The following is a 72,089-nucleotide window of genomic DNA, read 5'->3' as shown; positions in this document are numbered from 1 at the left end:
TTTGCAAATTCAATTATTTATCAATATGCATCTTAGCAGACTAAATACAATGTGGTGTCACATGAAATGCTCTACAGCTATTTTAAATTGCTAACAAGCTGGAAAGAATGGGCAAATATTTGTGGGGGAACCAATGAGATTATGAAGATTGTAGACAATGCTTTGTATTGAACAAATTTATTGCATTTATATACCACCCTAATAGCCCAGAGGGCTCCCTGGGTGGTTTACAAACATTAAAACCCCACCAATCCTAAAATAAATTGGCTACATTTATTTGAAATTATTTCACATTTATTTGGGTGTGAAATATTTTGATGGAAAAGTGTTTGGAAACTTCAGGTATTGCAAAATTTAGCAGACTGACTGTTCACAGTAATGCACTATGCACACCATGCACGGGAACCTCCAGTACATAGAACAAATAAGCTTATGGATGTTGCCTATCTGCCCCACAGAGACTCGGTCTTTGTGGGTGGCCCACACCATCTCCTTCTCCCAAGCCAAACTCAGCCACCTCATTTGGAGTCCACTGAGGACTTGGAAAGGAGAGCAATTGCCTTTCCATCTCGGATCTAGAATAACAAGAAGATTTCCTTGTGTGCTGTTCCCCACCTCAATGAAGTATTGAGATGGGGAGCAGCACACAAGTGTTCATATCAGAGAGAACAAGATTGCTGGAAAGTGGCAGCAACTCACCCGGGTGGTACTTCCAAGGGATAGATGAGCAGGCTTCATCTGCTCCCATGTGGAAAAGGAAAACTGTAAACCAACAGATTTGCCTGTCCTCTTTTCTTCTCCAGTGAAGAAGGTGTGGAACAGTGGTATTTGAGACAGGGCCATTTCAGAAACAGCATCTTCCTGGAGGAAGTGAAATTGCTCTCTGTCCAACCTAGGCTGGTTCACCCTTCACCCCCATGGACCACCTTATTGATGGCCAACTCAGCACAGACATCTAACTGGCATAACACATGGCAGCCCAGAACTCCTGAGCAATCCTTAATCTTTCAGGACTCTTACAGGAGTTCTTTGATGCAGTGGGCCATTGCAAAACTTCATTTTTTGGGTCTATCACCACAGCACTTATTAAAGTTAGGACTCAAAAAAGCAAAACCCTTAATTAAACAGTGTCTATATGCTATTGAACAATAGAAAACTTTGGCTATTGCGAAAGAAAGAAAAAAAAATCACACACACACAACTAGGTCATTTTCTACCCAGGTTCTTTGATATATTGGCATGATATCTGTAAAATTTAATAGCTCTAAAATATAGATGAGGTTTATATATGCAAGGCTGAATATACTCTAATGAATCAACCTGAGGTTGATTTTTAAAAATCCCTTTGGAAAATTGCATATGTCCATGTGGAGATGGCAGCATTGAAACAGTAGGTCATGTACCATTATTTTGTAATTTCTGTAAAAATCTAAGGACTGAGGAGATTACTTCCCTACTGTTTACCTATTCCAGGGTGACCTGTTTCTACTTATATGTCTTTTCTTTTAGCAGATCAAAACAGACAGGTCATGGCAAGAAATGAAAAATTCTTAGCCAGGTTCTGAGAAGCTAGGTACAATGGATTATCTAATAATTTTGGTGCTGGTATCTATTATAAATCATAGAATGTTTTATGGTAATTTAGCTTGGTACATTTAATTTGTTCTTCCATTCATATTTTATACACTAAAGTCTATGACTGATGCAAATAAAGATTGATATCACTTGCAAATTTTATTCAATGGTATTTTTTTCCTGTATGAGGTTTTTGTTGTTTGTTGTTTGTTTTATTTCTTGTTTCACTTTTATGTTTGAATATTTGTATTGCACATCATCTCATATGCTTAGTAGACAGAGGGTGTTGTTTATAAACTTAATAAAAATCATAGGCATTCTATTTGCAAATACATATCACCATGGAAGGATCCAATGGCTATTGTGCATTTTATTTTCAGCTGATTTCAGCTGCCATTTCCATGTATACATTTACTCTTTTGTTGTTTTCAGCAACAACAAAAATTTTAGGCAAGGAGTTTTACCAACTTTTTTGGGTAAGTGGAAAGGAATAAGACTTTGAAGATATAACCTGCTGGACTCCCTTTTTTGATTACTGACTTCAATTGTGATATATTGGCCTTACTTTTTTCACCATATTTTCAACACTACTACAAAGTTAAATAGCACTTGAACTGTTCCTCACACTCCTACACACAGGAGTTTAGCAGCTGGCACTTGAAAAGATAAATCTCTTCATCTCTCAAAGAACTGTATTTCGGAGTGTACTTTGTTTCTGAACTGAATGTTATGAAACCAAGACAATTTGGTAGGTGATGCAGTGGAGCAGAAATAGGAAAGTTTCTCCCACTGCCATCAAATGGCAGAAAATAGGAGTCTAATTTCTCATTCAAAGGTATTTTAATGGATTGGAGAAGCTTACCTTATTGCATGAAAATCCGAAATGTATTGCACTGCTTCACTTGTTTCTGTCATATAATTTAGATCCCAGATCAAATGCAGTTGGCAATGCCTGTGCAGAACCCCCCAATGCAAGAACTACAGAAGTTGTTGATCTGCACCTCCCACCACTCCTCACCACTGGTCATGCTGGCTAGGCTTGATGGGAGTTGAAGCTTGACATCCTCCGGAGGGACCTCGCCATTGCTGCAGTGTCCTAATACTGGCATTGCATGATACTTCAGGAGTCAGCAGGTACCTTTTTCTAACCTCCACACCATTCTAGCTTTCAATATAAAGATATTTAGCTGACACTGAAAGTTTGCAAAGTGTGCTGCTGGCCATGTGTAAGGGGCCAAATGCCCCTTATCGTAACCAAAAATGCCTACAATTTTGCCACCTTGCTTCAAATATATAGCCATGCTGATCAATCATCTCCAATGAAGATTCAAAGAGTCAGGCATGGAGAAATGGGAAAAAGCAATCAGTCACCCAGATCTCAGTGCTCTTCCTGCTTCACTGTGGTGCCATGTTGTAGGGGGTCCATTCTCCTTGCCCTGGTGAATGGACCCCAAACAAGGCAGAGTGACAGAACTCTGGCTTGAAGCCCCATATTCACACAACTCTCTTAATTAGACCACCTAGGGCAGTCATCTTAGTTTTCTATCAACAATGCCCACTTTGTCAGGACGGTCCCTACAGCTGAAGTTTTCCCCTCAGTCAGCAGCAGACGCTGAGGCAAATGTGATATACTGAGCAGCAAACTTCTCTATCTGCTCTGCAGCTTACCCAGGCCCTTCTAAATGAGATTGCTACCATCAGGTATGATAGAGGACACTATTCTATATCCATTATTGAAATAAGATGCAACTGCCAGTCTGGTTAGCTGCAAATGGAATTGAAAGTAGTGCCATCTTGTTGGTTGGCTCAGGCTGCCAAATATTTTGGAATCCCTGCCTTTTCCAATGATGGAACACTATTCCCCTCAGGTCATCCTGCTGGCTAAAGGAATCCTGCTAGTTTGCCTTTTCACTGCTGCTCTACCATCATTTGAATCATATCATAGAATCACTGAACAGTAGAGTTGGATCCAACCTTATGTTCAGTGCAGGATTGCAGGTTAAAGCAGCCCTATCAGATGGCTGTCCAATTGCATCTTGAATGCCTTTAGGGTGGGAGAGCCCAAAACCTCCCTGGGTACTTTGTTCCATTGTCTTACTGCTCTAACAGTTGGGGAATTGAGCATGTTATTCCATGTCCTGAACTCTGGGACTATCGAGAAGAGATCCTGTCCTTCAACTTTGTGACAGCCTTTCAAATACTTATAGAGTGCTATCATTTCTCTTCTCAGTCTTCCCCAGGCTAAACATGCCCAATTCTTTCAACCTCTTTTCATAGTGCTTTATTTCTAGTCCCCAGATCAGTCTTGTTGCCCTCCTTCAAACCTTTACCAGTTTGTCTGCATCTTTCTTCAACTGTGGTGCCCAGAACTGGACACAGTAGTCAAGATTGGGCCTAACCTATTCTGAGTATAGGGAAACTAGTACTTCATGTGATTTGGAAGTGATATTCCTTCATCATGGTAAAACTCCAGCTGTCCCCAAAATACTAGGATTTCTTGCAGTGTCTGGAAAATCATCCTCTTTTCCTGCTTTATTATGAATACAAATGTACGGTACTCTGATTTTACATTACTCTGTGCTCTGAAAGTAAACTATTAAAAAACTGATAGATGAATCATATATTAATATTTAGTATAATCATCTTCTTTGTATGAAATCAGGTTCTTCAGTTACTTTTTTGTAACTATGTCTACTTATAGCACTGAAGCTTGTTTTACTGCATAGTAGTTTTTGTTTTTATTTTTATTTTATTGCCACTGTGGAAAACTCTGTCTTGACATATGCCAGTATTTGCCATACAGTTCAAATTATATGGCATACATTTCTTAGTCTAAAACATGTATATGTAGATAGATAGATTTATATCATCATATCTTTCTCAAAACCTGGCAGAGAATTTTGCTTTTCTTGTGAAATAAAACTCTTCTAAATTAATGTCAAGGATTACTTTCAGGAAATCATTCCATTTAACAAGTAAATATATTTTATTTTATTCCTGCCAAGGGGCCATTCTAATCTTTTAGGAATCTCTTTTCCATGAAAACATCAATAAGTAATTGAATCAACTAAGTATTTAAATAGACTCAGCAAAACAAAACAAAGTTAACAAAACATATTCTTATGCGGCAAGATGAAATCTAACTGAAACCATTCCTTTTCCATAAAACTCAAAATGGAAAACACTACTTTTCCTTCCTTGAAGTGCTAGCATGCTCAGGGAAATAAATTGGCACAGGTGGTCATGATCCAGTCATGCAGGTTGCTGCTGCCTCTGACTCACAGGAAGGACTGCAGCTTAGTAGGGCAACATCTGCTTTATAGAGGTTCACTCTATGGGATTTCAGGCATAACTGAGTAAGGCCCCTGTCTGGAATCCTGAAGGGCCTATATCAGTCAAGACAGTACTGCACTAGGCAGACTCATACACTGGGTTCATCATTCACACAAGGGCTGAATACGGTGTAAAGTGGGATGGTGTAAATTGGTGTCCTGCAACAGCAGGGGGTTGGATCCGATGGCCTTCATGGCCCTTTCCAACTCTACTATTCTATGATTCTTTGGGTTTAGATGGTTATCACTGAACAGTGGGTCATTGCTATCTGTCTTACTATGCTATCTGAGCCCAGATGAAATAAACCATGACGAAGAGCTCAGATTTCACTAGCCAACAGCAGATTCACATGATGGGCTGTTCATGGTCAACAAACCATGATATGTTAGTGCACTGAGTATGGAAAACACAATTATGTGTCAACAATTATCCAGTGTACAACAAAACCCCATGCTAAACCCTTGAATGTGAGTAATCATGTTTTCTGAACCCAGTCAAGGGAGTTGTTTAGCTGTATTATACATGGAGTCACTCCAACTACTTTTAGGTCAGTTAATAACAAACATTGTCTAGATGGCTAAAACTCAGAGCAAAGTTTAAGTGTCACAATTGCAATTTAAAATACAATAAAATGCAGCAAATCAAACACAAAAGTAAATTAAATGTATCACTTAAAACAGAGACAATCAACCCACTGCAGGCTCCATGTTTTTGATGGCCCTTGGCCAAGATGCGTCCAAAAGGTGCCCTCCTTCAGTGAGTGTACCATCTCACTACAGTTGTCACCAGCTGGTCTTGCTTCTCATTCTCTTGATTACCACTACCACTTTCTTGCTTGGCAAACAATGAACAACATTAGACTCCCTAGATGATCTCACTCCGTGGTTTTATGTAAATATTAAAATTTTTGAAGGAGAAGATAGAATCCTGCAGGAACCAAGAGAGCTGAATGGAAATCCCCTGGCACAATTTTGGGTGTTGCCTACCTAAGTATAAGCAGAAAACCAAAGAAGCAGTACCACCCAGTTCCACTTCAAACCCTCTCCAGAAGGATACTATGGTTGATGCTATCAAATGCCAATAAAAATCAAGAGGAATTGGAGCACACACTCTCCAGGCAATGATCCACCTCATTGTTTCAGTGCTAACACCAAGCCTAAACCTTAACTGGAATGCATTTCAGAACTCCAGGGTGGCTTATTTTATAATGATATTTTTGTATTTTTAATTTTAATGTTTATATTTTTAATTTAATGTTATTTATTTTTAACTTGTTGTAAGCTGCCCCGAGGCTTCGGCGAATGGGGCGGCATAAAAATGTTTTAATAAATAGATAAAATAAACTCAGTTACATCCAAAAATCTGTGGACCACCTTGTCCAGCTTCCCAATTTCCACTGTACGCTTCACTGCTCTGTCTTTCATTTCTTTCCATTTAACTTTTGCCAGGCACATCCTGTCTAGGCTCAGCTTTGCTGAGTGTGATTGGACAATGTATTCAATCCTGAATCACAGATGCTGAAGAAATGCGAGCCTGAGAATAGGCTATATGGTGGGTTTCCAATAAGAGTATTCACCAGTCAATTTTAGGAACAAAATGATTCTGAAGACATATTTCAGTAGATCAGCTATTTTCCAGGTCTAGGAACCTTTGATGAAATGAATGTGAAATGCTGGATATATTGTCCCCTTTTAAGCTTGCTTCCACAGGAACAATTTTTCTTTTTGTCATTCTCAGGATCACACTGAGTAGACTAGCAGAGAACCATCTAGCCTCCATCATACAGGAATTATATGACAGATGTAAGAAATAATCAGAAGTTCTGATTTTTCCTCCCTGGAATCCCTAATATGGTCCTAAATGGCAAGAAGGACAAGAGTTGTAGCTAGACAGTATAGGAGGCTTCTGAAAATTCATAGTGCCACCAGCAGTAGATAGGAACAAGCTCTATGTATTTTGTGGATACAGTGCCTGATGAAGTCAATGATAAAGCTCTTGAAGAACAAATCTTCCCCTCCAAGAGGCTGAAAGAGATGGATTGCTAAAACTTCGCAATCATAAGGGAGTTTTATTTTCTACTTTTCTACTGAAGTACATAAAGAAATCGTGAGCAAAGCTGGGAAGGGTTCAACAAGTCACAACTCATCAAAGGACACTTAGCAAAAGAAATTTTTGTTAAGTACATTACACTCAGGAGCTTTTGCACTGGAAAAGTGAGTAGAAGAAATGGACTGTAATGAAAACAAAGAGATCCTTGTGTAAATTGATGGATGGCTACAGTACAGCATTTCCTGAAGGCATTTTCACTATTCATAATTCCTGAAAGGTAATATAATTCATTCTGCAGCATGAAGACTTGCAAATATCTAGCACACCTGTTTCGTGCTAGATGCTGCAAATGTACCAGAACTGTTATAGTCAATTTACAGTTTATTGATTTTTAGCCAAAGGTCATTGCAATAATAAAATAGTTAAAAGAAAAAGAAGTCCAGTGCTTAAAAGAGAGAAGCAGGAATTATATCATACATTTCAACCCAACATGATGCATCAGGTCAAGCCATTCTTCTGATTTTTCATCATGCTTTTAGAAAAGCATTGCTCATTTTTTTCTGTAGCCTTGACAAACTGAGCTACACTATGAGTAATAAACTTGTCATGATTACTCAAAAAGGTCTTGATTTTTATCAGATCATTCACTTTGGGTAGCCCAGATAACAAACTGGCCAAGAACTTCTACCCAAGGGATGGATACATATGACAATATAAGAAATAGTGAGAAATATCTATTAAGTCACATATATACAAGCTTAGGTTCACAGATATTTTAAAATCATAGGTATTTTAAAATAACAGCCAGACAAACTACTTTGAAAGCACAATGCGAAGCCCAAGTGGAGTAAATACTCTGTATGATAAATGGCAATGTCACAAGGCTCAGTCCATGATGATTCTAAATTGTGTGGCTTTTTGTAACTCTGGGGGATTTATGTGGTGGCAAGAGCAGAAGACAACCAGCAATGTAGTCCTACGTGTGTCTGTTCCATTGAATACGATAGGCTTTATTTCCAGGTGAGTCTATATAGAGAGCCAGTGTGGCATAGTGGTTAGAGCATTGCATTGAGGACCTGGGAGATCTGGGTTCTAGTCCCCACTCTGCCATGAAGTCCACTGAGTGAAATTGGGCCACTTACTCTCAGCCTAGCCTACCTCACAAAGTTGTTGTGAGGATAAAAATTGAACTATGTAAACTGCCTTGGGTTCCTCACAAGAAAAAAATGGGTGATAGATAAATGCAATGCAAAACAATTAAAAATGATGGTAATAATAAATATACAGCAACCTAAATTGCTGTATATATTTAATATATACTGTATATAAAACACACACACACACATATACATATAAATGCTGTATACAACATTTAATTGCATAGCTGTATATCATAATTTGCTCTTAACTTCTGTGCAAACATTTCAAATCCATTTTCTTTAGGCTCTGCCTATCCCACCCATATTGTGATATTATGATGTTCTAGCTGTTTTGTTAAGTTGCATAATAATAATTCAGGATGGTTGATTCATATGAGGAGTGGGCAAGTCTGTCATACCTGGTTTCAATCTGGTTCTCACTGGATTGCGTTGTTGTTGTTTCTTCTTTGCTCAGTGAGATGAAAATAAGTACAAACACATATTTCAAAACATATGAATTCCCCATGCACACTTTCTATTGTCTACAAATTATGGAAAGTTTGAAAAGCTGCAGGTTTCAACATCTAACTGCACTACGGTTGATACTGAGTCTCAGAAAGATCAGATTTGTTAAGTTCTTGTTAAAGTGTGAAGTTGATTAATATCTCACCCATGCCTAGTTCATGTTTCTTCAACCAGACCTAATGGCTGTATCTTCTGCTGGATGGAAATCCATCTGTGTTTTTGAATGGAATACCTATCAGAGTTTGAAAAAGTAATACTCTTCCAGATTAGAAGGCAGAACAAAGAATCAATGAGTTAAACATGAATTAGTCTATATCTGGTCCATGTCACTGGTGCCTTCGTAATTCTATTTCATCCCATGTCTGCATCAATGTATAGCTTCTTAAAAATTACATACTGAAATTTGCATTTTTAAAATGTAGTATCTCTGAATCTCCTAATTTCTAATGGTATTTTCTCTCGAAGCACGTCTTCACAATTTTACTTTTATACTTTGAGCTGAAAACTGTTGGGGTATTTGGAAGGGATGAAAGATTGTCACTAACTTAATTCCAGTTTGCACATGAGTTGGGGAGATGCGTATCAGATCATGCTGTAATTCATGTGGATCGGATTCCTCAAGCATTGCTACAGACAACAGAAAGAGTAAAGGTTATGCTTGAGACGCAAAAGGAAAATTAAAAGCTGCCCAAGAAGGCAGGCCTGTCCCTGGGGACTGGATGTGAGGTGGCAGTTCTGTGGCTATGCAGGAGAAGTGCTTTTCTTCCACTTAGTTCATCTTGAATGTTCGTAAGAGCAAAGCCAGATGGGCCTTGCCTTCTCAAATGGAAGACTCTGAACCTGAAGGCACTTTTGTCTCCAGTGCCCTGCCAAGCTGCTGACAGCAGGGCAGGAAGAGTGATTTTTGGGAAATTTAAAGCTTTCTTTCTTTGGTTCTTCATTATTCTGTGAACTGATCTTTTATCTCTGCCCTCTGACATACCCCCTTACTGACTTCTAAGGCTGATTTTCTTGCAGCCAGTGTGGTTGTTCCTATGGGTAGAAAGGCTCAGATACTGGACTCTCCCTTTTGAGAACTTATCAGTGTTTACAGCTTCTAAGTGGAGACTCTGAAGAATTCCATAGTCCCCAGAAAGCTGTCCTGGGGCCACAGCAGTCTCCTCTAGAACAAACAGATATGATACCTTAAATCTTGAGTATGTTCATAACTGCAACCCCAGGAAAGTTCATTGCTTAGCAAAGTGGAAAAAATGAAACAACACTGTAAGTTTTGGTTAAGTAATTACTGTCCAGGGGATTGTGTAAGTGTGTACATCTAGTCTTCTCCAACTCTCAGCCATCACATGGTTACTTCTCAACTGACACTTACTCATAGAGGTCGCAGCTGGCCATGGTGCATAATAGCCATTAGTCCCAGCCTTGCATGCACTCCTGGAGCTGATCTGTCTCTCAATACCTGCTGCAGCAAAACAAAAACACTGTGGTGCTATTTTTCTTATGCCATGTTGAGAGCTCCCCACAGACGTTTGCTAGACTAATGTCGTGAAGCAGAATACTCTACCACTCAGGGCTTTGGTCTGGTCTAACACTGTTCTTCTTGTGTTCTTATATACTTTTTCTACTTCACAGCTCCATATGGACTTTTCACCTGTTTTGCATTGCTCAGGAGTGGACAACACATGACCAGTTTATTTATTTTTATTTATTTATGTATTAGAAGCTGTTGTATGCTGTCCTATTATACAAGTTCTCAGCACAGCTTCCAATATTTAAAAAGACAATTAAAACAACAATGTCAATAAATAGTAAAACAGAACAAAACAATAAATCACAAAACAAACAGAGTGACTAAATTTAAAAAACTATTATCTTTTAAATTTTAAAATATTGTTTAAATAAAAAAGTTTTGGCCTGGCACCAAAAAGAGTATACACTTGGCCGCAGGAGTATCTGAGATTAACCCACAAGAACATGGTAAGTGAGTTTATTTATGCTGCCATGAATTATGTCATGAAGTCTTGTGCAAGGAGTCAAAGGAACCAATGCCCTGTAGCCATGTTTATCTTGAAGACTGATTCTTTGGCTTGATCTTGAGTTGCAGCTAATATCAAGAATCAGCTTCTTTTGGCTCCTATAAAACCTTGTAGATATCTACTCTTTTGCATTTCAGTTTATGCACATCTCTGTTGGCCTATGACTATTTATTTAACACGATTCCCTGAATTTTTCCTCAGCTTCTCTGCACAATAAACCATGTTCTTATCAGTTGCTAACAGTCTCAACTTATCCATGTGCACAGAAATCTGAATACATCAGATCTTACTGAATGCAAATGTAAAGTACGTGAAAAAGGTACAGATGACAAATGGATGGCATTTCAGGAAATGATAATTCTTGTATAACTTGTGATTGCCTGATTAAATTAATAGAACAATTCTGATCAATAGTAAGGAAAATTTGACTGAACAGTAACTTCAGCAGAGTACTTTAATTAACACAAAAATCATGTTTATGATCCAGAGAGATTAGGAACTAATAATCTATTTGCTGTGAACTGAAGGTAGGAAAAAATGTAGGAAAAAGATGAAAAAACAACAACAACAACAACAACAAAACTCATGCATCTTGATTCAGAACTGCCTCTACCTTTCTGAGACTTTTGAGAATTCTCAGAAAATTTTGATTTGAAAAGATGTGTAGTTGGGTTACTTTTCATTGACCAAAGGGCTGTACTTGGGGAAAGGACCCCCCAGCTGATTTTGAGTATTCCCCCTTGCTTCCCACAGCACAGTTCATTCCATTCAGCATGGCCATTAAGTATATGTGTGTGTGTGTGCGGGGGGTGAAATCAGAGGGCTAGGAAAACTACCATGGGAAGGAGAAAGCAAGGAAGTCCCCTTTCAACATTCCTTTTTCATATATATAAACCTGGATCCAATCCCCAATCAGATGGAGTTCCTCCGCCATCCCTCTCCCTATCCCCTTTATAATTTGTATTCTTAGGATTTTCCAAACTTGCAATTGAATGGGAGAAATAGGTACAAATGGCGGTGAAAAGGCATGTAAATATGATGAAGGAGAATGCTCTTCCACCTTCCTTGTGATGTAGGTTCCACTGGAAAGTGCTGCCTAATCATTTAGACCACAAGTATGAATGTTTGCAAGGAGTGAGAGAGGGAGTGTGGAAGGACATGACAAACAGACTGATTCTAGGCATACTGAGATTTAAATCAGAGGAACTAGGCTCAATTAATAATGGCTATTTATAATCACAAAGATCCCGTTTCTGTCTGTCTTGTTTCCTCTCAGTCCTTGAAGAAATAATGGGGGGACTCACCATGTATAGCAAGGTGATTAGAGATGGAAGAGATGGAACCCACATGTCTCTGATAAAGATCTTACCTCCAAGTGATGTCACTTTTGAGATACTCTGGGAAAAAATTGATGTTCTGTGGGTTCTTCCTGACTGAAAGGGGCCACTATCCCTGCCACTCAGAAAGCACTGTATAGGGATTACATTGTGAAAATTGTAGAGAAAAAAAGACAGAAATGGTGGTAGGAAAACTCAGATGAACTACAAGTAGAAGACATCATCTGGAGACATTCAAATGTCATGAATGAGACAGGCACTGTAACAGCATTATCTGGAAGCATCCTTGGTAATGTGTAATTGGTAATATCTCACTTGGGATTGAGAAATCTGTCAGTGTAACCTTCTCTCATCTTCCAATGATTTGAATACCGCACTTCCCCCCAAATTCTCAGTATAAATAAATGTGCGATTTTGGGTAAACTGTTATCAAAAAGTAAATTAAACAAGCTCCTCAACTGTCCTAAAATTGCTAATTCAGGAACAGGGTTCAGCAAATACTGTGGGGCTGGATTCAAATTTAATCTGCATTGAAACGCAAAACCATAGTGTGCCACTGGGACTATTACGATGGTTTGAGAAGCAGATACAAAACCAAAAGGATCTTGTTTTTTCTGCCAGCAGAGAAGTGAACCAAAAGTAAGTGCTGAAAGAAACTGCCTTTGAAGAATAGCTTAATTTGCAGGCAAAACACACACTGATTCTTTAAGAATAAAAATAAATTTCTACAGTTCCATTAGCTATAAACTCTAAGCTCTGTTGTTTCTGAGTTAGAAATAAATGAGAATGGGCCAATGTTTGCTGTAAGAATTGGCCAATATTTTGATTTGTGTCAAAGCTGAAAAGCTAGTAATAAAGACACTATCCACTTACTCATTCCCCCAGGGAAAGCCATGAGCAAATTTAACCTACTTTCCAATGGTCAACAACAGACTCTCTGCCTGAACCCTGCTATCCTTCGGCAAGGGGTGGCATAGAAATGTTTTAATAAATAAAATAAATAAATATCCCAATTTATAATTCAGCTTCGGCTGATTAATCAGCTGCGCCCCTACCTGGAGTACGACTGCCTGGCGACGGTGACACACGCGCTGGTGACTTCCTGCCTAGACTTCTGTAACGCGCTTTACGTGGGGCTTCCCCTGAAGACAGTCCAAACACTTCAATTGGTGCAAAATAGAGCTGCCAGGTTGCTGACGGGGACGGGGCATTATGATCACATGACTCCAGTCCTCCGTCAGCTTCACTGGCTTCCCATTGAAGCCCGGGCCCAATTCAAGGTGTTGATTATGACCTATAAAGCCCTAAACGGCTTGGGTCCTGGCTACCTGAACGAGCGCTTACGTCCGTATATGCCCGACCGCCCTTTGAGATCTGCGGGAGAGTCCCTTCTCCGGGAACCCTCCATGAAAGAAATTAGGAGAGTAAGTACCCGGAGGAGGGCTTTCTCTGCGGTGGCGCCCAACCTATGGAATTCACTCCCCAAAGAGGTCCGCCTGGCACCGTCGTTACGGGTTTTTCGGCGCCAGGTAAAGACCTTTTTATTTAAACATCATTTCAATTGTTAAAACATATGATCTGGCCTGGGCAACTTCTTCTTCCTTCTCTTTCTCCTCCTATATTTTTATTTTATACTGATAATTTTAATTTTATATTTGTAAGTCACTGTATTTTTTGCATTTTTGTATTTAATGGTAATTTATTATGTACTATTGTATTTCAATGTATTTTATCATGTTGTAAGCCGCCCCGAGGTTTCGGCAAGGGGCGGCATAGAAATGTTATAATAATAATAATAATAATAATAATAATAATAATAATAATAATAGAATAATAATTTAATTTGTGTAATATACACAATTTGCATTATACATTTATTACAATTTAATAAAAATGATAGTATCAACAGAATTGTCTATGTCAGGCAACCCATTGAAAAGTTGAAGATGGTGGTGGCGGTGGCAGCAGCGATAATGATGCACCTCAGCTTCTAAATATCCGGTAGTTGCCTGCAATTTGGCTTACAAGCCGTGCTGTCAACGTTTGTGCTGAAGAACCCTAAATGAAAAGGGTTGTTCCCATCTGTAGCACGGCATGAACTTCTGAGATGCATGAATCGCCATCACTGTTGTCATCTCTGGCAGAGGTTCTGATTTTGTTTGAAATGGAAACTTTCGCATGAATATTGGCTCACACCGGGAAAAGCAGCTAAGATGCTCAGGGAAGAATGCTCCTACATTTGAGCAGGACTGATACAGGTGGCTAGATGAGACATGCCTGAACGGAGCCTGTGGGTTGCCAGTTACTGTTCCATGGATTGGGATCACATATAATGGGAAGCAGCAATTGTTCATGCGTTTTTGCTGGGTCGTTCAAAATAACATCATACTTTATTCTCCTTGCTTCTACACTGAGTTGCTATATTTATTTATTTATTTATTTATTTATTTATTTAAAACATTTCTATGCCACCCCCATCGTGACAAAGCCTTGGGGTGGCTCACAAAGAATACATAAAAACATACATTAATAATAATAATAATGATAATAATAATAATAATAATATAACAATTAAAAAATTAGAAACCCCCGGTGCATTCTAGGCTAAAAATTTTAAAATCCTAATTAATTCAATAATTTAACAATTAAAATAAGTTTCAAATAAAAAGGTCTTAGCCTGGCGCCGGTTGTATATAAACAATCAACATAAATGTGGCAGCTCATGCATTACCAAGTGATAATCCTGTCCCTTTTGAAGAAGCCTTCACTGTTTCTTTGCATCTCCACATAGGGAAGGGGTCTTTTAAGTAAGGGTTGACTCAGGTTATAGTCACACCTTGAGAAGGAATGTGATGCTGAAAACAGGCTGTGCTAGAGATGCTGCTTATCCAAGTATCTCACTCCTTCCTCTTAGCTGAGAAGCAAGCACTTGCTGTTAAAATGCTGCCTGCTGTTCGAGAGGGGAAGATGAGTAAAGGAACAGCTTGAAAGTATGTGTGTGGGGGAAGCTACTCTTTCCCACATCTGTATTTGAATTATTTTGCTAATTTGAGATGAAAAGTCCCAAGATGGATTTTATCTGTCATTTCTTAAGGGACAGGAGGATAATGAATTACAAGGTTCCATTTGGTGAGACGAAATTTCCCCAAATCTTGGAGTTCAGTTGAAATAATTATCCAGAATGGGGAAAGTTTTGAATTAGAATTGCTGCCAAAGCTGGTCAACTCTTATATGCACTTAAAAATTCCCATGTGGCAAAAATGACAGAGAACTGTGCAAGAAAACAAGAGTTTATTTAATGACATGTAATGAAATTTCAGAGCATCTGAATTGTTACTGGATGTTGATTGCAATGAAATATAAGGCAATAGAGAGGATTTTGGTTACACAAGTAGTTTGAGAGAAGCCAAAAGAATGTGGATAAGACTAGGGAAAAGATGTGAAACTACTCAGGGAATTGTAGCATGTTTGTCGTGCGGTCGTAACTCACGGTTTCAATTAACTCACACAGCAGACCGCAGAGAAGCTAAAGACTTTTATTCCTACTCACTACAAGATTTACGATGTAACTGATAAGCTCCAATAACCGCTTCTTTCTGAACTCTCTCCAGGAGATCACGCCTAGTCTATAAGGAGCCACATGACTTTTCACAGTTTCAAAAATACATAGAAGAAATCATCATGAATGCAACACCCTCAGTACATTAATGCACATACCCACAGGTATGGATACACTCATGCAGTCACATACACCATATGGTTCTTGAAAAGAATTGGGAAACTGCAGAGCTGGAGGAAAGGGGTAAGCCAATATTAACACAGTGAGGGTTAGTTATTCTCATTTAAATGAAACAAAAAACAATCTGACTCTCCAGGAGTGCATAAATTTTTAAAAAAAGTTTCTTTTCCAAGGAATAGCATATGTATAAGTTATATATGTGAAAGGCCTTAAATTCTAATGACAATAAGTGATTAAAATATAGGTGGAGAAATAGAGGTTTATTTGGCTTGTCCATAGTCCTTTTTGTGTTATTTTCTTCAACCAACCAACCAACCAACCAACCAACCAACATTGTATTCTCTAGTGGCATGAATGACAATCAACAACTTCAAAAAGAAAGAATCAAAGCTTTGTCTAGTCAGTTCATTTTAATTATGCTAACTGCTAAAAATGCATCCCAGTTAACCATTGGCCTGATACCTTACTTTTGAACTCTCATTTGTTTTGGATTTGTAGTTTTCAAAGAGACCAAATGCTAATGAGAACAAAGTTGATATGTATAATCAACCAGTGGTTATGTCACAGCTGGGTCACAATGCAAGCACAATGAAAAGTGTGTTCACATAAATAAGTTTCCAGTTCCTGCTGTTGCCTTATTTACTCTACTGAATGTTCTCACTTTACTCTCAATTATATAAATTTTTAACAGCCATCATGGCTTTTATAACTCAGAAACTATGCATGCCAAAATCCTTGAATATTAATTTTGTAAAATGATGCACCTCATGTTCCACCTAAACGTGAATTGTGAAGCTTACAGTTCAAGCATCGGTTTTCATTCCACCAAAACAGCTGTTTGGAAGAAGGAAAGGATAAGTGGCTGAAGGTGGGACACTTCCTTATCATCCTGTCCTAATCATGATACCAGGGAGATGCTCCTGCATCATTCTCTTATGCAGGACTTCTGGCTATATGACATTAGTTAATTGTGAGTAACTTGCTACTGAAGGAGATGCTACCTTTTCAGTTTCCATGGTCTGCCTGTCCATACTCATTGAGGCTGAGTGGAAGACACTTTTTCACAGACAAGAATCCCCCATGCTAAGTGCCGCCTTCTGTATTTTGGAATGAAAATGTTAAGTGTTTGTGTGCTTAGAAGTTGCCTTTTGTAGGCAGAGAATGTTTTCCTGTAAATTTCTTTGTTGAGTAAATACTGAGTAAAAGATAAAATCTCACACTTGTGCAGGAAGTGCCATTCTTTTATAAAATTGTTTTTTTCCAGAGTCTAGATGAAAAAGCAACTCAGACCAGGGTCTTCAGTGTGATGTCCATGGTTATTGGTATACCTCCAGACATTTCCCTTACGGTCCACCAAAGTGCCTCGTCCCTCTAATTTTTAAGTACTATTGTGCTTCTCTCTCTCTCTCTCTCTCTCTCTCTCTCTCTCTCTCTCTCTCTCTCTTTAGTATTTTGAGTGTTTGCAAAGTAAAGTACCTGCCATACTCCCTTCCATCAGTTATAATGCCTCTTGGCTCCGCATGGGAAATGAAAGGAAGATGGTGAAATGAAACATTCTGGTGAAATGAAAGGAAGATGAACCCAGAAGCTATGAAATTAGCTCCGCTTTGTTACCTCCATGACAACTTGTTGGGAGAAATATAGCTCATTGGTAGAGTACATTGTTTAGGGGTTTTAAATTTTATTTATATACTATTAATTACAATAAAATGCCTAAGCAGTAAATATGTTGTAATTTCCGGATTATGCAATATCTGACATTAAAAAGGCGTGCATAAGAAAAGCTGTGTGGATCAGAACAAAGGCCGATCATTTCCTCAGACTTTTCTTCACCTTTCTAGGAAGGTGGTGGCTGCCTTCCCTAGCCTGCCCATAAGCCCTGGAATATGTCTAAGCATGGCACATTGTGAAAGGTGCAAAAGAAGGACCAGATGCCAGTACCATGGCTGTTGTTGCCACTTTCACTTGCAGGACTAACAGAAACCTTGGGTAAAAAATAAGCTGTGATGATGGTGAGCCCTGCTGTGAGAAATGTCTGGAGAAATTCAAGGAAATTGCTTATGCAGTTTCTCTGTCCATAAAGTAAGGTGGAGAATTCTGTGTGACCCTTTACACACACATCCTGTGTGTGTGTGTGTGTGTGTGAATTGAAGCATTTTCACCAGCTGCAGTTCAAGACACACCTACTGGACCTGGCTAAAATGTTGGCAATTCTGTTGGGTCAACCCCACTAGTGACAATTCATGTGCAGGGACATAAACAATTGATTAACCTCATTCCAAATGAAAACTAAAAGGCCGCACAACATGAGCAAATTTGGTTCACTGCAGAATCCACAGGCAGGGCTTATAGAAATTCAAATTTATTTGAATTTGTTGTGGATTCCCTTGATATCCATGTTCATGAGTTTTTCTTCACCCAAAATCTTGAACTGACAAATGAGCCTTCTTATTGCCACAACAGGAAATAAATGCAATTCTCTCAGTCTTTGGTTAACTAGACACCAATCCATTCTGCGTGCACAAAAGCTAAAATTACTTCTGTATTGAAGATTAAGTTCCTTAAGTCAGCATTTTCACTAAATTAAAATGCAAATATCAAAGACTGTAAAATTCATACTCAAAAGTGAAGGTTATATTCCTGTCTTAAAGATGGGAATGGTTCTTAGTATTCATAACCTGTTCATGCATTTTGGTTAAACCAGAATAATGTGGTGTGAAGAAATGACAGCCTTTGTGTGCAAAAAGAATTGTGTCAAATAATTTGAGAAACCAGTACAAATAGTCACCATATATTTTGCTTCTCTTGGAACAGCAAGTGGTACTTTAAGAATTAGACTCAGTTCCTCAGCTCTGAACTGTGCAGATCAGAGGGAAATTTGAAGTTCTTATCTCACCACTTAATTTACTTCAATTTTGTTGAACTTAGAGTAATAAGGATCTGCTTGTCCCTTTAATTCTGAATATGCTAAATAACTACTGTATGCTTCTGGAAAGTTTGATGATTTCATTAATTTGTTCAGGAACCTGCCCCCTCTCTTTTATATGGCCAGAACCACTTCAACACTGTTGACATAACAGAAAAGGTGAAAGCAGGAAGCATAGTCTTCCATTTCTATTTCTAAGTTTCCTGAAATATGCAAGCATCACTCCTTACTTTGTTTCAAATTTGTAGGCAAGAAATGAAATTAAACTCTACTTCCTTTGAATTTGCACTTTCTGTTCTTTATAGAAAGGTCTCTTGCATTTTTCCATCAAGTTTTCCAGCAAAGGTTTAAAGTTTGCTTGAAAACCTCAGCAGTACTTTCTAAGATAGTTATGCACCCTATTTTAGGTAGTGGTTGAACACAGACCATCTGGTACAGTGGGGTAATTGCTTAGTGATAGAACAAACAGAGTAAAGGGTGGGTGGCATAGATTACGTAGCATATGATCCAGACAAAATTCAAAAACTTTAAGCTCCACTGGTGTTTCTGGAAGAGACTTAAGCACGTGTTCAGTTTAGACATATGCAGAAGAATATGTCCCATGTTTGTTTGTTTGTTTGTTCCTTTTGTAAAATCATTTCACAAAGAACTGAGAGGCAAACTCAGTTTGCTGCCAAGTGGGGAGTTGCAGCCAACCACAGTTCTCCATGTGACGTCCACATGATCCATGGGGATTATGAATCTCTGAATTCATAGTCTGCAAGTTCACGAGTGAGTGCTAAAACAGCATGCACTGCTCTGGGATGAACTGTTATCCATGAATATGGATGAACTCCATATTACTACTTGTTACAGAGTAAAAGTACACCTTTGACACACAATCCACACAAACACTGGGTTACTGCTAAAGTAGCTTATCCAAAGAATATAGAACCACTGCTAAATTATTGCAATGAGCTTTCCCCTCTATCTGCAATGATTAGTTCAATCCTGCCTTATTTCTTCTTTTTAATCATTATGCAGGGAAAACCAGTTCAATTTAGGTGAGTGTTTGGGAGACAGAGACATTTTATATGGTTCTATCTTTACTGATTGTGTTTTTTGCTGTAGTTGTTATTGTGCATATATTTATGTAATTTTGGCAAAAAAAGAAAGTTATCCCCTTTTATGACTTTAGTTAGTGAAGTGGGATAAACATCAGAATAGGACAGGACAGGACAGAAATGACAAATTACTTCCTCTAATAAGATTGCCAAGCAGGACTGCCCCACTACCCTGCCATTTTGATTACACATCACTTGGTGACTCTGGCACAGATGGGGATATAATGATGTAAGACCATAAGGAAGACTTTCCAAGATGGTGTTGCCAAGTCATGTTTGGCTACAACTTCCAGGATCACTTGTTAGATGCTTGAATTGGGCAGGGTGAGGATGAGAATCCAATACACCTGAAATGTACTAGGTTCAGAAAGGCTTCTGTTGGGTGTTCCAGATTAGAACTTAAAAGGGAAAAGAAGAAACTTGTTAATTGTGATTCCCATTTCTGTAGCCTTGGTCATGCATAGTAACACTTTCAGGTGCCCACCTAAAAACCTAATATGTGAAGTAATCCTTAGTTGTTCCCTAACCTTTAGCTTAACAACTAAACTAGGGCAGACTCTTTTCTAATCACAAATGACTATCAGACAGGTATGAAGTTTTCACAAATCAGTGTTATTTTGGATACATATGCATATTTGGTCTCAGAGACTCTAACTCTTAGGTCACTACTCTGATTCAGTTCAAGCACCATTAATTCAGCAGCAAAATACCACGGAAACAAATTCTGACTTGCATTTTCAAGGAACTCACAAGTTTTGAACCACTGAGGCCTCTTCTGCTATCATGGGCTGAGCTGGCAGTTCTGGGTTCCCCTCTGTCTATAATGGTAATGATCATGGTATGTAGCACCATAAATGTAAAACAAACAAACAAGCAAACAGAATATGCTCCCTCCCTCCCTCACATGCGCATGCACACACACACACTTTGAACTCACATAAAAGTACTTTCTCTTCTTCTTTACAAAGATGGTTTTCCATGTGTTACTTTCCCTGCCCCAACATTTTTGCAATGATCAATAGAATGTGTGACTCTCATCATGAAGTCTTATGCAAGCTCAGGCATAATGATGCCATTCAGCATCAGGCAAGATTAATATGCCAGATGGAAAAATGAGAATGTGCTTGCACGGATAGCAATTTTTCATATTCCTTTATGTAGGTCATAACAAGGACTCTAAAGATTCCTCGTGGCCCCCTGTAGGCCACCACTCAATACCCAAAATAAGGTTAGGAGAAGATTGTTCATTTAAAATTATCTTTCTGAGGAGTGTTTAATTTCATAAGCACAGTATTTGGAAATGTCATTCAGCCTAAATGAAATGTTTTCTGCTGCTAGAATAAAGGGGGCATTGGCAATGGAGAGATAAATAAAAGATTGTTAAAACTTGCATATGCTGAGATTTAATTTTGAATATACTGAAAACAAAGTAAATGTCAGATTTTAAGACTCAAAGGACTTCCCAGCTTTAGATGGAATTAAAAATGTATCTTTGAGCCAAGGAGATGGAATTGCAGGCACTTAGAGTACTAGGGCATTAAGGGCAGCCTAGACACAACAGGCTCCAGAGCATAAAAGAACAATATATGTTGTGTAATTCTGACTTGCCTGCCTGCTATTAAAATGGCAGTTTTCATTTAACATTTATTTAGTCTGCTAGGAGGCACCATGCAGAACATAAAAAGGACACAATTCCTGACAAAATGTCTTACAATCTACATCAGTTGGACTGGACAGGACAGGACAGGAGTGGGGAGGACAATGAGTGATAATTAGCAGAGGATAATTGGGTGGCAGTGGAAAAGCAGGTGATACAAAGTTAGGTCTTTTCAAGCCAACACATATTGTGGGTACCAGAAACCTGTAGGTGTATAAAGACCTACTTCCCATGACCAGGCAGGCATGACCTACAATCTTCTTGCCAAGGCTCTGAAAGGGTCGTCATTGATAAAAGAGTTGAAATAGGCATAGATATAAGAATCACATAAAATGCTGGTTCACAGAAAGGATGTGTTCTCACGATGCTGCTTTGGCCAGGCAATAAGGGCTGGCTACATACCTTCAGAAGAAACTGCTTCAGAACTTCTGAATGTGTGCACTAGGCCTTAGGTGGTGTCAGAAAATCTTGGAATGGCAGAACCAGGAGAATGTATGTTCAGATTCACACAGAAGATGCTGCATTCAGTTTCAGCAGTTTATTGGCAGGAATCCCTTTCTGATATAGGAAAAAACCACAGCACAGTTGGGTAGCCAGTATCCCAAACTGGCTAGGAGCTTCCAGAGCACAGAAAGTTGTGGGTGATATACCCAATGGGTGAGAAGACAAGAACAATGGGGAATAATACAGAAACATTGAGAAATCATTATAGGTATCAGCAAAAGCATCACAACCCATTGAAGGATTGATTAAGAGATAACAAATAAAAGAAATGGGAGTTAGCAGGTTTAAAATGTTGTGGGTTTTGCAATCAGAGATACAAAATTCCTCAAGACAGAGCAGGAGCTAGCTAGGTATTTTTACATTGCAAAAGAAGCACAGCTGCAACATTGTTTCGACACTGTTTCTTCAGCTGGGAGCTTGCCTTACCTGAGAGCTGGTGGATCATTAGCATAGCTGGCGTCTGTTTTTACCTTTTCCAGGGGAAGCACAGAGATAGGGTAAGTGAACAGGACACTGGTCTGAGACCACTCCTTTGTTGATGAATTCCACTTTCAAGAAATTGTCCACTAAGCATTAATTAACTGTGATAATTCAAGCTAATAATCTCTGTGTTCATTTTCCCACAGCCTTGGCATTATTCTCCGCACATGATTCCACACTTGATACTTGAGTTGATATATTAATTGACAAGTCTCAAGACAAGAAAGACTATTTCAAAGGCTGACCATGGTGCTTCCTCAACATTTCATTTGGAGCACAAAACCTGTTGTTTTTAATTAATTATATCCACTTATTAACTATGTATTAGATTTTTATCTCACCCTATTAGCCATATTTGAAATGGAGTTCATGGAGGGAGAAGCCTATGTCCTCTAAACAGCATCCAATCCATGTTTTTGATTGCCAAGTCTAAGGTCAGATATAACACTGACCTCAGGGCTGGATATTGCAGCTCCAACTCCTTCCCCTTCCTGGCACAGGAAGATCTGTGCCAGTTTGGAATGTGACCTCAAAGAGGGGCGAAAGAGAAAAAGGGGGAAGGATAGGAGGGAGACTGAGATACCAGAATACAAGCTATCCTAAGGCCTCCTCTTTCACCTTCCTTTTCCCTCTGAAATACTACTGCTAGATGGGCAAAAAAGCCTGCCTAGTGATCTGTGCATGGTGGAAGGATGTGCAAGCAAAAATCCCAATTTGGGAACTCATGGGTGTCATGAAAGGATTGCACCTAAGTGACGTTACCAAATAAGGAGCCAGGATGCTGCTGTGGACATGTTCCATATCAGCTTGCACATCTGTAGCTGACTGTCTCCGGCAACTGAAACGTTGCTCAACAACTTTTGCCCGTGGTCCTCGCCACTCTGCCCGTGGAGCATAAGTTGGCAAAGTCTAGCAAGTTAGGACAAGATGCTTCTGAATTTTTTGCTGGGACCCTCTCCCAAGTTGCACAAGGAATCATCACACCCTCTGTACATTGGTTTTGTAACTCTTAGATTTAAGAATGCCTAAGTGTTAATCAAGGTAACATTGGCTATGATAATGACTATGGAACCAACATTACCACTTGTCTGTAGAGACATCCAGGTCTACTCTACTGTGTTGTACACAGCTATACAGAAACCAGAACTCCTTTATTTGTCAAGCATAAAATGGCAGACTTTTTGTGTGTTTCTTCACCTGGAAATTGCTATTCCAGAACTAATTTTCTCTTTCTGAGGGATAGGAGAACCAGGTATGCTTGTGCTTGCTGAAATTCTTTTCACAGTTTACTCCCATTCTCATTTGCAACTGCCCCTGCTGCACTCTGGTCCGTTCAAATGGAAAAAGTTGTTCATTTTGACAAAGCTGTGCATTCTGCAAGTGCCTATTTTGTGAATGGAAGCACTGGCAGGTTACCAGTGTAACACTTAAACTCACTTGTTTGACCCTGGTCTCTTGGTTTACAGAGAACAGGCTGGACATCAGGAAAAGCTTCCTCACTGTCAGAGCAGTACAACAATGGAGTGTGTGCATTGTAACCCACAAGGGTATTGAGTGAGGCTTACTCACAAGTAAGTGTGTGTATAATTACAGCCTTTAAAGGATGGATGATGCCCATTGTCTCTGCTCTAATTCAGAAATTTTAAGACTATATTTGCTTGCACAGCAAGGTTTAGGATTACATCACACAATCATCTGAATTATAATGACATGCTTAATAGTAACTTCCTATTTTTAATCACAGAATTACAGAACCAGCAGTTCTATGTGTGTGCGTGTGCGTGCACTTATTCAAACACACTTATTCAAACACACACACACACACTTATTCAAACTATGTAGTAAAATCTCATTCAGCTTCCATTATACTGTCCTTGATCCCCTAAGATTTAGGTAGGCAATGCAGTATGGGAAAGAAATTGGACAATAAATTCCGATTTAATGCAACCCACTGGAAGAGATGACTAGATAGCACTGATGTGCACTAGAAGTTAGCCATGAATATTGGAAGATAGAAACCAGAAATGAGTTGGAATATATGGGGTATGCACTTCAAATTTGGTGTTGCTAAAATGTATCACCAAGAAAAACTGTAATGTGTATAAGATCACACTTTATTCTTCTCAGCCCTGTAGCCTTTATATCCATCAGAGAAATTGCAGTTCAGATAGAATTTAGCAGGTCGTTTATTTATAGATGATGATAACGGCAAACAATCTTTACTCAGTGTGCCATGCCAGCTCAGCAACAAATCCAAATGGCACAGTAAAACTGTTGTTCCTAGCTCCATAAATATAGCTGTTGTGTAAGTGCATTGTCATTAAATGACAGGGATAATAAGAAAGCATATTCCTTGCTTTATATTGGTGGTATTTCTGCTTACCACAGTGCTATATGTCACATTAGATACTTTGTTCTGTACTAGAATGTCATACACAGATACATATGACAAATTTGATTGTATTCCCTGTATTCAGGTCTGCTGAAGTGGCTTGGCTTTACTTCTTTAGTTCTTACACTGCATTGCTATACATATTTCCTTAGAAGTAGATCCCACTGAGTTTTATCAGTCTTAATCTTAGGTAAACAGGTATACAATTACAGAGGACCCTGTGTGTCCTTTTGGGATTATGAAATTCCTTGCATATTTGAAAATAAGCTATTTAGAAGTTTCTAGTGAGAACCCTCGAAAACATAAAGGGTTGATGTTTTTGAGACTTTTTCCATTATCAGAGGCATATGTGATATAATTTTTAGGCCATAGAACAACAATGAAATAATAATTCTAACTTGTAAAAGAAACACCATGCAATTATCTCTCAATGGCCAAGATGGGCAAAACTTTACAAGCACCTACTGCACAATCTGGTATTTTCTTTTTACATGACTACTTCTAATCATGCCAGAATGTCTTCCCTACAGTGACAGAGCACATACGCTGTAAGTAAATTTCCAGACTCAGTCCTAGGCATTTCTAGTAGAAAGCCTCAGGGTAGTAGAGATGAAAAGACACACTGTTTGAGAGCTTGAAGAAATGCTGTGGGCCTAAATGCACAGTGCAAGATGGACCAAAACCCTAATTTGCTCTAAGAACTTTAAAAGGAAAGTTTAAAATCTAAGATTTTCAGTATTACTGCTTTTTTTTTAAGTTAAGTATGCATAGGATTTCTAGCCTAACTTGGAAGCTTGCTTCACCCATTCATACAGAAAATGGCCAAGACCGAATCAAACTTCACTCGTTGCATTTGTTTATTTCTGTATTCATAGCATTCATACTCCGCCCTTTGGCCAAAATGTTCCTAGGGTGGCATGCAAAAAATATAAAGCACGGTGGCTCCTGCTTATAATCAAAAGTGTGGATGTGATATCCAATGAAAAATGAAGACAGAAGGGAGGATTTATATAATTCAAATTGCTTTAAAATCCTAGTGGAATAGATGGCAATGGCGGCATTTAACTTTGTCTTCTTCTCCAGCTCACAGTATGGCTGGTTTGAGTGACTGCTGTGAGGTGTGTGTGTGTGGGGGGGGGGCAGGTGCTGCTTTGCCAGAAAAGAGTAGTAGCAGGTGGGGAGACAATGATGACACTTTGCCTGCCTGACTTCTTCTGGATTCAGTTAAGCACTTGGATGCCACACTGATTTTTGTGGGGGAGAGCTGAGCATGTGTTGAACTGTCCCACTGAGATTAAAAGCTATGGAAATTTGAAAATGCTTAACTTGGTTGATTGGGCTGCCTATCTGTGCATTCCACAAGCAGACACATCAACTCCACAGGTAATGTGCAAAAATAACCTAAATAAAAGAGGCTTCTTTTCCATATGTTGAACAGATTCCCCAGATGCAATTAGATGGAAACACATTTCCAATTGGTTTAAAAACAGTGCAATACTGTATCAAGCCATCACCATATCTAATCTTGTGTGGTGCATAATTTATCTCATTTTGCATAATGTATTCACCCAGTTTTTACTGTTCTTCATAATTTATTCTGGTTTTGCTAGCCATGAGGAAGGACCAGGAACATAAGGAGTATCCTGCTAGATCAGAACAATGCCCTATTTCACCTTAGGCAATAATTTCTGATTCACCATCCTGATTTCCATTGTAGCCAACTAAATGCTTCTGGGAGGCCCATGGGCAGGGAGTGAGGGAAGTTTTCCTTTTCTGCGGATTTCTTTATATAGTGGGAACTGTGGCTGATCATGAGACACTACAGAGGATTCTGCAGTGACTTTCAGTCGAATGCAGTTAGAGCATCGATTGCTGACCTTCTCTACCAACATGAGAAGCTTTGGAGTGAGAGAGTGGGAACAGAACAATCTCTATGACTGCAGGAAAGTCCTCCTTGACAAAAACTAGAAAAGGACTAGAGCACAGACTGTCATGGTACCCCTAACATAATGCTAGAAATTGTATGCAAGGGTGGCCTAAGGAACTCTGAAAAAAACTCAGCTCCTCAACCTTTCTCTGACTGCCATGAAAAATCAGAACTTAGTTATCTACTGACATTTGCATTTTCTAAAGCAAGTCTCAGTTCAAAATTCTGTCTATTGATAGAGAGATATTAAAACACACATTTGGAGAGAAAAATGATTTTTTAAAAAATCAAGGAGTAATGCATTAACTTATAGGAGAGCACAAGCAAAAACAGCAGGAACTAGAAACAGTCTGGCTCTATTTTGCTGCACACGTTAAGATCCTTGGGGCTAATGTCCTTTCTGAATCAGTAGCCTCATTCCGACTCAATGATCATGTTCTAAGCTTATGGAAACTGAAGATGCAATTTAGAAGTTTACTCTGTAGAAGGAAGTGTTGTTGAATCAGAAGAAGGCAAGCATAACTTGTTTTTGTGAATCTCTGGTGTGAGACTTTGGACATATGCTAAGGACATGGCTTCAAAAACATTTGTTTTGTTTTTATTTTTTATTATAAGCATTAAAGCAGAACTTACCCACCAAGGAGCATTGACTAATAGCAAGATTTGTAATGGTGTCTCTCTGTGTATACATATTAACATGTTTAAAAGAAGGTACAATGCTGGGTTTGTTCAGATAAATGTATGTCTCCAAAAATATGTTAGAAACCCTGGAAATTGAAGACCAGTTGTCCTTTTATTTATATAACTCTTAAGAAGGTGAGGGGGATGGCTGCTAGGAAGAGGGCCTTTTCTGCAGCTGCTCCCCATATTTGGAATGCTCTCCCCAAGGAGATTTGCCTGACTCCTCCCTTATGGTCTTTTTGGTGCCAGGTGAAGAACTTTCACACACACACACACACACACACAAATGCCATCCAACCTTCTGTTTTGCATTGTTATCTGTATTTCTTTAGCACTGTATTTTAATAAGCTATAATTAGCTTTTATTGTGTTTTATCTTATGACTGTGAGCCACCCAGAGGTGCTGTGGCACAACTGGGAAGTATACAAATGTTTTAAATAAACACATAACAAAGGTTTGGGAGACCATATTGCTAAGGTCACTTAAAATGGAAAGTACAGCCATCACTTTTTTTTCTCTTCGATTTATATCCTGCCTTTTTCCTACAAAGGGCTCAAGGCAGCTTACATCATCTCTCCTCCTCCATCTTATCCCCACAACAACAACCCTGTGAGGTAGGCTGGGCTGAGAGTCTGTGATGGCCCAAGGTCACCCAGTTGGCTCCATGGCCAAGTGGGGACTAGAACCCAGATCGCCTGAGTCCCAGTCCCATGCTCTTAACCACTACACCACACTGGCTCTTACTTGTTCTTATTCTTTTCTGAATCATGTCAGAAATTACACCAGAGATTCTAATCCATTTACCTTTAATTCTGAAAACATATGAAACACAGAGCTCTGCACTTTATATCCCTTGCAACACCTGGGTGACAAAGTGTTACAATGGTGAAAGGGTTATATGAGTTGAAGAGAAAACAAAATGTAGTTGACACCATCTTTGCGAGATGCTTATAGCATACTGAGTCCCAGTCCTTCCCTGAAATAAATGCCCCCTTAATCAATTTCTCATGCTGCTTTCAATCACTTAGAACTTCCACTGGATTCTGACAACAATGTCTACATATTTGGAGCTAGACCTTTCATTTAGACTGGTTTCAAAATATTTAAAATACATTTAATGATCTGCTCAGTTGCTTATTTTCCTGCAATGTAAACATAAATGTCCTTATTTGCAGTTTTTGGAACTAACCTACCAGCTGTCTCTGTATAATTGTGTTTCTTTTAGCTCTATTAAAGAGAAACCTTTTTAATACAAGTCACATAACCTATAATTCTACTCCTCTCAAACATGCCATGATTCCCAATCTTTGAATTGGTTTTATGTTTCTTTGTCCACGAATAAAAAGTGAATCTGGGGGCAGGAGGAGAATAGGGGATGATATGAATATGGCCAAATAGTTAACCAAGGATGTCCATTTTCATATTTAGAATGTAAAAGTCTCTTGCCTATACTGGCTCATGTAGAAATTTTGAGTGGGAACACCTCTTCATGAAGGAGTATGAATTTAAATAAATTTGTAATCTCTGAAAAACCTGAACACTGCAAATTATATGTCACAATTATTTTATCTGAAATACATAATAATATGCCTTCTAACAAGGGAACGTATCCTTAGCATACCTGTAAAGATTGGGGTATCAACAACAACAACAATGACAAATTTTTTACCAGTGTTGCTTTCTAGTATTTCATGGTTCAAAGAAATCACACTATGAAGGAAGAAAGGTGAGAGCACTGCAAATATTGCCATGATAACTTCAAGTATCTTCCACCTCCAGGATGAGTTCATGTTTTATTTAAGCAGCATTTTAAATGTTAATATCATTGAATTTTATTTGGCCAGGGTGGCTTATTTTATTCCAATGTATATATTTTAATTGTTATTGTTTTAATTTATTGTGTATTTTATTATGTTGTGAGCCACCCCGAGGCTTCAGTGAGGGGCGGCATAGAAATGTTTTAATAAATAAATAAATGTTGCCATTGTTTTATGATGGAATCTAAGAGCGCATTTTTATACTTATCGACTTAAAAGTAAGGCCAGTTGGGTTTGATGCTGCTTTCTCCCAAGTAAACAGGTCAAAGAATGAAGCCTAAAATGTGTTATTTTTCCAAATTATTATGACCCTGTATTTAAAGCACTGAAGTTCAATTTGATAATTGTTGCCTTTCTTTTTTGTATTTCTCAAGAAACATTCAGATCAATTCAGATTTTGAAGAATTGATTTTTAGACATGTCACTTTCTGGAAGTCAGCTAACAGACTTTTAAGTTCTTAAATTGCTACATCTGGGCTGTTTAGAAATAATGTGTGATCAGCAAAGAGATTAATGGTACATCTTTGTCCATTGATTTCTACCCCTTTTATTCTAGGGCTCAACCAAATTGTATCTGCTAAAACTTCAATTGCTGTAGCAAACAATAGCGGTGATAATGGACAGCCCTACTTGGTTTCTGGAATATGGTAACTGACTGTGAGTCTTATGCTTTTATATGGATTATAGCTTCTGAGTTATAATATAAACAGCACATTACATTTAACTCCATGGTTCAACTTAATAAGTAATTTGACCCATTCCAGCTGAGGACAGAGCTTTGGAATGTTGGGTGGCCATCCTACGTTGTGTAATATATTAGACCTGCTTTCCTGTATGTGCAAGTGTTCTCTCTCTCTCTCTCTCTCTCTCTCTCTCTCTCTCTCTCTCTTTCTCTCTCTCTCTCTCTCTAACATCTTGATACAGTAAAGTTATAGAATGGTGTGAGGTGGGAAATGTACATCTGATTTGGGTATAACTTGCAGGTCCACTTGTTTTCACAGACCTGGGATTGCCCCACTTCCTAGTATGTCATAAAAATAGTTTTAACAGAGGAATCAACACATATTTGTTGGCTTTGCAGAACTCGCCTACAAATGCACCGATATCAGGGTTTGCTTTTTGCCCCCATATTTTTCATTTTCTGATGACAAGTTCTGCTTCTGATTTTGAAAACAACAGCTTAAGGTATTTGCACTGTGTATTTTGTTAGCCAAAGATCTGCAAAATTCAGGTTTGCATTGTTTACTGAGCATATTTTATTACACAGTAAAAGCTATATCAAGGTAATTAATTTTATGGTAGACTATATAGCCCTTGTTCTGATGTGTAGCATAAGATCTAGCTTGGTATTTTTAGAGCAGCTGTATTGATTTTTAATTTGCAAACTTAAGTTCTTTTTAAGAAACCTATGGAAACACATAACTTTGTTGCCTTTATATACATCATGGTTTGTTCTCTTTCCCAATAAGATCTTACAAAATCTTGTGTTTCTGGTTCTTTGATGCTCTAGCTTCCATCAAATTCTCCCAAAACTTTTGGCAACGGTTGGTATCTTTGGAAGTTTGTGAAACAATCATGGATGAAATGATAGTTATGAGAACAGCTTGTTCATTCACAAAATGCCTATCAAAGCACAAAGGGGGAGGGAACCTGCCATTTTCTCTTCCAACACCTAGTTTACAGGAAACAAAGCAAGGAGGAGGAACAGGAAGCAGAGAAGACTCAAAGATGAGTCACTTTGCTAAGAAGGCACTAGAGAAGTCCATACCTAATGTGAATTCACATACGGGCCCCCACAAAACACAGTGCTCATTTTTCAGATGAATTATTGTTAAAATGTTTAATATTAAAAATATAACTTCAGATAAGGACCAGGAAAGATGTTTACTTGTACGCAGTTGGGGATTTCAGTTCTAATCACTTCATTTTATAAAAAATACAAACAAAACAAGCAACTTCTTTCAGCTGTTTCATGCTGCTTCTTTTATGATGCTAACTTCCTAGATACTGAGGTTTGCTTTTAGTTCATCCCAGCTAGGGTTGTAGCACTAGAAAATTGAAATGAATACTTGTCCTTCATCAGTTCAGGAACATTCATTTACTGAGCAAGTTAGGATTCAGTCTCCAACTGCGACTATATGGCTGAGGATGTCATATAGTCATGGCCTGAAACAGTTACAGTCAAGAAATTTTAGTTAAATGACTTTCAATCAAATAGTCAACTTTTGAAGTCTCAAATTTATTTATTTATGCACACATTTATATGCCGCCTATAACTGCCAAAAGGCCTTCCTCGGTGGCTTACAACATCTGGAAGAGCAATGTGTGAACATTTTAACTCTAAGATTTTAACTCTAATTCAAATCAACTAATCCATTTGAACCTAATACATTTGCAAGAATGGATGACAGGTAGGAGGTAGGAACCATTTCTATGGGTTCTATATGGCAAATCACCATTGGTTGAATTTTTTAATTTGGGCTAATCAGGTAATTGGTGATGATTCTGGGGCTTACTGTTCTTTTCCCTGAACCCCTGCAACACAAAATATTTACATGCTCGCTTCAGCAGCACATATACTAAAACTGGAACAATGCAAAACAAAATATTTCTTCATTTCGGTCTCCCCAAGCCCTGGTCTTCCCTGAGTTCCAACTCCATAGCACTGTCCACATAAGCAACCAGTTCTTTTAAGTGTTGTTTCTGTCAGCTCATTGAATGCTCAGTGGCTCAAGGACCAAATTTCATTTAGAAGTCAAACTATTTTGGCATTGAGGAATCGTATCCTTAAGTTCTTCTAACTCCAGCTTAGTTGCGGCAAGCTCTGGTACACAATAGAACTTCAGAGAGGAACCTGGCATCTTATGGGGGGCAATAGTTGGGAGGAGACCAACATTGGATTAAACACTACTGATACCTTTTTGAAATGCAAGAGCCCAGTGTTAAAGTGGGCGCCACACTCATGTCTGAATCTAAGGCAGTGTAGTAAAAACCTGCAGTCTCATGGAGCTTTTTAGAAAAAGAGTAGGCGCCAGTTCTTGTCTTACTGCTTCAATCACCAATCAATAGCAGATGATTTCTTCCATGTGTGGGAGCTCTGCCTCTCTCTTGTCTACAAGGACAGAAATATGGGGACCTAGTTCTTTAGTCTCTTCCCTTCTTGCCTCCTAGGTTGAAATATTTGATTCAAGGACAAACAACTGGAGTCCAACCATGTGAGCTAGTTCATTCTAAGTGTACCTATCATGAGTTGCCCAAACTGAAAACATTGGAAGAACAACTGTTCTGAGATACCTGTCAGTAAAGCAAGAGATTCTGGCCCTTTGAGGAGTGAGAGCATTTGAATATTTTTCCAGTACATAGACTCTACCCCCACTTCACCCCACCCTCAATCCCGCAATTCAGAAGCACCTGGTGGCCTGCCAGTTTCTCTAAGGGAGTGCAGGCAATAAATGGTGCCAACATGGCTGGCTCCAGTGCTCACCTTAGGCATATGGACTCCTCATGAGTAAAAGACAGCTCCTGAATAAAATTTCCCTTGAGGGTACACTTGGGAGAGTGATTTCTGGATCACATTTCCTTGGCTGTTTTGCAGTAGGGGCCTGCGTATTTATACATTTAACCTACCTGTCTTTACCCAGACCTTTCTTCTGCTATTGACCCTCTGTGGTCCTATAACCTGGAGCAGGACATTGCTGCCACCCTCACCTGCTACGGGTTAATGAGGAGAGGGATCTTCTGCTTTCAGCAGGCATTCTTGCCAGTCTTCCTTTTTTCAACAAATGATACGGAAAAAAATCTGAGAACTTTAGCTGAGGCAGAGGAACCACTGTATTTATCTCCTCCCCCCTCTACCTATTTCAATCTATCAAGACTTTCTTGTGCAAGTTATTAGTATTTTATTGAAATTAATTCCTTTCTTCCTTCCTCTCCCCTCCTCACACCGATCTTTTCAGGGGAGGGAATCAAGTGACCGTACCGTCCCCTGTCTAGCAGAACTCTAACAGTCTCTTCCCCATGCTGAAACATCTGAAAAGAAAAATAAATAAATACAATAAAAATAAATACAATAATGATGCATTACTGGTTATAATTAACATTTTCTAAATGGGCTTTTCTCCTTTTTTCCCCTGATATGCCGATGGTCTGGATTCCTAAAAGAAATAAAATTAAATGGATGAAAATGAAAGTAAGATATGGTCTTAAATTATATTTCCCAGAAAAGTAGAATAAATTGAGCAAAATTGCAAGTGAACTAGTGTTATTTATATGTCTGCATTGCTGAGATAGTAACTCATAGAAGTTTATGGCTACAAATGAAATGGTATCAGAAATTTGCTATATATTTCTTGATTATAGATTAATAACAAAGGTATATCATTTTGACATGGTGAAAAAGACTTCAGGCTGAAGTTATGTTTTGCATAATACAGTTCTTTGCATGCATCTCCAAGACAAGTGTTGTGTTTATTCCATTTTATTTTAAACATATCATGTTTTATCATCTCATTTGCCAAGAAGGTGAAAACAACAATCTGAGGAAATTGCATAATACCATTGCTAAAGAATGAACAATGGGCCCAGTGCTTGGCAGATTACAGTCTGCCAAGTAGTTCCTTTCATCTTCATTTATGCCAGGGATCTTCTAGGGTAGAGCACCTCAAGTTAAGCAATTGGTGCACCTGCCTAGAGAAGATACTGATAATTGGCTATTCTTATGCAAATTAATTGCAGATGATAACTAGGAAACTAAGGAACTACTCTGGCAAGTACCTTTGTTCTCTATTTGTGAAGAATTGTATAAATTAACATGGGCAACTTTTAAAACCAAAATTAATTGAAGCCATTGAAACTGGAACACAAGTGAGGTGAAATAAATGATCAAGTTAATAGAACCACTAATGGCCACTAGCATTTTTAATTGTGCTTTGTGGGTCCAATTACATCCCAATTAATCAAGAAAATTGGAAGGCTCCAAAGGAAGGTGGCGGGAGGGGTTTACAAGAATCATTCTGTCAATGCCTAAGCAGTGAGATCAGAGTGTATCCATTAGGAAAAGACAGAGTGACCAAAATCGCTTCTCTATCTCTTTCTCCTGGGCCATAGTGGCATGTAGGAGCAACTGTGGACAGACTACTGCTTTTATTGTCAGCTCTAGTTTTGTAAATCAGATTGTGTAAATTGTATCTGAACCCAGTTGCAGCATGCTTGTTTTCATTTTTTACTGAAACTCAGATCTCGGAGGCTTTCAGGTACATAGTTGGACAACAAAAGGTAGTTTTCTATAGTTATGGTTACCAAAACTTGTGATTTACATGGTGGTGAATCAGAGGTCTTTTAGTTCATAGAATAATAGAGTTATAAGGGGCCATGAAGGTCCTCAAGTCCAACCCCCCCAGTGTTGCAGGACACCAAGTTATACCATCCCATTCAGATGGCTGTCCAATCTATTTTGGAATGTCTCTCATGTGGAAACCCCACTTCCCCTCTAGGCAGCTGATTCCACTGTTGTATTACTCTGATAGTGAGGAAGCTTTTCCTGATGTCCAGCCTGAATCTGGGTTGTTGCAACTTGAATTGGTTAATCCATGTCCCACACTCTGGCATCAGCAAGAAGAGATCTTGACCTTCCTCTTTGTGACAGCCTTTGAGGTACTTATAGGGGGATATTATGCCCTCCCTCAGTCTTCTCTTTGCAAGGCTGAACATGCCCATTTCTCTCAGTCTCTCCTCATAGGGCAGTGTTTCCCAATCCTGGATCATTTTTGTTGCCCTTCTCTGGACCCTCTCTAATTTATCTGCACCTTTCTTAAACCTTGGTGCCCAGAATTGGACACAATATTCCAGATGGGTCTGACCAGTGAGGAGTTTCTGGAAACTAAACTTTCTTTCCAGTCCAGTTTTTGCTAATTTACTTATCAGAATGTTGTTTGGCACTATGTTGAAAACTTTGCTAAAGTCTAGGGAGATTATACCTAGTTATCACAACTATACCCTACTGCAGTTGGCAAAATAGAGATTGAAATAGAAATGTTTTATCCTTCAAAAGCCATCTAAATAAACATTGCTGAGACAAATATACAGGGTGGATTGAAACAAGGAACCACAATTTAAGAAGTTCCCTTCCTAAATTTTGCTGCATTGGGCTGATTCCATGTTGAAAGAAATTACTACTACTACAACTACATTGAATTTATATCCTGCCTTTTTCTCTTGTAAGAAATGTGAAGTGATGTCCATTCCATCTTTATTGTCACAGCACCCTGAGAGTTAGGTTAGGTTTAGAGTCCATGATTGACCCAAAGTCACACATGGTTGACTTGAACTAGAGCCTGGATCTACCAGGTTCCCAGTCCAAAACTCTAATCACCAGTGTGCAGCATCTCATTACTCAGAACTTACATCAGTAGAATGTGACTGGAAATCTGGGCTGCCATTACTGGTTGTTTGTTATGAACCTCGAGCCCCCCTGACTTTTTCATGTCTTTACTGCCTATGGAGCTGCTGCTGCAAGGGTGAGAAGAGTGACAACTGGAAAAGGGAGGAGCAGCAATTTCCACTTGCCTTCCCTGTTTTCACAATGACCAAGTAGACTGGCTCAGTGGCAAAGGGCAATAGAGGAGATTATATGTGGCAAGGAGGATGGTCAAGTAAGGGAGGAAAACCCAAGGAGGTCACCTTGCCCAAGACTCTCTCTTTAAGAATAAATCTTGGAGTCGACACTGCTGAAAGCAAATCCTTCTGTTGCCTTGTTCTGATATCGTTTGATTGCATAGCCTACCTTTATACAATTTTTACAGTTTTTAATTTTAACATTGCTATGTTTTAGCAAAATTTTGTTAATCTATATTTCATAATTGCTAAATGATTTTAATACCACTCTGTGAAAAGAAAGAACATAAATTTAACTAAGTTAAACAATTTCTCTCTCACCTTGAATGAGGTAGAAACAGTATTAGTACTATAGTATTACTATATATTACTAAATATATAGTATACTATATTTTGCAGTGGCATATTCAGCAGTCCCAAAGTACAATGTGTTTTATAATGTTGATTACATGCTGCACAATTTTAGGAAGTAGCTGCTTGAGTAATTTATAGTAGCACTTTTTTTTACTTCTCAGAATGATGATACCAGCCACAAGAGGAAGAATACATCTAACCAAAAAAAAAAAAAAAGAAAGAATTGTGTCTTTCTGTGATTGTTGGCCAAGTCAATATTCTGTGTTGACTTGGCCAACACTCTGTGTCAATACTCTGTGAATATATGTTCGCTGGGAAGTAGTGAGCCAAAAGCAAATCTCCAGTTGGACTGGACTTCAACTGCCACATTTCTAAACACTGGTCTTATTATCAGGACATTCTGAGAATTCACATCTCAAACATCTGCAGCAGGAGATCTTCCATTCTTACTGTAGGGATTTATTGCCTTCAGTACATAAAGGGTATGCAAAATAAATGAGATGCATTTTTACCGTTGATAGGTCAGTATTAAGATGTAATCTGTTCATGGTTGATGGCACTGTACAGTTAACCAAAAACAATTATAAAAATGAAACAAAAAGCCACTCAAAAAGTTCACCACTCAAACAAAAAGCTCACCACTCAATACTGCAAAATATCTGGTGTAGCGGACTAAAATAGCTTAGGGGTGCTTCAAGACCTTAGAAAAATATGAGCTCCAGGAAAGCAAGATGGGTTGTAGAAATGAGAGGCCTACAGCCCTTCCGCGGTCAAATGTTTGCTCAAAATGAGTGACATTGACAATACTGGCCATGAAAAGAGCATTAGTGAGCTTTTTGATAGCTTTCCAGACTGGCATTTGAAGAATCAAGCAATAAAAAGAGCCTTTTTCCCCCTTTCTTTTTTAAGCCTTCTTGGTGACTTGAAAACCACAGCCTTTTTCATCCTATTCATATGGCTTCCTGTCACTGCTTGAAACTCTTTCACTGGAAATGCTCTTTCACTCTTTTCAGTGGAAGAGAGACAGGAATCATCTTTAATTTATAGCCCTTAGGAGGGGAGAAAAGCACAAAAAAGAATCAATCTGTGGAAACATCTCCACACATGCACACATTTTTTACTAAATGAAGTGTTGACAGAAGTAAAAGGAGTGAACGCTAATGAACAAATATGTTGATTGAAATTGCCTTAGTGAGGGACTGGGTGAGTGTATCAAATTACTGCTTCTTTAATAGCAAGTATTGGCTTTATGTAAACATAATGCTTAACCATGATTTGTTAGCCAAAGTTCAGCACTGCATTTGTAATTCTAAACTAAAGTGAATAGTTGGCAGCAATCCAGAACTGAGGGAGATAAAGTGAACAACTTTGGGGTTACTTTTCTTGATTTTACTTGTATAACATTTATAAAAGTATTGTGTTATTTCTGGGCTTTTCCGGGGGGATGGTGTCAAAATCTGAAGCTGGCAGATTTCAGTTCTCTCTCAGGGCCATTAACTTTTAGATTTTCATAAAGTTCCATTTCCCCACCAACATTTTCAACTTCTACATGAAGTCAACCAGAGGTCTGTGTCGAAGTGTTATAGTATGCAGAAGTTACTTAGCTCTACCTCTCATTTCCATTAACTGACACAGGGATGATGTTGATCTTTTAAACAATGGTTGGGAGGCAAATTGGAGGCAAACGAGCTAACCTACTAAATCCAGAAGAGACAATGGAATGTGAGTAGTGAAATGGACAACTCTGACAATTTTATAGCTGGATCTAAATTTATTTATTTGTATCCCTTCTTTTTTCATTTCAAGGACCTCAAGAACTATTCTGGTCCCTGACTCCTAGCACAGCAGAAAGATAATAGCAAGCTGTCCCAGAAGGTCTAGGGCCTCTGGGATAAAAGCAGCCAAGCTTCCAGGGAGTGAGCAAACAGGGAGAGCAAACAGGAGTTTGGCAGGGGAGGTCAAGGAGGAAGTCCCTAACATCCTCCCCTTTGTTTCTCTTCTTTATTTCACCTTAATCCACACACACACACACAGGGTGGCACAAATAATGGACCAAGGCAACTCCACTGTGGTGGCCTGAAATAAATACACAATAGTAGCCCTGTTACAGGAAAAGGTGAGAGCACTGGAGCAGTAAGTGTCCACCCTCCAAAAATAAAAGAAAATGAGCAGTTTCTAGACAGAGCAGAGGAACTGCAACAAGTAAGTGTAGTTCAGAAGGAAGAAGAGCAACAGCAAGCTGAGGACATAGAAGAGAACTCCAACGGAAGGGACAATGAGGAAACTCACTGGAACAGGCTGACAGTTAGATGCAGAAGACCTAGAAAACACTCTGCACCCCTGGCAGCAGTGGAACTCTTAAACCACTCTAAGTTATTAGAGAAAGGGACATGTGAGAAACCCACTGTGAAAGAACTACATGGCACACTGTGTAACTCTGAAAGTGAGACAAAAGACCAGTCAAGAAAGGATAAAGGTAGCAAGGTGCTAGTTGTGGGAGATTCTCTCTTGCACAGAATGGAAAAATATGTATGTTGTGATGACCCAGAGAATCACCAAGTATGCTGTCTCCCTGGCACCAAGGTTAAAGATATAACCAGCAAGTTCACACAACTCATACAAGCCACTGGCAAAGACCACTTCCTTCTCTTCCATGTGGGAACTAACTGCACTGCCAGGAGAAGCTTAGCTGAAATAAAATCAGACTTTGAAGCTCTAGGGAGGAAAATAAAAAACACTGGGGCCCTGATAGCCTTCCCCTCAATCCTACCAATATGTGGCAGAGGAACTGTTAGGAAAAGAAAAATCTTTCAGGTGAATGCCTGGCTACAAAGGTGGTGCCATAAAGAGAGATTTGGATTCTGGGACTACAAGCTAAGCTTCCTGGAAGATCGACTATTGACAAATGATGGGCTACACCACCCAAAGAACGGGAAGCAGATGTTTGGCCACTACATGAAAAAGTTTATCAGGAGACCTTTAAACTAAAACATATAGGGGAGGGAGGTATGCAGCATGGCATACCATCACCTGGCAAAGACATATATACTTCAACAGAGAAAAAACCTCAAGCAGGGCCCAACAGCAGTCTCCCAAAGGAACGTAGAAAGAAAACCAGGGCACAGCAAGAATGAACTTCAATGTCTCTACACCACTGCTCTAAGCATGGGAAACAAACAATACAAACTTGAGCTCATAGTACATGAAGGCAACTATGATCTTATAGGCATAAGTGAAACTTGGTGGGATGACTCACATGACTGGAACTCTACAATTGATGGCTACAACCTGTTGAAAAAATAGAAAGGACAAAAAGGGAGATGGAGTTGTACTGTATGAGACACATACATCCAAACAGAAATACAAGAAAAGGAATATAACAGCCCCATCAAAAGCATCTGGCTAAATTTAAAGGGAGCGAAAAATAAGAAAAACATAGTTGTTGGCATATATTACCATCCACCAAGACAAAAAGAGGACAAGGATGCATCCTTTGAAAAGCAACTTGCCAGCATTTCTCTGAGGAATTTTGTTGTCATCATGGGGAACTTCAATTTCCCTGACATATGCTGGAGAATAAATTCTGCCAAGCATGGACCCTCCAAGAGATTCCTGACATGTGTTGCCAACAACTTTCTCCAGGAGAAAATAGAGGAAGGTATAAGAAGACCACCTATCCTTGATTTAATACTAACTAGCAGGGATGGCCTGATGGACGAAATAACAACCATGGGAACTCTGGGGGAAAGTGATCATGCAATAATTGAATTCTCAATTATAAAAGAGACAAAGGATAACTGGAGCCAAACAATCATCCTGGACTTTAGGAAAGCCACCTTTAATGAACTCCAAAAAATAATAAGTGAAGTGCCATGGCAACATACCCTTAAGGGAAAAAGATTCCAAGAGGGGTGGGAAATCTTGAAAAAGAAGATTCTCGAAGCACAACTACGAAAAATTTCATCCAGAAAAAAAGTGTAGAAGACAGCAGAAGAAGCCCACATGGCTCCACAAAAAGTTAAGTGGCAGCCTGAAAGAAAAAAAGAACATGCACAGGAAGTGGAGGCAGGGGCAGATCATGAAGGAAGAATGTAAACAAATAGCTAGGGATTGCAGGGACAGCATCAGTAAGGCCAAAGGAGGAAATAAACTGAGAATAGCAAGGAATGCTAAGCACAACAAGAAAGCCTTCTTCAGATACATCCAGAACAAAAGACATGAGAAAGAGAAGGGTGTCCAGCTGCTATAAGTGGATGGCAGAGTGATAACAGATGACAAGGAAAAGGCAGAGGTGCTCAGATCCTACTTCTCCTCAGTTTCTCCCACAAGAAAATCTACAACCAAGAGGAAGTACAAGCTGGAATTAAGAGATGGCAGCCCAAGGTTGACAGACAAATGGTCAAGGAATACCTAGGTGGAATAAACAGGTTCAAATCTCCAGGGCCCAATGAACTCCATCCCAGAGTCATAAAAGAGCTAGCAGAGGAACCCTCAAGACCTCAGGCTATTATCTTTGATAAATCTTGGAAAACAGGAGAAGTGCCGGATGACTGGAGAAAGGCTAATGTTGTCTCTATCTTCAAAAAGGGGAAAAATATGGTACTGGGGACCATAGACTAGTTAGTCTGGCATCAATCCCTGAAAAAAATTCTGGAGCATATTATTAAAAAATGCATCTGCAGGCATCTTGAAGAAAATCCAGTGATTAATAGAAGCCAGCATGGATTTTGCAAAATCCTGTCACACAAATTTAATCTTTTTTTTTTTTTTTACTGGGTAACCTCCCAGACATAATCTACCTAGACTTTAGCAAAGCTTTCATCATATTGCTACACAACATTCTGATAAGCAAATTATCAAAAACTCAACTAGATGAAAAAACTATTAGGTGGATCTAAAATCAGCTGCTAAATCGGACACAAAGAGTGCTCATCAATGGCACCTTCTCAAATTGGATGGAGGTAATTAGTGGAGTGACATTACCTAACTCCCCCAAATAAGTCTCAATAATACAAGCCGGGTTAGCCCCCATCAATTGTTATGGGGGCTTTTGTTTTGGACTGATATGGCATTTATCTTTTCTTTTGTAATCATTTTTAAAATATTAATTAAACTAATAAAAACAATGCAGTTGATATAATAACAATGAATGTAATCAAACATTATAATCAAAATTAATGCTACCTCAATCAGGACCAACAAATGAAGTCACTTAATGTAAGTTCATTTATTCATTCAGGGTGCCCCACTCCCACTTCTCTTCCAGAACTTGATTGACCCTTGTTATGGTTCACACCCATTTCCATTTTTTAAGGTATATTTAACATAAAGTCCAAATATTTTCAAAATCAGTTTTACTTATCAGACCTTTTTTCCATTTAATATTGCAAGTTAACTTATCATTTATAGCTATATTCTAGAATTCTTCATACCAGTCAACTATTTGATATTCACCTTTTATTTTCCAGTTCCTTGCTATTATTAATCTTACTACTGTTAATAAATTTGTCATCAATTCTTTAGTATTTTGTCCCATCCGTTCTCTAAGTAATGACACTAATGTTAGTCCAGGATCAGCTTCAATGGTTAAATTCAATATTTTACTAATTTCTTTGAAAACCACTTCCCAAAACTCATTTATATATTTATAATCCCACCACATATGGAAATATGTACCCAATTGCATCTCCAACAAATGTTGGAATATTCATTATTCATATCATTCAATCTAAGCAGAGTCAAGTACTATTTGCAAACTAATTTTTAAAAATCATCTTTAATTCTTATTGACATAAATCTTAAAATTGTCTTATCCCACATATTATTCCATTGTTCAGTATTAATGTTTCTTTTTAAATCTGTTTTCCAAGACTCTTTAAGAGAATCATATTGATCCTCCCCCTCTAGTAATTTAATAGAATCACTGGGATTTGGTATACAATTTAGAAATATAATCATATATGCATTTTGTAGCATGCACCAAACTATTATTTACATAGGAGTGAATGGGAAAAAAATCCTTTGCAAGAGGAAAGCTTTTGTATATTTATCATACACCTACATCTTTAGGTCATTGATGAATTTGATTCTAAATAATGGATACAGGCATTGTGCTTTTGATAGATTCTAAGAAAACTACTCAGAATGCTGAAGTGTATTTCTTACTGCTACTACACTTTTTGAGATACAAGAAAGGAAAAGGAGGGAGGGGGATGCTTTCAGCTTCCTTTTCATGAGTAAATTCAAGGTGATTATGAGATGCTTCCTTTTAAAGTGAGGCTTTCAGATACCAATATGCATGCTTTAAAAACTGAAAGCAGGGTGGACCCAACCCTGAGTGCAGTTGCAGGTTGTCTTCAGGCTTTTCTGGTCAACATAGGGAAGTGTGCAGTGTCTGCACTGAGTATTCCAGTAGGCATAATAAGTACACCTGACACAAGCTTGCATCTGATCTACCTACTGCTCACAATCCAGGTTCCAGGTTCATAGTGTTTTCTGCATTCCTGGTGAACTTTCAGAAACTCAGACATGAAGCTCTATTTTAAGACATAGAAGGACATATGTGTATTTCTTAGCATGTAGCACATTCCCATAAAATTCTTTAGAATTTCCTGGACTATACTATCTCATGAAAATTTCATATGGATTGAGGGAAGGAAGAGAGTAGAGAGTGGTACAGCAAGCCTAAGGTTAGCCATGATCAGGGCATTTTGGAGGGCTTTCATTGATATCATCACCAGAGGATGAAGAATATTTGACAGCACATAACAACGAGATTAAACAAGAGTTTGAGATGCTTGAAAGGGGTGTTCAGGCAATAAAGACTGTTGTGGTAGTCAAGCCAAATTCTTAAAAAGAAAAGTGAAAACCCATTTTCTAGGACTCTGTTTCTGATGGCTTCATCATGTTCACTGTGCTTGGGAAGTGGAGCTTCACTGTGGAAGTAGAAATTGTGCCCATCAGAGCTAAGGAATTGGGCATGGGGCGGGGAGAGAGCAGTGAGAAAGAGAAGTTGCAAGTGATGCGGCCAAGTCCAGAACAGAACTTCTAGTTCTTATGACTCATAGAATGCATGAAAAAATACATCTGCATTTCAGTACACCTGTTTTCAGGACCAAACAAAAAAACAAAAACAAAACCTATCTTGCTCATGGTCTGACTGTGAGAAATACAGGGAACATCAGCAACTTGATTTATGTATAAGAAGATTATTGTAGGTGCACACTAACAAGATAAAGTGACCCCCCTGTCCAGCTGACATAGTCATCGTACAGAGAAAATGTATACCTTTAGCTTTTTGTAATATGTAGTAACAGAAAACACCATAGCAGAAAACATTCAGTTAATTTTCGTACATAGAATCATAGAGTACTAGAGCTGGAATGGGACACAAGGCCATTGGAGCCAACTCCCTGCTCCTTGCAGGAAACTGAGTTAAACCATCCCTCTCAAGTGGCTGTCCAGTTGCACCTTGAATGCCTCTAGTGTAGGAGAGCCCATGACCTCCTTAGGTAACTGGTTCCATTGCCACACTATTCTAACAGTCAGAAAGTCTTTCCTGATATCTCGCTATAATCCTGTTTCCTGTAACTTAAGCCCATTATTCTGGGATGATCAAGAAAAGGTCCTGGCCTTTCGCTTTGTGACAACCTTTCAGGTACTTGTAGAGTGCTATCATATCTATCTATATCTGTCTTCTCTTCTTGAAGCTCAACATGCCCAGTTCTTTCCATTTCTCCTCACAGTCCCTGGATGACCCTTGTTGCCCTCCTCTGAATCCTTTCCAGATTGTCTGCATTTTTCCTAAACTGTGGTGCCCAGAACTGGGAACAGTATTCTAGATGAGGTCTGGCTAGTGAAAAGTATGGGGAAACTATTACTTCTTGTGATTTGGAAGTGGTCCTTCTATTAATTCACCCTAAAATAGCATTTGTAATTAAATAGCATTTTATATTTTTGACCCTCTTCTATCTCTCTGATAGAATCTCAAGTAGCTGACCCTCGTTGTTTGGTCATCAGGAAAATATTATATTCTTCATCTGGAATCCATTTTGCATGTATTATTGGACAGCTAAAACCACTCGCTCCCCTACATACAACTTAAAAGCACTTCCAGGCCACTGATGATCTATCAGCCTGTAGTGGAAATTATAAGAGACCTCTTCAAAGCACAGCATGAGCTTATGATCTGTTTGGATTTATGGCAATTTTTTTATTAGCATTTACAATGCCATACCTAAAATCACCCACAGTCAATCATGAAATAAAATCTTTGTTATACTCATAGAGTTAGCACATAAAGACCAGCACTAACAGTTAGGAAACCTGATGAAGAATACATGTCTTCATTGTTGTTCTTCCCTTTTACTGTGATCTAACAGATGAAGGAACCAGCTGTGAATTAAGCCTGAGAACTCCATACCCTCTCTGAGCTGTATTTCATCAGTCAACTTGAGGTTATGTGGAATGTAATGTGGGTTCTCGTCATTGGGTCTTTATTACTAGTAATAATATTTATTATGGTTTACCCTTTTAGTACCAGTCCTGTTACAATATTGAATTTATTTTATACTTATTGGATGGTTTTGTATTGAATTGTATTTTATATTTTTACTTTAAAAAGTTTTCCCTTTTTAAATGTTCTCTTTTGATAAGTGAATGCCTGCTGCAAGCTATTTTGAGTACATTTTCCTGCAGGAAAAAAATGGAATTTATGTGTACATAATTATCATGAGGATGTCATGCTCCATCTTACTGTATCACATTCTCAGTTGGATCTCATTTAGATATGAGATGGCCTTGGGTCCATGGTAGCCAGGCCAAGTGTTTCCATGCAGAAAGCTACACATTTTAATCTTGAACTCATGAACAGGAAGTAATTCATCTTGAAATCCAGAAGGGTCTATACCAGTCAGAAGACTAATATAATGGACTAATAGCCTAATACAGCTTCATATATCCTTGTGTCAATTTAAACATCGCACAGCTTTACATATGGCTCAAAATAACCAGTTATACTTTAAGGCCTCAACTCAGATTTCATCTTAGTGCCTTGACAGTCAATGCTACACAGTCCCCCCAAGCCCCAGCTCTTCTTCACTAGTATTAGTATCTTGGGCCATTTTGATGAAACTACTGCCTTGGTTCCCCTTTTCATCTAAAAGGCAGCTGGATATTGAGAGTTGGTGTGGCGTAATAGCTAATTAAGAATTCAGCAGTCCTGCCAACAATCTATTCTCTAGGGTTATCTAAGAAATTATTTTCAGTTCATTTTTATTAGACTTCAGCCCATTCACACCTTTCATAGCTGAGCATGGACTTGAACACAACCTGTGGTGGAAGTCCATACATTTGTAATGTGATCTGCATTAAAAAAAATGAATTTGACAATATGTGTGCATTTAAGAGCAGAGAAAAATGTACTCTTGAAAAATGCATGCAGGCACACTTTAATCAGTGGAAAATGAGTACCTTTCAGAAATGTGCATAATTGATGCACAGATTTGGGAAAATGTACACTGAAAAAAGAAACAAATCTGATATGGATCCAAGCTAGAAGAAACTTTGAGATCTAGCTGGAGAACTATGACCAGCCCACATTTTGCTGATTAGTGCATTCCAAGTCAAGTCCAAACGAAGTGGAATTTCTGTACCAGGAATGCTCCAAACATTCACATAGGAATAGATATGCAAATTTTCCCTTCACATTCAAGTGAAGATGCTGAGAAATCTGTGTGAGAATTAGTACCACTTCTATCCTTCTCTCCATCCATCCTGCCACATGTTGTACCATGCAAAGGCAGTTTGGTTTCAAGTCTTTGAAGCAAATGAAGCATCAGAAATGATATTGGCTCACCTCCAAGAACTCCAGCTTTACTGATTTATGGAATAATTGAACATCTGGAGCATCTACTCTGAATTGCAGAATGTGTTGACAGCTGGTCACCTGCTGCCCCTTCAGTTCTATTTATCTTACTTTGGCCTGTTATTTCATTGGTGAGAGTTTCCAAATCAAAGGCTGGTGATACTAATTTGATGGTTCTTGTTCTGGCACTTCATTTGCCTTTGCAAGCACAGAAGAAAGTGTTTTACTTGCTTAGGAAAAGGTTATTATCAAATTGCATTTCCATCTTCTCAACTTGCTAATGATTCTTGCTATGTAACACATATGTCTGTCATTCAAGGGTTAGCAGCATTGTAGGTTTTTGTTCACTGAGTTTCTAATTGTAAAGGGAAATGAGTGCATATAGAACTGGTGTGCTTTAACGAGGTAAATAATTATTGAAGAGGATTTACTTGTATAAATTTTGTTATTCACCTGAATTTGATGGCAAAAGCCACAGAACATACTTTGTACACAAATATACCACTTTGTTATTTTAACAAAGAACCAGAATCAGCAAATTAGGTATTGCATCTCTACATTAAAAAGGTAAAGGTAAAGATTTCCCCTAGACGTGGTCCAGTCATGCCTGACTCTAGGGGGTCGTGCTCATCTCTGTTTCCTAGCCAAGGGAGCCAGCATTTGTCCCCAGGCAGTCTCCATGGTCATGTGGCCAGCATGACTAAACACCAAAGTACACAGAACGCTGTTACCTGCCCACCGAAGTGGCACCTTTTTATCTACTCGCATTTGCATGCTTTCGAACTGCAAGGCGGGCAGGAGCTGGGACGGAGCAATGGGAACTCACCCCATTGTGCAGATGCAAACCTTTCGGTTAACCAGCCCAGCAGCACAGCAGTTTAAACCACTGAGCCACCTGCATCCCATATCTCTACATTACAGCTAGGCAATTCAACATCATGGATAAGCCTGGCCCAACCCAAGATGGTTCAGGATAACTGACTCCAAACTCCAATAGTCGGCTTTAAGATTTGGAAGAATCATCATGCTGGATCATCTGCTTAAGCATTATGCATTCACAGGGACAAGTCAAATGCCCCTAATTCCCACAAAGAGGGCATGAATACTATGGTTTGGCCCCATTGTTTCCTTCTAGCATCTGATATTTCATGATATTGCTTCTGTGCAGGAGTATTTCATTTAGCATTTATATTGGAGTCTCTTTGTTTCTTCTTTAAATGCGGGGGGGGGGTGTCATTAAATCTGGTTTTAAAACAGAGCTGCACACAAATGTCCTCTGAAAATTCTTATCCCTATTTGTGGGCAGAAAAATGGGGGGGGGTATTTATTTATGAATATTTCTCAAGAGTTTGTCACTACATTTATTGATTTATTTTTCCATTTATATCCTGCCTTTTTCCTACAAAGGGCTCAAGGCAGTTTACATCATTCTCCTCTTCCATCTTATCCCCACAACAACAACCCTGTGAGGTAGGTTGGGCTGAGAGCCTGTGACTGGTCCAAAGTCACCCAGTTGGCTCCATGGCCAAGTGGGGACTAGAACCCAGATCGTCTGAGTCCTAGTCCCATGCTCTTAAGCACTACACCACTCTGGCTCTCACTACACCACACATGGGTTTTGTATTTGTGTGTGTGTGTGTGTGCATGTGCACTCACTGCCATGACAAATAACAACAGCAAACTGCCGCCCTTTTTGTATCCGCTACAATGCAGGTGTGTGTATGGGGGCAGGGGTGGCAGGGATTTGTCTCTAGCGCCAGTGAGGAGATGGAGAAAATGCTAAGGAAAAATGGAAAGAGGCCTCCATTCTGCCAGGATCTCTAAGGGCACCTGTGAAGGGGTCCCTGGTGTAATGGTTATGGCCACTGTAATTCACGTATGAATATGTATATATAATTTTAGCATGCACATGGATCTGTACAACATGCATGCAACTTTCAGCAATTATGTATATGCCTCAGTAACAGAAACCCAATATCCAGATTGGTATTTATTAGAGGTTGGTGTCTATATGCCACCTAGTCATCTATCAAAAGTTTTAATGTCTACAATTCATTGCATTATTGGAAGTGAGTGTTTTTCATTCCAGTTTTGCAATTTCAGCCTTTTATCCGTGAAAAATCAATTTTCCCTTTCATTTGATTCTTTCCATGGAGCAGGTAAATAATGTAGAAGAGTGTGTACATAACTAAATATTAAGTAGTGTTTCATTACAAAAAAGTATTTGTGCAATAATCTCCACCCCAAAAGGAGCAACTATGAGCATTCAAAACATATGTTTAAAAGGAGCATTAGCTGTTTTGCACCAACAGCGATTCAGCCATGCCTTATTAAAGAGACACGGTGGTGTAGCAGACATGAAACTAAGTTTTTTCGTTCAATCAAATGCAGCCTAAGATCCATACAGGTGATATAAGAAAATGCAGAAGTGACAACCCACTGATTGGGCATTTTGTGTTGCTGCCCACACCAGTTTATTATATTCCAGCTGTTCCTATGGTCCCCAAAAGTGGGGGCATCCAAGGGTGCTGTGCATGTGTCTTCTTTCAGTTACTTGTTTCTCCATTGCTCTGCACTCTCCCAGGGTATCTCTGCTTTATGATCTAAAGCACAATGGCATACATTACTTCATGATGTCTTTCCATGGGTTTTATTTGAAATGTGGGAAGCTAAGGAGTTAGAGAGATGTTGCTACACTTAAGAACGGGAAAAATCACAAACCTTTCTCAGCCATCTCCGAAGTGAGTGAAGCACAAGAAATTCAGACTTAACCGAAGAGATATTTCACTGAATTTTTTATTTCACTATTAAATTTTGGTTTAAAAATACATTTATTTTCTATCAAACTGATTGAGAATGGATGAAAAAAGTAAGCTACATTTTGGGCAGCTATGAAAGCTTTGAAGATTCTAGTGTTTAAAGAGAATGAGGAAGCAGAGTGGATGTGTAATTTTATTTCTTTGTTTCTGTGTCATAGCGGCTGATTTTCAAAAACATCTTGCTCCTTTATGACTTACACTCCAGCCTAATCAAAGCTGAATGAGGTACTGTTGCTTGAAGGGTAGTGGCAACTACTGAGTTTCATGACAGAACAGGGTTTCTTCCTTAAACAAACACTGTTATTGAGCCCCATATTCCTTGTGACACACAGAATGAAACATAGTCCATTTAGGCTGCTACATCTGCCTAGGTTTCCAGTGAATAGTATAAACAGGGGTCCTCAAACTTTTTCAACAGGGAGCCGTTGAAAGGTGCTAGTGGTGGGCCTGGGCCAGCAAGGCGGTGTTGGCAGCATGCATGGGCCAGTGAGGGGGTGGGGGCAGGGGCGGGCACATGCACCGAGGCAGCTGCTTGCTCACTCAGAGAGCATTTTCTCTGAGCAAGTCCAAAACGATCTCCATGTCACATTTTAAGATAACCATATATGTAGCAAAAAGAGTAGAGGAAGGTTGCTTTCAGGGTTGTTAAAAAAATCTGGAGTTACCTTTTACACTTTCTTGTATTTATATATAACTTGATATGTGTAAGGTTTTGTGTGCATTTTAAGAGACTTTTTAACCACCTGATTGTGTAATATACTACTGTGGAATCTTTGACTATAGAATCTAGCATGTTATGAAGTTTTTTCATCTTGACATTCTTAAGTCACGCTTCATCTTAAGAAAGGTTATTCAATAAACAGTGGGAAACACTCAAAGAAAAAATAAACAAAAACAAAACAATCTCCACGTGAGCAAGCTGCTGCCTCCCTTCGTGCGTGCGGCGAGGTGGTGGTGGGCACTTGTGGGGCAAGGCAGGTGGCAGCAGGTGCAGGTGTGGCGAGTTGAAAACCTCTGAGGCAGGCCGGATAAATGGACATGGTGGGCCGAAGTTTGAGGACCCATGGTATAGAGCAACCCAGGAAGATTACGCAGCTTCTTCTGGACCTGATTGCATTCTTTTGATATTTGTTTGATCTCTCAGTTTTCAGAATAAATGTTCAGAGCATGCATGGGTGTATCTATCTATATTGGCTTCTTGCACTTTTTCATTTTTCTACTACCAAGTTTAGTTCATCCAGAACTTAGATGTGTTCTTTTAATACATAAGCATGAATATTTGTATAGCTTTTTCTCCAAATGTCTTCCAGTTTTTTTCAAATCATTTGATATTCACGTTTGCAGATACTTCTTCTATTATACTGTGTTATTAACTGTAGTGAGTGAAGCCATTTTTTACTCTTAGCAGGTAGTCCAGTGGCATCAGGCCTGGAATTCTGAAGGCAAAGAAGGGGAGCTTGAGATAGCAGAGATGAGATCTTTGAGATATCAGACAGAGATACAGGCCTGGGAGGTTGTGCCTTCATGGTTGTGGTCTACAGCTTTTCAGGCTGACTAGGAGAGTGAGAATGTTTTGGAATAGATGAGGTGGATGAAGAAAAGAAAATAAGAGCAATTGCCTTGCCTGGTCCCTGACATTGTGACAAGGTGTCATGAGTGATGAATTGCCCAGTAACAGGGCTTGCATTGGTCCCATCATCTGGCACCTCATCCTAGGTTGGGTCCAAGTTGATGTGAGCCCAGATCTTCCATTCTTGATCAGAGGATCTTAAACATCTGGCAGTCTCTTCACAAAACAGATCTTTATTTGTACTATTCAGCTACAAGACTAAATAACAATAAAAGCCCTCTAGGAAACTGGAAGCTAAGCCTCTGCATGCGTCAAGCATGCTATTTGAAATAACTCTAGACCCTTCTCCCCAAAATTCTTCCCTTTCAGTGAGTCTATGGTCTCTACCCTCTGGGTGGCTCCTGTGGGTGAAGGACTAGGTGATGGGACTTACACAAGACTTCTACAGTCTGTCTCTCACAATTCCTTGTCATGGAGTCAGGGACCAAGCAAGGCAATGGTTCTTTCTCCACTTCAGCCCCTTCTGTCTGTTCCAAAACATTCTCACTCTCCTGGTCAGTCTGGGAACCTGTGGGCAGTGACTTTGAGAGTGCTTCCCAGACTTGCATCTCTCTCTGGGAACAAAGTTCCCATCTCCAATGTCTCAAGATTCCCTTGTTCTCTTTCAGAATCCCAGTTCTGCTGACCTTGGGCTACCTGCCAGTTGTATCACTGGTTTGCTCACTACAGCAATGTGATTTTCATTAATGAGAGGATTTTGTGTGTGTACTTTACTATAAAATATGCATCGTTGTAGTGTTTTCTAGTAGGAGAACTCCATTGCAAAATTCAAAAGCTGCCAGTTTCAAGAGAGATTTGAATTTCGGTCAGTATAATGGTTTGGAAATACAAAATCAACTAAATAAATTTATTCCAAATATTAAAGGTTCATGGGTCAGACTCAGCTTGACATAGGCATAAGAGACCTTGGCCTATAGGGCTGGGTGCTTTTCTTAGAATTCTCTAGCATGTGCTTACAGGTGATTGTGCATGAACTCTAAACTTGTAAAGTTGTCAGCAACAGGTGGTGCTTATAATCACCAATGCTTGGAGCAACCAAAATGCATTGCACTTCCTGCCTAGTTCCTAAGTGCTCCCTTAGTTTTCTTCACAGCTAAGAAACAACATTAGAGCTCTCTTGGTGAAAGCAGAATGTATAAGATGATGGTTGTTATCAAAATTATGGTACCAATCAAAATATTAATGCTCAAGAAATAGATCTTAGGGTTGCTGATGGCAGATCAATGGAAATGTTGGCCTAGTTTGAAGCTGCTGTGAAAAAGGCAAAATCCATTTAGACATATTCCCTTTTCACAAAATGAAGGTGTGACACGGCTGAAATACTGTGTACAACTCTAGTCATTACACCTAAAAAGAATATTTTAGATTTGGAAAACATGCAGAAAAGAGTGAAAAAAATCATTAAGGTGCTGGAACACCTATGAAGAAAACGTACAATAGCAATTCACCTTAGAGAAAAGGCAGATGAGGAGAGACATGACAGAGATAAGGTAGTTAAAAACACACCATTAAATTATGGAATTCACTACCTAGTTGACAATTTGAAAGGGAGATCGGGCAAATGCATGTGGAGCAAGGCTCACCATGGCTTCTCATTCGGGGACCTACATGCTGCCTGCAATGTTGGAGGAAGTACAGCCATATGTACCAGTTGCCGAGGTACATAGACAGGAGGGGACTGCAGCACTTTTGTCCTGCTGGGGCAGTTTTTTGCCCACTGTGTGAACAGGGAGCTGCATTATATCAATTCTTTCTCTGATACTGCACAGCTCTTAAAATGCTCTTAATTGTAAAGCAAATTGCCACTTGGCATAGGTCCAAGATCTCAGATTTTATCTATCTTTATTTATTTATTCATCCTAGGATGATAGGCTATTACTATTAGTCTCATTAAATTAGTAATCTCCCCAGTCAGTTTTCGCATCCTAAGCACACTTGTTTGGAAATCACAGAGAATTGAATGCAATTAAACACAATTACTTTAAGCATGCATCTCTCTAATCCAATTACTTAACACATTTAGTCATTTAAAGCCAAATCCAGGGAGGGGAGGAATGTGTGCAATGTCAACTGAGTATCTTTAACTCCTATTAACATTAACAATCACAAAATGTCTTCAATGGGCTTCAAGCTCAGTCCCTTTACAGTCAATGGGAATTGAGCTTTTGGTTTTGCCTGTAATCTAATCTCCTTACTGTGAATTTGCTATCCATTAATAAAATATAGTTAACTAAAATGATAACATGATAGTGTTGACATTCATCATTTTTGAAATCTGTTTATAAAATCGATGCATGTTTTCAGGAAGTAGCCATGCCATGGAAGCCCAGGCCTTAATAAGAGAGTGCAACAAGTAGACAGTCAAGAAAAGAATAGGTCAAAGTAATGAGACCATGGCAGCTTCTCTGAAGATTCTTCTAGGAAGTCTTTGGATAGACTGAATTATGATAATGATAATATTTTTGTTTAAATCATGTCCATTAAGCTTCTCTAAAAAGACATTTGTTTGAAGGGAATGAGGCTGAAGGAACACATGCTACAAGTATAAAAATTTAGTATAAGGATTAATTTCAAGAGTGGTGAAACCAATCCACCATGTTCTCAGCCTACCACCTGGTTCTCCTACCATGAAATTAAAGTATATAACTAGCATCACTTATTATTGCATGCACACATTAAAGTGGTCCAAGGATCAATTTGGATGCCAGGAAGTACTTCCTGACAGATAGAACTCCTAGGGTATAGAATAGACTTCCACAGGAGGTGGTTGAAGCCCCAGTGGTGCAGGTGTTCAAGGATAGGCTGGACATGCACATTGTAGGTACATCATAAGTGGAGCTGGCTGGAGCCGGAGGCCAGACTAGATGACCCGGAAGACCCCTTCTGATTCTTTGTTTTTCTATGCTTCTGTGTGCTGAGGGCATTTGAGAGAGTCAGAGAAGCCAAGAATAATGCTGCTGCGAGGTTAGACTCTCTTACTAGGCTGGTTTCCTAGCAGGATCATCCAAGGAAGAATGTTCCAAGTGGTATGCAAGATTAGGATGCATAGAAAGAGAAATTCATGAAAGTCAACCACTGGGAACAGCACCTGAAGGTAACACTGGTGAAGGATCTGACGCAGAATAAAGAGGTGATACTTAAGCTAGTTCTTGTTAATACCACACAGAAGAAGGCTATGTTTCCTAAGTTGAAAACCATATGATGAAACAATCCAAAATTAAACAGAAGATAGTGTAAGATGATCAGAAGGCACCTAGGTCAGAAGGTACTCAACCAACTACTGGGAAAAAATAAAGGGCAAATATGAATAGTTCTGTAACTAATGATGCAACTAGCCCAAAACTGAAAGGAAGCCTAGTGGCTGACATGGACAGAGGTGAAAGGGAAGTCCAGTGTAGCACAGCACATACAATTGCATCATGGACAGTGAGAAACAGGAATCAAAGGCAAACAGGAAACCAGAAGGCAGGAAATTAAATGCTTAAATATGTTCTGCTAAAGACAGCAAGATGCAGATAGATGTGTCCGCCAATATGTTCAGCTGTATGTTGTTGTCAGGTTTCTTACAGGTAGTTTTGAAAAATTCAGAATTAACACTTGTTTACACACACGTTTTCTTGGGAACTGTTTCTATTTTGGGCCAAACATGACATCTATGTCCATTTAAACTTTCCTTTATTTTACTGCAATTATTATTTGAATGAAAAGAAAAAGAAATACTGTGGTCCAGGCAAACAATACGATGATTAATTGTTAATGTGAAGATCTGTGAGGTATAACACATACTTTTCATAAGAATGATAAGAGGCTTCCAATTTCATTTTGAAAACTGTTGCTGCAAGATAGAAAATTGGATCTAGCTTCTCTCCGTAGCCTGGAGAGTTTTACCATCATTGGTACCAAACACAGGTTAGGGCCTACACAAGAAATGAAAGTGAATGTAAACCCTGTTACCAGCACCCCAGCTTTTAAAGAATGATTTCCAAGTTCTTTGCTTCCCTATACAGAGAACTAAAATCCATCCCATGTTAAAAGTAGAAAGCCCTGACTTAAAAGCAGCCATGCTGCTGCTCTAAATCAGGAGAGCAGGCTAATAGAAATAATCCATTTCCCTGCAAAACCCATTACAGGATCCTGGGCTGACAAAGAACAATGGATGACATAAGCAAATGTATTGTTAGTTTCTGTAGTTGATCATTCACCATGCATACAGCTGGCTTGGCTTTAGCTCACTCTTGCCCTGGCTTTATTCCTGTGTAAACTGATTGATTTCAGCCATATGCCATCTGCAATTTTCTTACTGGATTTACATCCCTAGGAGAGGGAGATACAACCTGTTGATTCCTGTATATTTGCCGTGTGTATTTCCTGAGACTCCCCTGCCTCCCACCCCACAAATACACACACTGTCACTTGACTTATAATGTCCCTTTTGCATATAAACCTGATGCCTTCACTAAATGGCCAGCAGTTAGTTGCTTCTTTTGTTCGTTGTCAATCCGTTCCCTATAGACCTGATTAAATTACCTCACTCTGCTGGATCTATAGCTTAGATGATAGATACAAGTTTTAGAAAAGATAAATGTCTGACAGGATGCTTTTGGAACACTCTCTGCTAGGCACTCACCACATGTATATAAGTCAAGTTGCTTGTTCTTGGGGGGAGGGGGGCATGGCTTTCTTCTGCTGCTTTAGTCACCCTCTGTCATTCTTAGATTATGTTTAAGAACAGACAGCTTCTACATTACACCTTGGTTATTGTAGTAGGACTGATTCCTCTTTTACGTGGCTGCTATGCAGAGAACAGAAATTATGTACCTCTGCAAAAGATGCAGAGCCAAATGCAAAGGTCAGTGATGCATTAATTTGATAGCAGGGCCCAGGAGAAGCAAATCCAAGTATAAGTTTCCCTATGCACTATACACAGAAATAAGTTAAAGGCAAAGTTGCCAACACATGGTGTAACATGCTGGTGTGGTCTCAGATCCCAACTAACTGCTCATTTAAGAGTGTTGCTTGCAGTGCCACTAGGGGATGGGTGAATAGATGTGTGCGTGTGTCTCCCAATTTACGCTCACACCCCAGAAATTTCAAATAGGGGTGAGGAGGAAACTCCTGCTGGATGAAGAGATTGACCTGATGACTTGGGGGCAGGTCATCACCCTCAATTATCCTCACAATGACAACCCTGTGGGTAGGTTGGGCTGAGAGACTGACTGGCCCAAAGTAACCCAGGGAGCTTCATGACAGAGATGAGTCAAAGTTCCTTTGAATCCATCACTTCAGCATTCTCAGAATTCCTCTCATGGTTAGCCTTATCTTAGAAAGTCTGCAAAAGTTTGCATCATGGAGGTTTAGCAGCTGTAAAAGAGTCCCTGCAGATTTTACTCTGTTTAGTCAGTCGCTAATAGGAGGCTGTGCTCATCTCCATTTCTGAAGCTGTGAGCCAGCGCTATCCAAAGACAATCCTGCAGTCAAGTAGCCAGTATGGCATCAGGAAGTGCTGGTACCTTCCCACCCAGGTGGTATCTATTGATCTACTCACATTACATGCTTTCCAACTGATAGGTTGGCTAGGAGTTAGGGGTAAACAACAGGAGATCATGCAGTCTGGTGGAGGCTGGGCTCAAACTGCCAGAGTTTTGACCATTTCTAGCTGACAGTTCCAGCATCATTAAGCCATTGCACCACCACTTCCCCTTCCAAGGTTGCTGCACTTGATGTGGAAGAGGGGCAGTGCTTACAGAGTATTTGAGGCTTGATTCCTGGAGAGCACTGTGCAAATACTGGGCACATTCACTGGAATCTCAGATTCATGGCCATGTAAAAGTGGATGGGAGTCCTGGGAGTCCAGACAGCCAATCTTATGGATTCGGTTGGAGCTGTCCTAATTAAAATTATAGTTTGACAATTTGAATTAAATTTGTCTCCCTGTAACCCCAAGTGTCCAGGGTTTTTCCATCCAGACTCCATCTATGGGAATGAGGACAGAGCCTCAGGATATGCTAGCTGGTTAATCATGACCTCAAATGCACATCTGGCAGGGGGAAGTTGCAATGTAACCAGCTCGAATTCACAAAATAGATCAACTTGCTAACTGCCTGGTATGTGGTGCATGGGTACAAATCAAATCAAATAAATTGTAACTGTTACCTTTGTCTAAGAGATTTGGCTGCTTGCAATGAAAAACATGATATTTTCCACTGCACCGGAATCAACAGGTCACTTTTTAGGGCTCAGGACAAGTATTTATTTATTTAAAAAGTTTCTATGCCATCCATTACTAAAATAAGTCTCTGGGCTTATAAGAAAGGACAACAAGAACAAATTCATAACAATGACACACAGAACACCGCATCTAAAATAGTAGAAAAACAGGATAAAGGGGAGGGGGGCGGGCAGAGCTAGCTCAGATGGACTCAGGATTCTAGCTCAGATTCTTACTCCACCTGACCATTGGGGAAAATATGATTAAAATATACTCAAATTAAGATCAAGAAATACTGAAAAACACATGAAACATGAGTTACTTCCTTTGTCTCTCTCCTGGGAAGATTTGAATTTCAGATGCAGACCGTGAGACCTGTAAAGGGCTTATTTGTACAATCTGAAACTGCTGGACTCAGTCCAGAGTAAGCTAGCACCTCAGCTGTACTTAAAAGCAGTTCAAAGGGCAGGAGAAAAAGAGGGAGTTGTTGAAGTTGTTGAAGAACTGGAATAAAGTCAAAAAAGCTGTAATTTGCAGATAACTAATGAGCAAGACTTTCCCTCTCCTCCTGCACAATTGCAAAGCCGAGAAGGTGCCAAAAAAGAAAATATTGGGATAGAGCCTTGAGGAACATAAATCAAAGTTAATTAATGTCACAGGATTAGCTTCTCTGTGTTATCTTGCTACTACAGAGATAAGAAACAATGAAGATAAAGAGGAAGTGACGTATTGAAACATATGGTCTGAGAAAGAGGTCAAAATACATATAAGACTGTATTTTGCTAATAGCAATTTTTGAGCTCCATCTGCTGGCTAGAAGTTAAATTGCAGCTGTTGAAAATCAAGAGATTTATATGCTGACTGCAAGCTAAATTGCAATTGTGGTCTGTATATAAGTTATTACTCAATTCAAGAGGTTTCTCCTCCTAGTTGGATATTAAATAACAGCAGTGAATTGTAAAAAAATATATATATTATTACAATTTTAAGACTTTCTCTGGTAGCTGGATTGCAAAATGTAGCAAGAGTGCAGAAAACGTTTGGCAAAGATCTGAAGAAAAACTTCACCCATCAGATTTGCATTTGAAAAGGGTAGAAAAGAGCTGTGAAATGAATGGGAAAAAGAGATCATCACTGGAAAAATCAATACCAGCATTTCAACCATCAATATAATCAAACAAGCTTGATATACTTTTACAGGAATTCAAAGAAATGAAGACTGATATCAAGCAATTAAATGTCAAAATAGATAATATGGGTGTAGATATAAAAGATTTAATTAAACAAACTCAAGACAATAAACAAACAATCACAGAAGTGAAAATTCAGATGGAAGAACAAGATAAAAAGTTTGAAAATCAAATGACTAAGATAGATCAGGTCTCAAAAAGTGTGATTGAGATCTGGGATAGACAACAAAGATTAAATTTACATCCTAAGGGATATCTAGAGGATGGGAATGAGAATTAAGAGAAACTGATTCAATCAATAGCAGATTCTGGATTGGGATAAATCTATTTTCCTGGATGTCCCCTTTACAAGATATGATATTGATGCAATACATAGAGTTGGCCAAAGAAGAGCTGGAAGGAAAGCACCAAGTGACATTGTAGTCCAATTCTGGTCATTTGCAAAAAAGGAACAATTGAGATCGAAATTACAGAATATGACATCAATCATGTTCGAAGGTTACCAGATTCAAGTGTTTCCTGATTTATGTACTGAGACTCTGCAATGGAGGAGAGATATGTTCCAAGTTTGTCAAATATTAAAGAAGAATTCCAGTAAATAAAGCTGGGGGTTTCTGATTTTTCTGAGGTTTTCATATAATGGAAAATATTACAGAGTTGACGTTATTAAACAAGCTTGGAATTATTGATGATTATGAATACACAGCACAAATGCAGAAATTAAGGGATATGCCTACATTTCCAAGAAGGATTTCCAAGAGAAGAAGACAGCATATGGCACATTAAAATCAAGAGGTGTTGCAATTATTATTGCCAAAAGATGTGAATTTAAAACAAAAGCTATAAAAAGAAATCATTTGGAGGGATTTCTTGTAATACAAGGTTTGATTTATGGACAAGAGGTGACGTTAGCTAATTTATACCCACCTAATTTAAATATAAGTGAGTTATATGATAAGGTGTATAAAGAAATAGAAGAAATAAAAAGAGGATATGTGATAATGGTGGGTGATTATAATATGATTATGGATAAAGAAAAAGATAAATCCAACCTAACAAATATAGATGTAAAATATAATACTACAAATTTAAGTCGATTTATTAATAAAACAGATTAAAAGGTGTTTGGAGAGAATTAAATGGTAATCAGAAAAGCTATACATTGTATTCAAACAGACATAAACATTTTACAAGAATAGATTATATATTTGTAACACCAGAAATATTGTCTAAGATAAAAAATGTGGATATAAAGGAATTAAAATATCAGGCCATGCAATGATAACAATGGAAATGGAAATAGATTGTGATTCTAAAGAGGTAAACAGGAGAAGAATAGATCTAAGGATTTTTCAAAATGAGAAGATCTTAGAAAAAAATGGAAAAAGAATTAAAAGAAATATGGGAAATAAATGAAAAAGGAGGTAGTAATAGAGGTGGAATATAGTGGTATAGCAGTGGTAAGAGGATTAGGAATAAAATATTCATATAATATAAAAAACAAAAAGAGCAACAAATAACAAGGTTAGAAGAGGAAATAAAAGAATTAGAGAAAAAGTATATAAAAGAACTATGTTAGAATGAACAGCTGATAAAATAACAAAATATTGAAATAGAAGAAATTCAAAGGATTCTAATTTATTCAAAAAGATAATTTTATGAAAGTAGTAATAAAACTCTAAAAAATGCTGGTCAGAACCACACAAGTTAAAAAGGCAAAAAGCTTAATTTGAGTAATAAAGAATGAAAAAGGGAAAAGATGTCATAAGGTGAAAGAGAATTAATCTTTCAGAGGTTTTTTTTTTGAAAAGTTATATATGGGGAATGATATAGATTTGAAGAAAGTCAGATATATATAGAAAAGAATCTAAATTTTAAAATTTGAGAAGCAGATAAAGGAATTATGGAAACTCAAATAGAAGAAGAATACTGGAAGTTATTAATAAATTAAAAATAGGTAAGCACCAGGATCTGATGGATTGGGTGTTGAATATTATAAGCATTTCAAAAAATTACTAGTCCCTAAGATGAAAATGATGTTTAATAAAATAATGAAAGGGAAAACAATTCCAAGCTCTTCATGATAGTACTGATAGCAAAACCTAATAAAGACCTTACAAACCCTGGATCTTGAAGACCGATCTCTCTTATTAATCAAAATGGTTTGATTTTTACAGCAATATTGGTAAATAAGATGCGGGTGGCACAGTGGCTTAAAACTGCTGTGCTGGTTGATCGAAAGGTTGCCAGTTAGAATCTGCACAACAGGGTGAGTTCCCGTTGCTCTGTCCCAGCTCCTGCCAACCTTGCAGTTCAAAAGCATGCAAATGCAAGTAGATAAAAAGGTACCACTTTGGTGGGAAGGTAAACAGCATTCCATGCACTTCGGTGTTTAGTCATGCTGGCCACTTGGCCATGGAGACTGTCTGGGGAAAAACACTGACTCCCTTGGCTAGGAAATGGAGATGAGCACCACCCCCTAGAGTCAGACATGACTGGACTTAACGTCAAGGAGAAACCTTTACCTTTACATTTATCTTATTGGTAAATAGGTTGAATAAATTTATAGATAAATATATAAGGAATGATCAATGTGGGTTTAAAAGAGGTTGACAAATGTCAGATGTAGCAAGGAGAGTATTAAATATTAACTACTATATTGGGAAACAAAATATAAAGACAAGTATACTAGCATTAGATATATTTAAAGCCTTTGATTTTGTGGAATGGCCAACAATGAAGATTTTAATAGAAAAGATGGGATTTGGAATAAAATTTAAGAAAGTAATATATCAATTATATTCAGAAAATACAGCAAAAACAAATGTAAATGATGGTATTACAGAAACAATAATCTTGTGATATGGAATGAGACAGGGTTGACTTTTATCCCCAATATTATTTGCAAATTCTATTTTTGTAATGTTGCAATTTTTGGGCCTTTTTGTACCTTTGTAGTATGTTTTTATTTAAATAAAAAATTTCAACCTAAAAAAAAAAAATTCAACCAATATTATTTGCATTAATGATGGAAGTACTGGCAAATGCAATTAGAAATGATCTACAGATAGAAGGAATTGGAGTATGTCAAAAAATTAAAATTAATGTATTTGCAGATGATACATTGTTAACATTTCAAGATCCAATAAATACTATAGAGAGAATATTTTTACATTTAAAGGAACTTGGGAAGTACAGTGGGTCGCAAGTAAATTAGGAAAAATCGGAAATGTTATATAATCATAATAGTGACGAATTGGATATATTAAAACCAAAGTATAAATTAAAAATAGTAGACAGTATTAGATATTTAGGAAATGATATTCCAAAAAAGAATCAAAAATGAAAAACTATGAGAAGTTAAAGAAGGATATAAAAGATAAAATAGGAAGATATGAAAAGGTAAAATGATCATAGTTTGGAAGAGCAGCAGTAATAAAAATAAAAATTTTGCCAAATATTAATTTTTTGTTCATGAGGATTCCAATTAAATTTTATGATCAAGAATTAAAGGAATTACAGAAGTTATTGAAGGTATATTGTAATGGAGGGAAGAGAGCAAGAGTAAGTAAAGCACTATGGTATGAATCACAAAAAAGGGAGGGCTGGATATTCCAGATGTTAAAAAGTATTGGGTTGCAAACCAATTAAAAATAGTCCCAGGTATTTTAGCCCAAAGCAAAGAACTAATATTCTTTGCTTTGGGTTATAATATTGAATTAAAAGAATTAATGGAAATAAGTGATATTGAATTAAAAGAATTAAGGGGAATGGGTGATCACCTAGAGACACACGGGTTTAAAAAGGATATAAAAATATTATTAAGAGAATTCAAAATCCCTTTTTAAATATGATGGAAGTATGGGAAAAATGGAGACAGCAATTAATGCCAGGAATTTCTCTGTTAACACCAGTGGTTGAAAGGGAGAAATTTCCAAAAATAGAATCAAAGGATTGGATTAATAAATTAAGAAATAATCAAATATTTAAATGGAAAGACTGGAAAAATAAGATAAAAATATAACACATTTAAGGAGTATATTGGCAGAAGCCAAATTAACTTTGTTAATTTTGATACAATTAGAAAAATGGATAAAGGTGAAGGAAAAATTCAAAGAGGAAGAAAGACAAGTAACAAAATTTGAAATGATTGTAAAATAATATGAGTTTAAGGAAGAATATACAGATGAAGAATTGCTAAAATATATAAAATATTAATAGAATTAGGGGATCAGAAAAAAGTTTAAAATCAATTTGGGAAATGGATGTAGGTGAAATAAAAGATGAGGATTGGAAGAATATTTGGAATAGAAGAGTATTATGTCAGTTAGAATGAAAGAACATGGATATAAAGTGATATGGAGATGGTATTTAACACCAGTTAAGTTAAACCAAATTGATGATGAATAATATCTGTTGGAGATGTGAAAAAGAGATTGGAACTTATACAACATATGTGGTGGGACTGTGGTAATGTACAAAAGATATGGGCTATGGTTTTTAATGAAATTAGATAAATTCTAGACATAAATTTAGTAATGTCACCAAGAATAGCACTATTGCTGCTGATTGAAAATCAGGATATAAATGAAGCTAAGAAAAAATTAATTCTAAATTTGATAATGGCAGCCATGTCAGTAATGGTTAAATATTGGAAACAGAATTGGGTTGTACAAAGGAATGAATGGTATAATGAAATATGGAATATAGTTGTTAATGGTAAATTGACAACAGAAATAAAAATAAAAAAGGGATAATAAAAGTAAATAAATATAATGAAAAATGGTAAGATTTTATAAAAGCAGTACTGATGGAAGGGAAAGGCTGTAAGCCTAATCACGAATATATAAATTTTTGGAGGGGATATGAGTATAATTAAAGTACATTATATACTGTTATTTGTTAAAATATATGAAGTGAAATGCAAGTGTCAATTGGTCTCCTGGGGAGTGGGTGCACGGTATTTATTGTTAATAAAATTTAAAACAAGATAAAAACTGGATAAAACCAATTAATTGTTAAAATACCAGGAGAATAAAAAGGTCTTTGCCTGACGCTGAAAAGAATAGAAGTGGGATAACCTTGAAAACCTTGGGGAAACCTTGGGGAGCGTATTCCACAGTTGGGACAACGCTGCTGAAAAGTAGTGGCATTACATAGCTCTATTCTATAATGAAGTGGGATAGCCAGAAGCATAGGAAAAATAACTGGAGGCTGTTCCTTGACTCCAACACTTGTCTGAGATTATTGCCTCATGGTAGGACTAAACGATGCCCCCTTTTAGAACCTGTTTAATGGATGGCATGTCTTTTAGTGGCTGGGATCATCAGCTTGGGCAGTTATAGTAATGCAGAAGTGGCTTCTTCTCTGGACAAAGATATACTTGGGAACAGTCCCCCTTCAGTATTAACTCTGGGTAATACAGACTTCAAGAAGTCTTCCAGAAGAGAAAGGACGATTCTTCCACAAGCAGCCCTTACAATATAAAAAGCCTCCCTACACACACCACAATGATGGGCTCTTAAGTGGTTAGCAATAATAGAAACATAGAAACAGTGAATCAGAAGGTACTGACTAGTCTGACCCCTGGATCCAGCCACCTCCACTCATGATATGCCTGCCATGTGCATGTCCAGCCCATCCTTAAACACCCCCCCCCCGATGGGGCTGCAACCACCTCCCATGGAAGCCCATTCCATACCCTCGGGGTCTTAACTGTCAGGAAGTACTTCCTGGCATCCACCCTAAATCTAGGTTCCCTGACCTTTGCTCCATTGGAACGTATCCTGCCCTCAACTGCAGGGTAAAAAAGGTCATGTCCCACCTCTGTGTGGCACCCCTCACATACCTGTATGTTGCTAGCGGGTCCCATCTGAGTTGCCTCCTTTCAAGGCTGAAAAGACCCACCTCCCTCCTTCTCTCCTCATATGACTTACCCTGCAAACCAGCCACCATCCTAGCGGCCATTTGTCACACTGCAACCTTACTATATCCCTCTTGTAATGAGGGGCCCAGAATTGAACACAATACTCCAGCTGTGGGTGCACAAGAGTTGCATAGAGAGGCAGTAATACCTCTCTCAGTCTGGAAGTCACGCTTCTGGCTATGCAACCAAGGGTGGCGTTCGCCCTCTTGACCACCATGTCACACTGCTGACTCAAGTTTAGCCTACAGTCAACCAGCAACCAAGATCCTTTCAACAAGTGCTGCTCTCCAGTCACTTGCCCCCTAACCTGTACTTATGATACTCATTCCTATGCCCCAGCTGCAAGTCCTTGCACTTAGCACATTCTCCATAAGCCTCAAAAATGGAGGCCAGCAGATGTGAGAGTACCACTGCCAACTCCCTTAGTGAAGTGAACTGTTGAAAATTGGCATATTATGTACACTGCTATAACCAGTCTATTGTAAAATGAAATAGAAAAGTTAGGTGAAAAATACAGGTGTTTGTTCCTTCTGTTCTTAACTACAAAATGAAACGTTTTTTCTACACATTGAGGGGCTTACCCTCATTAGTTTAATGCTAGCCACCCTTATTAATGTCCCTTTTCTGCTCTGTTTGCAAAAACACATTTATCTTCTCCTCTTCCCTCATTAACCTCTACCAACCACTGAGAATCACCGACATAATGTTATGCTTGCATTGTCTCTCATCATCACCTTATTTCCGTGCCACCTTTGCAGATGTTCTTAAGTGCAGAAGAGTCTGAAGTTTCACCTTTTGCTAACAAGAGATCATGCCTTGAATATAAGTAGCATGCTCTTGCTTGTAAATGTTGCAGCAAGACTTTTCCACTTGCCTCTCACAGAAAGGAAAAGATCCAACAATATTGGAAAAAGCAATCAACGAAAACAAGTGTTGTTAAAACACCTCAGAAGACAGCTGTTCCCATTCTCAGAGGAGGGAAAATGTTATGGAAAATGTACTGGCAGAATCAGTAGTAAGAATTATGATCAGTTTATGTAATATAGACAAGCAAAATACCCCAAGGTTAATTGAACAAGCCTCTGTGGACCATTTCTGCTGCATTGCTGCTCTTGCCATTGCACTTTGTTTTGTTTTGAATGACTTATGTGTAAATAAAACTTGTTTTATCTCACCATATCCATTCTTTTTTGCTGCTGTTGTTTTCCCATCATGCAGCAATGGCTTAAAATTTGCATTACTCAGTTGTAAACTAATTGTTTCACTACCTATCCCTTTAGAAAACCCTTATCCGCCACTGATGGAAACAAAAGAGGGGCAAAATTATGGGAAGAAATTCAAGAAGTGAGAAAATCTATGGGAGGAAACTTGAAAAAGAGAGGGGGAAAGGGGGTTAAATGCAAACTCATTCATGATTTCTCAGCTTGGATCACAATCTTAAGCACACCCTTTTCAAACTAATCTTCACTGAAATGAAAAGGCCTTCTTGGAATTAAATATGTCAGAATTCAAGTGTTTTATTTTGTGATGTGCTTTCATTGGGCAGATCTCTGAAGAGTTGTGTATAATGTAACAAAAATTAGAATTTCTAAAGCCCAATATTCTCCCATATTCTAATAACATATGAAGGGCCAGAGGGAATCTTTATCACATTGCAGATGACACAATCAGTTATATGAGGACTTAAGTCACCAAAACTTAGATCTCAGCTGAATGTTAGGAAAAACCTTTTAATGGGAAGAACAGGTCAACAATGGAACCAATTACCTGGAGGGCAGAGGGTGGTTTCACACTTCCTGGAGGTCTTCAGATAGAAGTCAGACAAATTCTGTAGTTAAAGATGCCCTGCAGCATACAGGAGGTCGGACTACATGGACAGCAAACTCCTACAATGATTACATATGATTGCATAAAAATCATTTTTTAAAAGTTAGCGCTATTCCATTATATCTTGTGATTAATCCTAGTTTCTTAAAACAGAACTCAGAGATGAGGATAGATAAACTACTTCAGTTTGAGTCAGAGCAGTGCCGGCTCTAGGTTTGGACAGCACCTGGCAAACCTCTCTGGGGAGCATATTCCACAATTGTATCACTACTGCTGAGAAGGCTCTTCTCCTAGTAAGAGCTCTCCTCACCTCCTTCAAGAAGGGGTCTCAGAGAAGGACCTTCACTGATGATATTAAGATCTGGGCAAGAGTATATGGAAAGAGATGTTCCATTGGATAGCAGGGTCCCAAACCATTTAGGTCTTAATATATTATCATAAACACCTTAAATTGGGCCTGGACTTCAGCTGGTAGCCAGTGGAGATGATATAGGATTGGAGTTATATGATCATGTCTGCTGGTCCCAATCAATAACCTGGTTGCTTTATTCTGTACCATTTGAAGTATCTGGACTGTCTTCAAGGGCAGCTCCATGTAGAGTGCATTACAATAGTCCAAGTGGGTGGTTGCCAGAGCTTGGATTACCATTGTCAGGCTCTGTCTATCCAGATTAGGACATAGCTGATGAACCAGCCTTAGCTGGCAGAAAGCATTACTCTCCACAGAAGTCACCTGGAATTCCAGGGATAACCTGGATCAAGGAGTACTCACAAGTTATATACTCTGTTCCATAGGGGGAGGGCAACCCCATCCAGACAGGGCAAACATCATTTACCTGAACAAAGGAAGCTCCTACCAGTAATACATAGAACTTATCTGGAATAAGCTTCAATTTATTTGCCTTTCATCCAGTCCCTCACTCTGCTCAGACATTGGTTTAGAGCCATCACCTGGATTAGATGAGAATGAGAGGTATAGCTGGGTATCATCAGTCAACAACATGACTCCTCTGTCCAAACCTCTGCATGACCTCTCCCAGCAATTTCATGTAGATGTCAAACAGTATAGGTGTTAAAAAGGAACCCTGTGGAACTCCATGACATAACTGTCATGGCACAGAGCCCCAATCCCCTAACCCCTACAAAGCAGTGCCTCCTATTTCCAACTTGGATAGCCTATCCAGAAGGATACCATATTTGATGGTACTGAAAGCTGCTGAGAGGTCCAAGAGTACTAACAGGAATGCAATCCTTCTGTTGCTCTTCTGCCAAATGTCATCCTACAGGGCAACCAATGCTGTTTCAGTCTCAAAACCAGGTCTGAAACTCGACTAAAATTGGTCCAAATGGTCAGTTTCTCCAAGAATGCCTGGAGTTATCCATCCACCACTCGACCACCTTGCCAAAAAAGAGATGTTAGCCACTGATCTATAATTGGCCACATCCTTTGGGTCCAGGCTTCCCTCCTCTAAGAGAGGTCTGATTACTGCTTCCTTAAAATAAGTAGGACCAAAACCTCCCTTGAAGAGGCAATGATGACCTCTGGACCCAAGAATGCATCCTTCTCTCACTTTAATAATCAGCCCAGAAGGGCAAGAGTCATGTATACAAGTGGTGAGATGAACATGTCCAAGTGCCTTTTCCATGTCCTCAGACCTCAACAAATGAAACTCATCCATAAGATGGTAGAGAAGATGGTACACTGGACAGCTCCCCTAAAGGGCTAACATGATCTGTGGAGTACAATTCATGGTGGATCTGAGCAATTTTACCCTCAGAGTGTGCAAATTTGTCCCAGTGGGTGACCATGAGTTTGACTGGCTCCAACTTGGGCCCAGATTGTAACAGGTCATGGGCCGCATGGAATAACTCTCTGGACAATACCGTGAGGATGCATTGCTGGTGGAGAAGAACTTTGCTGCCTTCACCACCACAAAGTAGCTTGATAATGAGCTCTTACTTGTGTTCAATCGGTTTTGGCACAGGTTTTGCTCAACCTGCACTCCAGCCTTCTCCTGGTCTGCTTCACTGCTTGTAGCCCAGATGCATGCTATGATGCTGCCCGAGCTCTGCTAGGAGGAAGAAGGCATCTAAGTGCAATCAAGTTGTTCACATGGGTCATAGCTGCATTCCACAGAGCGATTTGGACCTTGACAGGAGCGCTAGTCATACTAGCCGGAAATTTCCCCAGAGCACTCAGGAATCCACTTGGATCCATCTGATTCCAGGGGCAGACCAATTTAATAGGTTCCCCACCCTTACAGAATGGTGAAGAGATAGAAAGTCTCATGAGGAAGTGATCTGACCATGACAAAAGGTTGATGTTAATCCCTCTATTCCAGATCACTGCATAGGTAGACAGCCAGTAAGTATGTTGTGGCACCGTCTGGGCCGGAATGGAACAAGCAGATTGCAAGAAAGGATACAAGAGGCTACCTTTGATGTCAGCCCTGGGTTCAGAGTACTTACTTCCCACAAACCCTCTAGAAAGGGAACAAGATTCTAGAAAGTTTGCATCAAAATCCATGCATATTTCCATGTGCACATCAAATGTGTGCATCTTTTGATGTGAAAATGTGAACATTCTTTTCCTATTGCCCAAGCATATCTGTGTGCACTTTTCAAACAAACACTTTTTTCCAAGCACATTTCTAGCACGGGTGCATGCTGTTCAACACATCCTTTTTGGTGCACACATCACATTGTACACTTAGACCTGTATGATATTCAACTGCCAATTGAATCTGAGTCTGTGTTGGTCTGAAGTTGTGGATAAATGTCAGGGGGGAAAATGAACTGAACCGGATTGCTTATGCATCCCTACCAACAGGTTGCCATCAGCTATCCATAGTACCATAGCAGTGATCTTGATCCAAACCAGTGGCCAAGACATTTTATGCTTCTTCCTCCAGCTATCATTTTCCCCTGGTTTCCTATGGGTGCGGAATAGACATTGAAGCCTCCCTATCTTTGTCTGCTCAAATGTGGATGATTATGGGGAATGGGTGTCAGTGTGTGTGTACACATATACTACTACCGATCCACCTTTGGCACTGCACATGGTCCACATGGTCCAAACAGTTGCCCATCCTTGTTCAGTTTGAAGACACCCTTTAGCACAAGGGCTGTTCAACAGAGCCACAGAGGAAGTGAGGGCAGAGGGCCTGATGATGCTCATCCATAATAAGCAGACTAAGCAAATCAAGGGATTTCCCAGAAGAGATGTCTTGTGTTTCCCCATAAATTATTATCATTATTTCTACATTTCCACCTGTACAGATACATTAGCCTATGTAATTTTTGCACAAATGTAAACATGTGACCCTATTTTGTATGGAAGCATTCCCTCTTTTATGGCAATCTGTAAGGGCAAGTGAGCTCCCTGCTTTTTACTAAAAGAACACCTTTGGATCCATGCCAAAGAGTTCTGCACGTAATTGAATGCAATTAACAAGCATTTCCAGATCTTTTAGCTGCATTAAATTAATGTCTTTAGCCTATTAAGTTGTCAGTTCCTTGTCTCTTCCCACTCTCAACTAAACATGACAAAGGAGAAGAAAACTTCAAATAAAGATAGTATGTAAAGCTCGGTTGACAGTGAAAAAGAGTAGAGAACTATAAATTCATCAATTAAATGTACAATCCAATGCATGTTGGACAGACAAAAGGCCTGAATTTCCATGCATGCCTCAGCTGCCTGCTCCTGAACTATAACTGTGCTTAAGATTTTTTTTTTTATTAGCCGAGAATGCACTGGGGGGGGACTGTTATTCATTGTATAATTTAGTACTTATTTATTTTATTACTTCTGTATTTATTTATGTGTTGTGAGCCGCCCCGAGGCTTTGTTGCGATGGGGCGGCATAGAAATGTTTTAAATAAATAAATAAATAAATAAATAAATAAATAAATAAATAAATAAGATTATATCCTAAAACAACTAACAATAGGAATTATTTTAATATCAGCATTACTCTGTGCACCGCCTATGCCCGTTCCTGGGTAGGAATAGCCTATTCAGTACATGGCGCCCATGTACTGATAACCTCACCAGTAGACCATGGCCATTTACTTTATTTGGGGCTGTCCTAGAATGCTTTGTGGCACTTAGGTCTGAGTAAGTGTGCATATTTGCTATTAAAAGAACGGTATTGTCCGTTTATTAGCTCTGAAGCCATGGTTGAGGTTTTGCTGCTGATTTTCGCAAAACAAAAGCCAACCTGATTGGTCCACTTTAACATAATCAAGAGTGTCGTTAGAAGCGTCTTGTCTTGATCCCCTTGGAAGAAGGATGGAGAAGGTGGGCGTGGGGTAGACTTCTTTTCACCAGCTCTAAATAAGTCAGGGCCATATTATCTAGCGAACCCCTACATGCCATATTTACCACTGAGATCTTCCAAGGAGAACGTACTGAAGGTCCCACAACCAAACAACGTGTCATAAAATAATGGTGCATAACTGGGCATTCCTGGGAGTAGCACCTTTGCCTCGGATGCCCTCCCATGTATGGTTCAAAAGGTAGAAACTGTGAGAAATTTTTGAAGATGTAGATGTTTACTCCTGCTCTCTCTAATTAAAAATCACCTTGCTCTCTTCTACTGTTTTTATAACATTTTAATGAATTATTTTCTATCTTTTATTCTGATTTTTTACTTTGCATTAGATGTATTTTAATGTAAACTGCTTAGATATCTTAGATATATCAATTGGTTAAATACATTCATACACATATAGATACTTATCATGCCATTTCATTTCTACCATGAGCTTTTAGAAACAATTCCATAAGAAAATAAAATTTTTACACAAGGGAAGGAAATGCTGGGAGCACATGGCCTCGTGAAGGATATTCCACTCTTTTATGTGCAAAGCAATTGAGAGGGAACATTTCACCACATTTCTCCAAAGGGAGAATAAATTCTCCAATGGTTACTTGGGGAGGGGGCTCATCATTAGCATTGCCAAAGCATATTTTCTTTGTTTTGCTTTTTGCAGTTACAAGTGGAAGCAATTGGTGACTAGGTGATCTATTTTGAATTTCCTCCAATGCTGCAGATGTACCATTGTTCCATGACAGAACAATGAAAATAGTGGACAATATTCAGGAAGAAAATCCACATTGGCTAAGTGGCATTCTTTTTTCTGGGTAGAACAGGCAAGAAAAAGAACCATCTCAGAAAGGTTACTTCTGAGACATTTTAACTTACCACTAGTAGAGATTAATTTGATGTCATGTATAATTCTAGGAGTAGGTGTCACCCAATGAATTGGAGAAATGTTAGGTTCAAGATTGACCAAAGGAAGTCCTCCACATGATGGATAATTAACTTATGGAATTACAAAATTTTTGACCACTACATTTTAACAGCCCAAGTGATAGATGATAATGATCATTAGCCAAAGAAAATGTAGTATTCCTCTGAAAACCTGTCTCTGGGGCACATGATATGGACAAATTGGGTGCCTGTTGTTGGACAGAAGACAATGGATAAAGCTCTTCTTCAGTTAAGAAAGAAGGATTAATAATCTGTTTCTGCCACATGTTCAATTTCTAAAAGACCAGGAAATGCTCTAAATCAGATCTAGGCAACATGCTTAACATGCTGCCCTCCAGATATTTTGGCCTTCAGCTCCCATGTTGTGCACTCACTTGGGGCGAATTAAAAATTAGGGTGAATTAAAAATTAACATTCGAACAATGCAATCATAATTTAGAAATATAAAGCAGCAGTAGTTCAATAGCATATTTAAACTAAATGAAAACAAAAACCCAGGAGCAACTGAAAAGCACAGCACATTCTTCATCGTGCCTCAAAGCAAAAGCCCCACATACCAAAAATCTCTAGTAACTTCATCTGTGGCTGCTTATAAAGTTTCCTAGGCAGGATGGATGAGTCAGAAGAGATAGGAAAGTTAGTCTATCCATGGTGAATTCAGGCCTGGAATTCATGGCCATGGTCCAGAGCATTAAAGCCTGCCTTACCTCCCATGATTGTGTGCATGTGGGTAAAACACTCCAATGCTTATTCCCAAGCAAATGCAGCAGCTGAGAAGTAGAAGCATGCTCCATTTTATTCCTGCAGTCATGGTGGGGCTATGACCTACATGAATTTAATTATAATGCACATGTTCAGAACATGATGATTACAGCAAGGAAAAGTCTGTTGTTGTTCATTTTGTGCTTTGCTCTAATATGTTAGGACTGTGGAAGCAGTTAATTCTGCCCTGCACCATTGAAGGAATGCACACAAGCCACCCAAAGGGCCCCCTGAAGACCCACAGATTGAGGATCTAGAACAGTGATGGTGAACCTTTTAGAGACCAAGTGCCCAAACTGCAACCCAACACCCACTTATTTATTGCAAAGTGCCAACCTACAATAAAACCTGAATACTGGGGTTTTAGTTTAGAAAAAACAGCTCATGGCCAGTCCAAGCAAA

This window comes from Varanus komodoensis, unplaced genomic scaffold, assembly GCF_004798865.1.
Source record: "Varanus komodoensis strain SLA01 unplaced genomic scaffold, ASM479886v1 scaffold65, whole genome shotgun sequence".
In the NCBI taxonomy this organism is placed as follows: domain Eukaryota; kingdom Metazoa; phylum Chordata; class Lepidosauria; order Squamata; family Varanidae; genus Varanus; species Varanus komodoensis.
The sequence above is the reverse complement of the archived record's forward strand: the minus strand, read 5'-3'. Positions refer to the sequence as shown.